At 41.8% G+C, this 60,948-nt stretch overlaps 1 protein-coding gene, 1 long non-coding RNA gene and 1 other non-coding gene across 3 annotated transcripts in view; all 3 read right to left on the reverse strand.

The window, feature by feature from the left end:
* LOC140195888 (uncharacterized) overlaps positions 1-668 on the reverse strand; it is a 6,906-nt gene extending 6,238 nt beyond the window's left edge. The window contains exon 1 of the long non-coding RNA XR_011885563.1: positions 505-668. This is a non-coding gene — a long non-coding RNA (uncharacterized lncRNA). The remainder of the gene's footprint in view (positions 1-504) is intronic.
* Positions 669-28,074: 27,406 nt separating this feature from the next.
* LOC140197013 (NLR family CARD domain-containing protein 3-like) lies at positions 28,075-36,491 on the reverse strand. Its single transcript, XM_072256946.1, has 8 exons — positions 36,482-36,491; positions 36,095-36,226; positions 35,977-36,000; positions 33,633-35,373; positions 30,968-31,054; positions 29,830-30,000; positions 29,202-29,372; positions 28,075-28,204 (listed from the first exon to the last, which is right to left on the reverse strand). Exons 1-8 carry the CDS (start codon positions 36,489-36,491, stop codon positions 28,075-28,077), a joined length of 2,466 nt encoding a protein of 821 aa, XP_072113047.1.
* Positions 36,492-36,692: 201 nt separating this feature from the next.
* On the reverse strand, positions 36,693-36,795 carry LOC140197129 (U6 spliceosomal RNA). Its single transcript, XR_011885850.1, has one exon. It is a non-coding gene; the product is annotated as a U6 spliceosomal RNA (small nuclear RNA).
* Between the last annotated feature and the right edge of the window lie 24,153 nt (positions 36,796-60,948).

A 60,948-nucleotide genomic window follows, 5' to 3' on the forward strand; every position in this document is an offset into this window, starting at 1 on the left:
GTAGTGCTGAGAAAGCAAGGGGTGTGTAAGAGGACCTGGATGTATCAGAGGCAAAGAGCAAGGAACAGAATGGGTGTGGGTGACCTGAATTGAAACTTACTTGAAATCAATGTTTATGCTGTTGGGTTGAAGACTATATAAGAATACCTTGGTCTCCTTAGAGTTCCCTTGATCCTTATTTTTCACCTTACTGGCCTCTACATCCAGAAATGTAGAAATGTTCTCATTCCTCAAGGCCCTACTAACCTTATGCACAACCTGCTCTGTGTTTTACTGAGACTTCTGCATCCTATGTCCAGTATTATGTAATGGTCATTCTGTACACCAGGTTTGGTCCAGAACTCCAGATCTGAAAACGATTAGTTTTTAAAACAATTTTTAAAGCTCACTACTTCTTTTTACGGATGTGTGTTTGAACCATTAACTCACTCATGATTTTATTTTCTTCAACGTGTAAGCTCATACCTTTTCTTTTCTGCTCAGCATGGATGACCTCGCACTTACCTTACTGAGGGTTCTGGTGAACTGGTGCATCAAAGGAGTTAAACTTGAGGTGGATCATCTGTCACCTTACTGCATGCTGGGCCAGGCTTCAGAGACCAGATGGCTCCTGTGTTCTTGGATGCTGTGGAGGTCAGTAAACAGCCAGAGCTCCATTAGGTACTCCTGCAGAATATGCCTCGAGTTGGTTTCTCCAGGGATAAGTGACACAGCAGCATGCAGCAATGTTGCACGAAAGCTCATGATCTCACATGATAATATCAAAGAGAGTTTGCACACTGGTAGTAAAGCTGCTGTCTTATCAAGACAGACTTTCAGACACACATATACACTCCCTCTCATGTACTCACATAAACTGTCAAGCACTTAAATTGTCACTTGAACTACTGACTCAATTTCTCCCACATCAACCTGCTGCTGAGATGGCGCTGATGACTGAGGATAGGCTAATTGAATTGAATTGAATTGACTTTATTACTTACATCTTTCATATACATGAGGAGTAAAAATACTTCTGTTACTTCTCCATCTAAATGTGCAATGTGCAATTAATAGTAATTTGTAATAAATAGTATGTACAACAGGACAGTTGATATAACAACAAAAAATGAATACCAAACCCTCTTCGCCTCGCCCAGTTCTGCCTAAGCCCGTTGAGCCGAAGCCCTTAAGCCTTCACTCTGCTCCCGGCTCACTCCGCCGCCCGCAAACTATGCTGCCCACTGTATGGGGCTCTGTTCCTTTTAAATCTTCTGCGCTTCACTGCTCGATGTCACACGCCTGCGCAGTCCCGCCTCTCTGAACGCCGATGGAAAAAAAACCCGAAAAATTCAAAAGTGGCTTCCTCTGCACTCCCGCTCCGATTCTCAGACTTCCTTCTCCGAATTAAACCCGAAGCAGGATTTCTGTCCTTCTAAATCTTCCGCGCTTCACTGCCCGACGTCACACGCCTGTGCAGTCCGGCCTCTCTGAACGCCGATGGAAAGAAAACCGAAAAATTCAAAAATGGCTTCCTCTGTACTCCCGCTCCTATTCTCAGACTTCCTTCTCCGAATTCTTGTCTTGTCCTTGCCTCCGTGGGGTAAGTCAGGCTGTTCTGCCATTGCCCTGCAGGGGGGACCTATCTTGTCTTGTCTTTGCCTCTGTTGGGTAAGTCTGGCCGTTCTGCCGTTACCCGACGGATGGTCCTGTCCCACCTTGGTGTGGAGAAGTTGAGTCCCGGCTTGTCTAAGTATAGGTTCCGGCTCTTTGTCTCTGTACTATCCTGTAAAGTCCCTACTCCAGTCAAGACCTTTTCCTTGTACTTCAGTGTGTGTGTCTTGCATTTGGGTCTGTTCCCAATTCCGGGTGTGACAGAACGTATCAGCCAACCATGGACCCAGTGACACAGACACTGGAGGTGAACTCTCGCCATCCAGGATTCCCAAGTGTTGAAACCTCCCCCCCATACGCCCGAGTCATCCTTAGTCCTGGAGAGCCTCTTCGGTCGCCCAGGGGCTCCCATAGAAGGGGGGGGAATACTGTCATGGTCCGGTCCGTGGACTTAGGATTCCGGGTCTTCCAGGTGTCCCTTGTTTTGTTTGAGTTAATCAGTTGCCTATGATTCCCACCTTGGGGCTTGGAATATAAGTGGCCTTGGGCTTGAGTGTGGGCTGCTGGTTTGTCTTGTCAAGATCCCCTGGGAGCAACCTGCTGGTGGAAGGCTAGTGTGGCCACTTACCATCTTTAGGCCATGTTGGAGAACCATCGTTTCATGGAGCCTTACTATCGGTAGTCGGAGCTGTTGTTGTGGTATGGATTTGGCTGTTTCCTGGGCCAGCTGAATGGCTGCCAGCCACTCTGAGCTAGGTAGGGATCCGGCTGTTTCTGTAGCCAGCAGAGGTTGCTGGTTGTAACTGTGACTCGGAGCAACCCTGAAGCAGAGAGGGAACTGTCTGCTGTTCTTTGATGTTTGTCTTGTCTTGTCCTTGCCTCTGTGGGGTAAGTCAAGCCATTCTGCCGTTGCCCTGCGGGGGGGATCTGTCTTGTCGTGTCCTCGCCTCCATGGGGTAAGTCAGGCCATTCTGTTGTTGCCCTGTGGGGTGGACCTGTCTTGTCTTGTTTTGTCTTGTCTTTGCCTCTGTGGAGTAAGTCTGGCCATTCTGCTGTCCTGTCCCACCTTGGTGTGGAGAAGTTGAGTCCTGGCTTGTCTAAGTATAAGTCCTGGCTCTAAGTCTATGTACTATCCTGTCATGTCCCTACTCTAATCAAGTCCTGTTCCTTGTACTTCAGTATCTGTGTCTTGCATTTGGGTCCATTCCCAACACCCCTATTGTGACATCCATATCCAGCAGATCATTCCAACCAGTAAGGTAAGCTTTACTGCACACTCACACACTCCCCACTTTCTATACAGATCATTCTCTATGACTTCCTTGTCCACTCATCCAACCCCACTGATCTCCTTCCTGTCACCTATCCCTTTAAGACCATAAGTTATAGGAGCAGAATTAGGCCATTTGGCCCATCAAGTCTGCTCCACCATTTTATATTGGCTGATCCAATTTTCCTCTCAACCTCAATCCCCTGCCTTCTCCCCATATCCCTTCATGCCCTGACCAGTCAAGAATCTATCGACCTCTGCTTTAAATATAGATAAAGATGTGGCCTCCACAGCTGCCTTCAGCAAAGAATTCCACAGATTCACCATTCTCTATCTAAAGAAAGTCTTCCTTATCTTCATTCTAAAAGGACATCCCTTTATTCTGAGGCTGTGTCTTCTGGTGTTAGACTCTCCCACCATAGGAAACATCCTCTCCCCATCAACTCTATCAAGGTCTTTCACCATTCAATAGGTTTCAATGAGGTCACCCCTCATTCTTATGAATTCTAGTGAATACAGGCCCAGAGCCATCATATGCTCTTCATTTAACAGTACATTCAATCATAGAATCATTTTCATGAACCCCCTTTGAAATCTCTTCAGTTTCAGCAAATCCTTTCTAATATGAGGAGCCCAAAACAGCTCTCAGTACTCCAGGTAAGGCCTCACCAGTGCTTTATAAAGTCTCAACATTACATCCTTGCTTTTATATTCCAGTCCTCTTGAAATGAATGCTAACATTGCATTTGCCTTCCTCACCATGAACTCAGCCTGCAAATTAAACTTTAGGGAATCCTGCACAAGGACTTCCAAATCCCAAGTTTTATGTATTTTCTGTCTATTTTAAGAAAATAGTCAACCCTCTCATTTCTCCTACCTAAATTTAGAAGCCCCCCCCCCCCCCCAATACTTCTACTTCTACGTTCTGAGGAGGCCAAAAAGAGCTGGGCTATGCATATCACAACTCACAATCTACTATAGATGTGCAGTAAAGAGAATCCCTTCATGCTGCATCACTGCATAATGCAGACACTGTACTGTGGTGGACAGGAAGGCTTTACAACAGGTTGTCAAAACTGCTCACTGCACCAGCCTACCCAACATAAAGGATGTATATACTGAAAGGCATCAGAAAAAGACCAGCAATATCATGAAGGAATCTCATCCGCCCTGCCCATAGACTTTGTCCCACTCCCATCAGTGAAGAGGCTACATGGCATCCATGCCAAATCCTCCAGACTGAAAAACATTACTTTCCCCAAGCAGTAAGGCTGATCAACACCTCCACTAACCCACCCCAGCACAACTCCTCACACCTCTACTTCATCATTGCCTTTCAGGGTCACCTTATGTACAGACGCTCTGTACCTAGCATCACTTTATGTACATATAATCGATCTATGTATATAAGTTATTTATGTATTTATTGTGCTTTTTTACTATTGTCCTCTTTATCTTGGTGTGGTTTTTTTGTGCTGAATACCAATAATTTCGTTCTCCTTTACACTTGCGTACTGGAAATGATATTAAATGATATTAAACAATCCTGAATCTCAGCACCATTCAGACCTTCCAAGTGAAGTGACACTTCACCTGCGAGTCTTTTGGCATCATCTAATGAATCCAGTGCACCTCCTCTGTCAGACAGACCCAACACAGACTTGTCAAACACTTTTGCTCCATCTGCCACACAAAACAGGATCACCTTTCAATTTGATTTCCGATTCCCATTCCAACATGTTAGTCCATGGCCCTTCTAACGTTAGGATGAGGCCAAACTCAGGTTGGACGAGCATCGCCTCGTATTCCATCTGGGTAGCTTCCAAATGGCATGAGCATTGATTTCTCTAATTTCTGGTTATTTTCCACTCTCCCCTTTTCTCCCTGTCCATTACTCATTCTGGTTACCCTCTCACCTCTTTACTTGTCCTCAACTGCCCCTTACTTCTCTCTGGTTCACACCATCCTCTTTCCTTTTCTTCCACTGTCTTCACCTACTAGATTCCTTCTTTAGCTCTTCCACCTATCATCTCCTGTCTTCTTTCTTCGTTCCCTCTCCCACACCCACTGACCCTCTTCCTCTCCTGGTCTCATCTATCCCCTGCTAACTTGTGCTCCCAACCCACCCCCCCCCCACCTCACATTGTTTTCTTTTTCTGATCTCTGCCACCTTCCTTTCCAGTCCTGATGAAAGGTCTCAGCCCGAAACGTCAGCTGTGTTTTTGCCACCTGACCTGCCTAGCTACTCCAGGATTTTGTGTGCATTATTCAGAGTCAATGTGACTTTCACCTCTACTAAGCAGTACAGACAGTGATAGTGAATGAAAACCCTTCCATTTACCTTTGGGATTCAGCCTTGGAAAATCTGATTGGAATGTATCAATAAGGTCTAGACAGGATGCGCTGTATCCCAAAGGTCCCTAAACATGCTGAGTAGTCAGCCATCTCCAGATCAATTCCTACAGGAAATCTGAGCTGAGACTGGTGTCACTACTGATTCTTTTCCAGAGGTAATCCCTTGGGATGAAATATATTTCCAGACTTTTTAGATTCCAACCTACAACTCAAGATGGTCTTCCAAGATGACGACAACCTTGTCTTTGGGCTTGGAGACTTGCGTGCCTCAATGACTCAGAGAATTATGTTGGCTGGAGTCAGGGCTTTATGCTTTGGCTCTTGGTAGGGTCACCCATGCCAAACAGATCAGGCCAAGATAGGTCCACCAGTCCTCGAGGTTCGGGGGTTCAGCCCAGGGCTAACAACTGATTGGTAAAACAAGATTTTTACAGAAGCAGCAGTGAAGAATCTTTCTACATCTAAGTGCGGCGGTATTCCTAAGTCTGGGACTTGCATAACTGACTGTAGTGAAAGCCGAGAGGAAGCTACTGACACGATGAAGGAAGCCCTGAACACCCAGAGATGGAGGACCTTCATTGCTGCCCTAAACGTCAGTGGTGTAATATGCAATTACTGAGGGGTCCCCAACCTTTATCGCACCGCGGACCGGTTTAATATTGACAATATTCTTGCGGACCAGCTGACCCAGGGGGTGTGTTCAAGTAGGGTTAAACTCACCTCAACGTATCCTTTGCAGTTAGGGTTGCCAATTTTCTCACTCCCAAATAAGGGAAAAACGTAGCAGTCAACTCGTGGGACACTTTACCCCAGGAAAGGCTACTATGACCATGAAGCCTTGCGCGGGCACCTGTGTACGCATGCGTGTACGTGCTGATTTTTTTCCCCACAAATCGGTTTTGCCTTCATCTTCCCGACTATAAGGTACATACATTTCTACTTTGTATAGGCTGTGTATTTATCCTATCATTCCTGCTTTTACCATATGTTAGTGTTATTTATTTTTGGTTTTGTGTTATTTGGTATGATTTGTTAGGTTACCTTTTGGGTCTGGGAACGCTCAAAAATTTTTCCCATATAAATTGATGGTAATTGCTTCTTCGCTTTACGCCATTTCGGCACGGAAGATTTCATAGGAACGCTCTACCTTAGCGAGGGAAATATGGAACAAGGGCGGTCCTGTATGGGACAAACCAACTTAGCCCAATATATGGGATGTCCCAGCAAATACGGGACAGTTGGCAACCGTATGTTCAAGTTCAACAGTGTGTGACAGGGAATGAGGAAAGGTACAGCTGACTCATATCATTTCCTGGTGGCCCGGTAGCGCATGCTTTGCAGCCCGGTACCGGTCCACAGCCTGGTGGTTGGGGACCTCGGCTGTAAGTAACTCAAGAGGGTAAGACAAATCAGTTAAGGAAAATATACTAATGCGATATATTATAAGGCACATGATTGGGCAGCATCAGCTTATACTGATGAATGGCATATTGTGTCTTACAATATATCTAGGGGAGCATGGTAGGATAGCAGTTAGTGGAATGCTATTACAATGCTAATGACCCAGGTTCAATTCCACTGCTGTCTGTAAGGAGTTTGTATGTTCTCCTCGTGACTGTGTGGGATTTGTCCCGGGTACTCCACTTTCTTCCCACATCCCAAAGATGTATAGGTTAGTAAGTTAGCTTGACGCATGGGTGTAATTGGGTGGTGTAGGCTCGTTGTACCAGAAAGTCCCACTACCATGCTGTATATCTAAATAAATAAAAATGTATTTGGGACTTTAAAAGCATTACTGGCAGGGTCGATTTTGAAAAGACATTTGTTAAGTTATTACAAAAGAAAATGCCACATGATTGAAGATTATTTACTTTAAGTTTACATAATTCTGTCGAGACTTGTTTGATGGACAGTAGATATATTTCAGAAAAATGTAAACAAGTCATTTGGGAATTGGCAGTTTGCAATCCATTCAGGTCAGTGCCCCAGTTTCCTCCTCCTGGCTCTGCAAGTTATCTTTCAAATGCATATTGAGTTCAAGAACGGCGAGGTAATGTTGCAGCTCTGTAAAGTCCTGGTTAGACCACATTTGTGTTCCGTTCTGGTCACATCATTAGAAATGATGTGGAAGCTTTAGAGAGTGCAGAGGAGATTTATCAGGATTCTGTGTGGATTAAAGAGCATGTCTTATGAGGAAAGGTTGAGCAAGCTAGAGTTTTTCTCTTTGGAGGAAATGAGGTGAGAAGTGACTTGATGGAGGTGTAAGAGTTGAAAAGCACGGATACGTATTACTTTTTTCCCCAGGAGGAAAGGACTAATATGAGAGGGCATAACTTCAAGGTGATTAGAGAAAAGTGTAGCGGGGGTCAAAGGTAAGTTTTTTACTGACCGGTGAGTGCATGGATTGCCCTGCCACGGGTGGAGGTAGAGGTAGATACACCAGGGGCATTTAGGAAACTCTTAGATGTACACGTGGATGATAGAAAAATGGAGGGTTATGTCAGAGGGAAGAGTAGATTGATCTCTGAGTAGGTTAAAAAGCCAGCATAATATCTGGGCCAAAGGGGTTGTACTATGCCATAATGTTCTATATGTATTCTTAGCCAATTCACTTTTGAAGGCTTATGTGATATGTTTAGTGTCTTTCTAAAGGGAATAAATGCAGCTATGATAACAATTAATCTCAATAAATATATGAAGCAACCTCACCTAATCATATGGTGCACCCATTTTAAATCAGGTGACCCATATCTTTGTCAAAAATTGCAAGTTGTATTATTTTGAAACCATGGACCTATTGCCTTTCTAAATAGGTCAGAAGTGTGTAGCTGTGCACTTGATCAGGGTACAGAGGAGCATTGCCTGGGATGGAGTGCCTCTGCTTCGTTTCCTTGGAGCAGAGGTACCTGATGGTGGTGCACCAAATTAAGCGTCATTAGGACAGACTTAAGGAAACTTTCCTCTGCGCGAGGTGTCCAAGACCAGAGGACATAGGTTTACTGTAAGGAGTAAGAGGAGATCTGCAGGGGATATTTTATCACCCAAACAGTGCTAGCAATCTGGAACACATTGTCTGTGAAACTGGAACAGGCAGAGCCTCTGACAATGTTTGAGTAGCATCTGGTTTAGCACTTGAATTCACCCAGACACAGTAAGTAAATAAGATCAGTGTGGATAGATATTTAATAGTTAGTGTGGACAAGATGGGCTGAAGGGGTTTTTCCTGTCTTGTATGATTCCATGACTCCATGCGCATCTGCACGAAGAGAAGCTGTCATTGTTCCAGGTCAAAGACCCAGCATCAGAACTGACAGTGAGCTCAACAGCAGGCAAAATATTCTATTTAAATGCAGTTCTGGGAATCTGATTTAACAACAGAAGTGCTTAAAAACAGTCAAGTTTTATATTTCAAGCAAGAGAAGATCTGCAGATGCTGGAAATCCAAGCAACACACACAAAGTGCTGGAGGAACTCAGCAGGCCTGCTGAATCATCATCTGTACTCTTTTCCATAGATGCTGCCTGGCCTGCTGAGTTCCTCCAGCATTCTGAGCAAATTTTATATTTTGATGCCCTGGAGTATTAATCCCTGATCTTTTTCCCAGAGATGCTGCCAGATCTGTTGAATGTTTCCTACATTTTCCAGTTTTATATTAAATAATTCTGTCACAGCACACAGAAATTGAATGGTCATCACATGCCACCTTTCTATGTATTTTGTCTTGAGTGAAATTTAATAGAAAATCTAGAAAATTTGCTCATTTTTTTAGAGCTTCACCATAGATGACAACACTAATTATCTGAATCACTTTAGTATTCCACAGTTAAGCATCACCTTCTAAGAAATGGTTTTCAATATTGTTAAGCTGGCTTCAGAGTCAGACATGCCTTATTCCTTATTTACAGAATCTCTTGCTACAAATCTTGTTGTATCTTCATGCAAAGCAGAAAAGTTGGGATAAAATTATTTAACATCAAATTATCTGTGTTTATTACAAAAAAATACCTGTCAAGGAGAGTTATGTGATGTGTTGATTTGCAGTGTTCTAATTTATTATCTTTATGGTAAGTTCACAATGAGTGACTTTTTCTTTAAGTCTCCAAACAAAAGATTACAGTACATGAATTTTGCTTTGGAAAGCCTTTTGAATAATAGTGCATTCAGGGTATTCAACAGTAGGATTATATACATTTGTTGTAAAACTATTTAGCAATTAGCAGGATACCATAATTTTCACCTCATTAACAGTAAGATTATTGAAAATATTACCATTAGGTTTTTAACAAAATACATACTTATACATACAGACACAGCTCTGATCTTTTTGGATTTGTAAGAGCTGAAGAAATCCTGAACATTTAGTAAAAATGGCAATAGGTACTCTACATAATTTTCATGCACTTTAAATAAATGTAGAATTCACAGCTGTTATTAGTCAACTTCATTACAAATAAAACACTTCTGAAATAGTAAAAGCTTAATCAGCACATATTGAAAGACACAACATATGTCCAGTTAGCGATGCCATTTAATGCTACAATTGAAATTCGATACACAATACTCTTTCACACCTTTCTACTCACATAGTAGTTAATCTTGTTTGCAGGGTACAATCTTTCTAAAACTGTCTCTCTCACACACACACACACACACACACACACACACACACACACACACACACACACACACACACACACACACACACACACCCCTGCAGGGCAAAACAGAAATTAATGTCAAGCAGGGCAAAACAGAAATTAATGTACCCCAGACTCTATAGTTCATGTCTCTGCTGCGATAGATACAAGTACTTAAGCTTGCTGAGCAAAACTATCATGAAAATAAAATGATTTCACACCATCACCCAACTGCTATGATTACATAATTTTTAGGTTTACGGTATGCTTTCTGGCATTTTTCTATTAATTCCTATAGAATTATAGATATTCAGAACATTGCACAGGGCAATTCAATGATGTTATTTAGTTTTTTTCCACCTTGGACACTCTTACATGGAGATCATTTCTTTTCTTCTCCAGTTCCTGTAGATTTTTGTAACTATCTGCAGACAAACGATTCTTCTCCACCCTTTATGACAGATAAGAAATAATATTAGCTAATATAAATTTCTACAAGTATGTCCTTTTTGGTTCATCTGATTTTTGCAATGTCCAGGGAAGAAAGGCTCTGCCTAACTCCTATCATTTCTCTCGTGAGAGACCAGGTGTTCACAACAAAACAAATGTGCTAAAATAGTCCATTAATGGGAATTTCCTCTATCCATCTGGCCTTTGAAAGAAAAAAAAGCATTAAAGAAGATTAAGCTATGAGGATTCACTTAGTAGAGATTCCTTCACCCATACGTGGAAGGTTGTAGTTATGTTGTTTTATTTTGGCTGAATGCAAGCATTTTGTTCTTTGTAAAGAGCATTGGCAGCCTCCATCAACAAGTCTGTGAGGTCAATGAGACCAAAATTCTAAGTTCAAAGTAAATGTATCATCAAAGTGCATATATGCCACTCTATACAACCCAGAGATTCATTTTCTTGTGGGCATACTCAATAAATCCATGATAGAATAATAACCATAATAAAATCAATGAAAGACCACTTGGGCAACAGACAGCAAACTGTGCAAATACAAAAAGAAAGAAATAATAATAATAAGCAATAAATATCGAGAACATGAGATGACAAGCCCTTGAAAGTGGGTTCCACCTAAACCCACCAAATTTTTACTTAAGAACAAAAGATTAAATTGGCTTTCTTGATCAAGGTCAATGGTTTACTGGGGAGGAAGGTTAAGTTAGACAACCTCTGACCTCCCAGTCAGGGGGTGGTGTCAGGTAGTATCCTCCTCAAACGGCCAGTTTAGTTGTCTCTGAATACAGGGGTTATGCTGATGAAAGATGCCTGTTAAGCTGAATCAATGTTGAACAGAAGTAGCCAATGTACAATTAATCTTTAATTCTCAGCTTATTTTTTAAATTTAGCTCATGAAAATTAAATAGAGAGCATTTCTAAAATAATATATTGTGTTCATTTATGTTCATGATCTAAGGCACAGTATCATGAAACACAATATTTTCTCTTCAGTGCCTCAGTGGAACTGAATTGCTGAAGTAGAGTTGAAAGCATCTACATTATCTATTACAGAGTGTGTTTAGTGCATGCAACAGAAGACAAGCTTCCTCACTGCTGTCTGAAAGCCAGTGACGACCAGGCAAGGAAAAGTCTGCAGCTGCTGCATCAAATAAAGCACCCTCCAGATGTTCTATTTAAATTTAACTGGTTGAATTCAAAAAAGAAAACGATATTTTGGATTCAAGGGAAGAAACCAATCAAAGTACTAAAGCAAATATCTTGTGCTGTTGGGTTCAGATTATCTGGTGTTTTCACTATTGGATGTTCAATGTGACCCAAAAATAGAATATTTATGTCAAAAGTCAAGAAGATCTTTCTTCAAACATGTATTAAAACTAATGCTTGATTTTGTGAACAGAAGCCTGCCTTGGTTGATACATAGAACAGTACAGCACAGGAACAGTTCCTCCAACCCACAATGTTGAAAAATACTCGCAATACCAACTTTTAGATTTGACTTCTGTCTAAAGCAGAGGTGAGACTTTACCTTATTGTTGTAAGAGTTTTACAATCTGAAATGAGGTCTTGAAACCATTGAATAGATTTGTCTGTAAACTTATTGTAACTTAAATCAAGGTTTTGCAGTGTCTGAAGTGTTGAAAATGTAGATTTGTTGCCTTTGGTGAAGGCATCTGTGAGTCCAACTTTTGATAGCCTGAAAAAAATAGAAATGGGGACAAAAAATTGAGATTTCCCAAAGCAAAAATTAGTACCTGAGGAGCAGAACTTCTAGCAAATTAAGATCATTGAAGTAACAGTAATCTTTTTTCAAAATTCATCTTGAGAAAGGGGAACCTATTGGCAGATTAAGATTAGAGGCTGTAATTTGACTGTGAGGCAATAGCAGATTTGTATGACTAAATTTTTAGCAAAGGGATAATCTCATTTACTTCAGTTGTTAAATTGATCATAAAATTCCAGACCAAAGATATTTTAAGTATATTTAACAGATCCATCAATAATATCAAAAGGCTTAAAATTGCACTGTGTTATGTCTCACACATATGCAGAATGCAAATACAGTTATCATTTGGGAGTAAAGTACAGAAAGGGTAAGGCTTTCATGGGTTCAGAACCAATTGAAAGAGGTTGCTGAGATGAAATCACAACCCTTAATTGACAGTAGAGTATTATGTGATGTTCATCTGGACAGTGCAAATCCACTTCCTAATCAATGCAAACATTGTGCATATATAATCATTAATTCATCACCAAATTACAATCTGAATTTAGAAAATAGCTGGTATGAAATATAGTACATGAAATATAATTTTATTAATGACTACGAGTATTATCAGAAGGGTCGGTTACTTAATGCCCATTTCTAACTGCCTCTTAATTGAAGAGATATTCAGGAGATCTGGAGTCACATACAGGCAACTATGGGTGAAAGAATGAAAGATTTCTTCTCTGAAGGACGTTAATGATCTAGATAGGTTTTCACAACAATCTGTAGGTTTCATGGTCAGCAATACTGAAGCTAAAGCAGACACACAAAAAAGCTGGAAGAACTCTGCAGGTCATGCTGAATCTGTGGAAAGGTGCATTCCAGATGACCCAAAATATCAACTCTTCATTTTCCTCTATAGATTCTGACTGACCTGCTGAATTCCTCTGGCTTTTGTATGGTGCTCCATTTGCAGCCTCTTGTGTCTCCAATACCGAACTTGCATTTCACTCAAGGCTTGTGTAATTAATTATGAGTTATGTCATGCAGAGAATGATTGTGAGCAATATCTTGCCATTTGTGATATTATTCTTTTTACTAGAGCTAACACTAAAACAAAAATCATAGTAACATCAATGTTGTATTTGCTTAATTTCTTGATTAATAGGATTCCGTTTGCTTGAACCCAAATTCAAAGATATATCAATGTATTAAAATTAATCACTCTCTGTGTTTACATACCCCAGCTTCTGCAATTTACAGCCTGCAGCATTAACGAAAAAATTATTCAGTCCAATATCTCCCAGTTCATTCATGCTCAGGTCCAACTCCATCAATGTCTGGTTGGTTTTGAACACAGTTGAAAGTTCCGCACAACAATCACTTGTTAATTTGGTGCACGCCACCCTATGAAAAATACAAGAGATGGAGGAGTAAAGTTGTAAAGAAAAGGTTATAGAAGATTTTGCTCAACATGACCATTTCCCAAACTTAGCAACAAGAGGACTAGGCTGATATTTTCATCGATGGTTGGGTAGGGTTGTGGTATTGGTCAAGAAGTAGTTTAGGTTAGTGATTATTGAAATACTGGGTTGACATTGTTGACTATGCAAGGAGATTATCCTTTCCACAAAGACAGAAGCTGTATGACAGAAGATGTCACAATCATATCTGGGGATCCATTGGATGATTGGCTAATTCCATTGCAGTAAATCAGAATGAGAAATAGTTAGAAGTGGCAATGAGGCTCACTGCTTGATTATTTTCAGTTTAGATATGACAGTGCTGAATTTCATGTAATAATATTTCTCAGAACATAATTAATAACAGATACTTCAGTGAATGAAGTTTGCAGCTTGGTCCACGCAGAATCTCACACAATGCAGCCATTCCTTCATTCTGCAAGCTGTTGTTGCTGAGGTCCAGTTCTCTCAGGCTCCCGTTTTCTTTCAGGGCGGAGATGAGCTGCTTGCAACTTTTTACTGTGTATGAATTCTTTGCCAACCTTTAAGATGCAAAACAAAGCCATCATTATCAGTCTGTTGTGAAGGGAATAGATAAAGGGAAAAAAAAGAGAGAATTTTAAATCCAGGTCAAAATGGAAAATTTTAAATCAGAGGGAACACGCACACACACGCACACACACGCACACACACACATACATGCAGGTGCATTTTTGTGTGAACAGGATATTGTGAATAATTTCATTACCCCAAACTTTGCAATGTGCAATTTTTGTCTTGCAGCATGTCATACAGATTTTCAGCTCCAGGAGCATCCTCATAAGTACCCATGATTCCAAACTCAAACGCAAATATAGAATTCAACCTAAACAGAACATAAATTAGCTTGATACAAATGTTATTATTTTAATTCATTTTTGGAATTTGGGTATTGACAACAAGACCAGCATTTATTGCCCTTCCCTCTTTGCTCTGTGCTGTTGTTGGTCTTTTTGATCTACTGATTACTGACTCAGTTACAGTGCTTCTCCTTATTTACTTGTTATCCAATTCTACATAACCCTTTATCTAATAACCACATTAAATGAAACCAAAAACATTGATATCAATCATATAGGTTAATATTTGAGATATGTTATGACTCCTTCCCACCTATTTGACTTGGTAGCCACTTTTTCGTTGAAGTTCTCACATAACTTCATTTAAATTAGCATGCCTTGAAGTCAAAAGGACCTCAAATAGGTCTTTATGTTGCAATTGAAATCATAAAGGGTGATTTTTTTTTAACATGCAGTTGATTAGCAACATATTTACATATTGTTTGATCTCTTTTCATGGAACGTGAAGCCAGGTTGAGTTAGAGTCACAGAGGGACTCAGAAAGAGGACCTTCAGCCCACTGGCCCACAAACCATGGCATCTTCCTTGCGGGACACAGTTGCCTGTGTTGGCCCAAGAGACAGCAAGCTCTTCCCCTCCATCTACCTCAACCATAAGACCGAAAGATATAGGAGCAGAGTGAGGCCATGCACCCATCGAGTCATCTCTCCCTTTTGATACATTTCCCCTCTCAATACCATTCTCCTGCCTTTGACGCCCTTACTAATCAAAAACCTGTCAACCTCCACTTTAAATATACCAAATAACTTGGCCTCCAAAGCAATCTGTGGCAATGAATTCCATGGATTCACCATGCTCTGGCTAAAGAATTTCCTCCTCAGCTCTGTTGAAAGGGACATTCTTCTATTCTGAGACTGGGTTCTCTGCTCCTAGATGCTTCCACTATTGGGAACATCCTTTCCACATCTGGTCTATCTAGGCCTTCCAATATTCTGCAGATTTCAATGAGATCCCCTTCATTCTTCTAAACTCCAGCAGGTGCAGACCCAGAGCCATCAAAAGCTCCTGGTATTTTAACCAACAAGAGAAAATCTGCAGACACTGGAAAACCAAAACAATACACACAAAATGCTGGAGGAACTCAGCAGACCAGGCAGCATCTATCAATCCTGATGAAGGTTCTCAGCCCAAAACATCGAATGTACTCTTTTCCACAGATGCTGCCTGGTCTGCTGAGTTCCTCCAGCATTGTGTGTGTGTGTTGTTTATACCTTAATCATTTCACTTCCGGGATTGTTCTCGTAAACCTCCTCTGGAACTTCTGTAATATCAGCTCATCCTTTCATAGGTATGGGCCCAAAACTGCTCAAAGTACTCTCTATGTGGTCTGACCCATGCCTTATCAACTCCAAGCATTACATCCTTGCTTTTATATTCTAGTCATCTGGAAATGAATGATAACATTCCATTTGTCTTCCTTAATACCAATTCAACCTGCAACTTAACCTTTAGAAAATCCTGTACTAGGACTCCCTAACCTCTTTGCACTTCCAATTTCTGAATTTGTTCCCTGTTTAGAAAATAGTCGATGCTTTTATTCCTTCTGTGAGGGTGCATGACCATACACTTCCCTACACTGGGTTCCATCTGTCATTTCATTGCCCATTCTCCTAACCTGTCCAAGACTTCTGCAGATTCCCTGCTTACTCAACACTACTTTGCCAGCACATCATTCTTAATAAAGGAATCTAACATCTTGCCAACTACTGAAGTCAGGCTAACTGGCCTATAATTTCTTGATATTTTCAATTTTCCAGTCCTCTGGAACCATTCCAGAATCTAGTGAATCCTGAAAGGTCATTACTACTGCCTCAACTATCTCTTCAGCGACCTCTTTCAGAACCCTGCGATGTAGTCCATCTGGTCTAAGTGACTTATCTATCATCAGACATTTCAGTTTCCCAAGCACCTTCGTCTTAGTGATAGTGACTACATTAACTTCTGCCCCCTGCCTTTCTCGGAAATCTGACCCATTTTTGGTGTCTTCCACAGTGAAGACTAACGCAAAAATACTTATTCATTTTGTCTGCCATTTCTTTGTTCCCATTACAAATATTTCTAGTGTCAATTTCCAGCGGTCTGGAGTCAAATTTTTTGGTATTTTCTTTTATGTTATTGGCTAGCTGACCATAGTTCATCTTTTCTCTCCTTATTGATTTTTAGTTGCCTTCCATCAGTTTCTTTTCACAGTTGCTGCATCTTAGTTCTACCCACAGAAATTCTACATTTTCTTATCCTACATCACTTCTTTCTAAGGCTTTGATTTTATTTTTTCTACCAACAAAACCACCCCACCCCCTCTGGTCACTTGCCTGTCCTTTTGATACAATGTGTTTAATGATATGGTGCGAGATCATTTAGTTTGTGGAATCTTACAAGAAAGCATTCAAAGATGATGCATAACCGAAGCACAACTTACATTTAAAAGAGCAATTGAAATTGCCATATCAATGGAAACAGCAAACAGAGGTGCAATTGAGTTGCAGTCAGGAACGAAAGTGAACAAAATTGCAACATATAAGCGGAAACCAGCCGGGTTAAACAAATTTAAAGGTGAAACTTGCAGAAAATGCAGAAACTTGCAATAAACTGGGACACATACAAAGAGCACATTGGGCAGATAAAAATAAATGAACTGCACAGGGAAGAGAAAAGTATAAAAAGGGCAATTTGCATTTTCAAAAAGAACACTAATCTGCATGCAGTACTACCAGACTTGTGGGGACATGATTGGCTGAGACAACTACAACTTGATTGGAGATGTGCATTTGAAGAGGAACTGGGTAATCCCACAGCTGTGTTCAAAGATGGCATTGGAAAACTCAAACATACCAAGAGTATAATAGTGTTAAATGAAAATGCTGCACCTAAGTTTTGCAAAACCTGTCCAGTTCCTTATACCATCTGTGATAAGGTAGCCAGTGAGAAGGCTGAAGGAATTCTTTTCAAGTTTGAGTGGAGCCCATGGGCAATGCTAGTGGCCCCAGTAGCCAAGAAGAATGGATCTGTAGTGATTTTAAGGTTACCATCTACCCAGTACTGAAAGTAGATCAATACCCTCAGCCCAGAATAAAAGATATCTTTGCAAACCTTTCTAGAAGAAAACACTCCAGCAAAGTTGACCTGGCCAAGGCCTACTTGAGACAGAGATGGAAGAAGTGTTTCTCACCAAAAACACCTACAAAGGGCTTTATCGCTATAATAGGCTTATTTTTGGAGTAGGAACTGCACCTGTACTCTGGGAGATAGCTATGAACCCAGTGCTGTAAGGTTGCCCAAGCACTCAGTGTTACCAGTAAGTATGACAAGAAACATCTCCAAAACCTCAAGACACCGATAGAAAGATGAGATTGTTATGGTCAGAGCATGATGTGACAAGTGTGAATTCTTTAACAAAGCATCATTTACTGTGACAATTGATGCAGCACAAGGATTACCCAAGTGTGCTGAGAAAATTCAAGCAGTGGTGAATGCCCCAAAACCTAAGGACGTGTCACAGTTAGGGTCCTTTTTAAACCTGGCTACAGTACACCACCCCTTGAATTCACTACTACAGATCTGGACAAAAAGACAATGGACAAAGTAGTGTGAGATGGCTTTCAAAAAGGTAAAGGAAATGGTGACATCAGACACTGTACTGACACATTATGATCCACGTTGTCCAGTGAAGTTTGCCTGTGATGCCCCATCTTGTGGTATAGGTACAGTTATAAGTGATGGATGTGAACAGCCCATAGCCTTTGCATCACCTTCTCTTACCACCACAGAAAAAGTATGCACTGATTGACAGAAAGGCCTTGAGTCTGGTTTGTGGTGTAAAACATTTTAACCAGTACTTGCATGAGAGAGAGTTTACTCTCATTACTGGTCAACCACTGGTGTCCATTTTCAATCCACAGAAGGGTGTTCCACTAACAACAGCAGCACAATGCAGAGATGAGCTCCGTTTCTTGGAGGACACAATTACAAGATTGAATTCAAGTGAACGATTAATCATGGAAATACTGAGAGATTGCCCCATTTGCCCTTGGAAAAGAAAATATTGGAAAAACTTACATAAAAAGACATATCTCTTATCATATTCTCCCTAATGCAAATCAGAAGTCTCCCTATTACGGCAGAAATGATCCAAAGAGAAACCAGAGGAGACCCCACACTGTCTCAGGTCTACTTGGGCGCCCAAAATAGCTGGAATGTTCAGCAGAAACTCCAGATCCCTCATTTTTACCAGCGCCGAGATTAACTTGCCCTTGATAGATGTGGGAACTGAGAGTTGTTGTACCACCCAAACCAAGAGCTAAAGTGTTGGAAAAGCTACGTGCAGGTCACCTAGGTGTGGTCAAAATGAAGGCATTGCCTCGCTTTTGTTTGGTGACCTGGGATAAATTAGCAGATCAAGCAGCTTGCCATGCACTGGTCGGAATGCCAACACATCCAGGAGGTGCCAAGAGCAACACCCCTCCATCCCTGGGAATGGCCTGCATTGTTCTGGCAGAGGATTCATGTGGATTTTGCTGAACTATTCATGGGTACAAATTTCATGGGACTAGTGGATGCAGCTACAAAGTCACCTGAAGTGTTGCAATAGCCTTCACTACAGCCTCGCACACTGTTGCTGTATTGATAACCTGTTTGCAAAGCCTGGTGTTCCAGAACACTTAATCAGTGACAATGGACCACTGTCTGTGTGGGAACGGTTTCATGCATTCTTAAAAATGAATGGAATAAGACATATTATATCTGCACTGTACTACCCAGCTACAAGTAGCTTGGCGGAAAGGTTTGTCCACAGTCTAAAGGAAGCACTGTGAGCAAAGTCAGTAGAACACACTACACTGACACTGAAACCGAAGCTCACCAATTTCCTCCTTGCATATCATAATGCAACACACTCCACAGCCAACAAATCACCAGCTACGCTGTGCCTGGGTCATCCCCTACGCTCACACTTGGATCTCCTCAAACCCAATCTCAGAAGCAGTTTGCAGGACAAACAGCTGGGACAAACTGAAGACTCTTCAAACAAGGAGGTTAAATGTTTCGTTCTTGGACATGCAGTCCTGCTGAGGGACTACAGAAGTGATCAAAACTGGGTAATTGGAAAGATTAAGGACAGAACTAGACCACTCTACACAGTGGAGATAGTGTCTGATACCATCTGGAGATGACACGTCAATCAGTTGAGGAGAGCAGTGTCAATTGTTAGAGAGGAAAGTTGGCTACTGCCATCAGAACCACTTCCTGCTGTCCCAGAGTCAACTCCTACAATGACCAAAGAGGAGGCCCCAGAATCTGAGAATGTTTCACAGCCACAAGTCTCACCTGCCAAACAGCGTGCTACCCCTTGTCAGAAAAATTGCTATCCAACAAGAGTAAGAAATCCACTGCAGTGATTAAATCTTTAGGCCTAAATGGAACAATTTAAAATTTACTGCACTGTAGATGTCTGTATATAGCAGTTGTAGTGTGTAGTATATTGTGTGCATAGGTGAGATGCATTCTATATTGAGTTGGAGACCTTTGACCAGCAGTCAATCCAGACATCGGATGCTTGGAGAGGAGGGGACTTCAATCAGGTCCACTGTTTGAGGATAAACGACAGGAGCAGGTTGCGGCTACTTAATAGAGCTTTAATCAGCGACCAATGAACGTTTGGGATTGATAGTAAGAGCAAATTAAAGGAAGTCAGGGGCAGGTGCAGCAGCCATCATTGGAATGGACAGACAGTGGTGACCTTAACTCTTCGAGGCTCCAATGAAGAGTGCCTTCACTCAGTGAATGCAAAGAAAAGTTCTTCTTTTTCATTCTCCTCTTTATATCTTCTCTGCTGGAACATTAGGGTTGACAGGCAGGATAGCGAAATGCTCCTCTTGCAGGATGTAGGAAGGCAGGGAGACCTCCAGTGTCCCTGACCACTACAACTGTGACTACTGCATCCAGCTGCAGCTTCTAACAAACCACATTAAGGGGTTGGAGCTGGAACTGGATGAACTCCAGATCATTCGGGAGGCTGAGGGAGTGATAGGTAGGACATGTACAGAGGCAATTACAGCCAAGGTGCAGGACACAGGAAACTGGGTGACAGTCAGTAAGCAGAAAGGGGTTAAAGAACGAGTGCAGGGTACCCCTGTGGCCATCCCCCTCAACAACAGATATATCACTTTGGATACTGTTGGTGGGGGGGGGAGGAGTTGACCTAACAGGATATTTGCAGTGAACATCTCTCTGGCACTGAGCCTGCCTCTGTGACTCAGAAGAGAAAGGGGAGAAAAGAGGCATGCTGTGGTGATAGGGGATTCATTAGTGAGGGGAACAGATAGAAGATTCTGTGGGCAAGAAAGAGATTCCCAGATGGTATGTTGCCTCCTAGGTGCCAGGGTTTGGGATATCTCAAATCGAGTCCTCAGCATTCTTAAGTGGGAGGGTGAACAGCCAGAAGTCGTGGTACCAATGTAGGTACCAATAACATGGGTAGGATGAGTGATGAGGTTCTGCATTGGGAGTTCCGACAGTTGGGTGCTAAGTTAAAGGGCAAGGTTGTGGTCGCAGGATTGCTACTCCATGTCACATGCTAATGAGGCCAGAACTAGGAAGATTGTAACATTTAATACGTGGCCAAGGAGTTGGTGTAGGAGGGAGGGCATAAGATTTTTGGATCATTGGGCTCTCTTCTAGGGAAGGTGGGACCTGTACAGAAAGGACAGTTTGCACTTGAACTGGAAGGGATCTAAAATCCTAGTGGGAAGGTTTGTCAATGCTGCACAATGGGGTTTCAGCTAGAGTTGCAGGGGGATGGGAACCAGAGTGCCAGAACAATTAGCGGAGAGGTTGGGGAGGCAGATGTTGGTAAGACTTCAGGCAAAGTTAGGGCATCAAAAGGTTGAGCATGGTGCAACTGGTGTCCTGAGCTGTATATATTTAAATGCAAGAAGTATCGTAGTAAAGCCGATGATAGCGCTAAAGATGAGGTAGCTGGCTTACAAACAGAGGCAATATGTAATGAGGAGAGGCTGTTAGGGCAAAATTCCTGTTAACAGAATGAGTTACAATGTAAAAAGAGGACAAAATTGAAAGGGGTGAGTACAGGACTGAAGGTGTTGTATTTGAATGTGCGCAGCGTATCGAATAAGGTCAATGAGCTTGTAGCACAGTTACAGATTGGCTGGTATGATTTTGAAGGCATCACAGGATCATGGCTGAAAGAACATTGTAGCTGAGAATTTAAAATCCAAGGATACCCATTTTATCATAAGGACAGACAGGAAGGCAGAGGAAGTGACGTTGCACTTTTGGTAAAAATTGAAATCAAGCAATAAGAAAAAGGTGATACAATGGTGTTGAATCTTTGTGGATAGAGCTAAGGAACTGCAAGGACAAAAAGACCCTGATGGGAGTTGTATTACCCCTAAACAGTGGTCAGGATGTAGTCTACAAATTACAAAGGGAGATAGAAAATGCATGCCAAAAAGGCAATGTTACCTCAGTCACAGGTGACTTCAATATGCAGGTAGATTGGGAAAATTAGGTCAGTGCGAGATTCCAGGAGGCAGAACTTCTAGAGTGCCTACGAGATGGCTTGATAGAGCAGCTTGTGGTTGAGCACACTAGAGCATCGGCTATTCTGGACTGGATGTTGTGCAATGAACCAGAATTGATTCGAGAGCTTAAGGTAAAAGAACCCTCAGGGTCAAGTGATCATAATATGATTGAATTCACCCTGATATTTGAGAAGGTGAAGCTACTAAAGTCAGATGTATCAGTATTACAGTAGAGTAAAGGGAATTACAAAGGCATGAGAAAGGAGCTGCAAAAATTGATTGAAAAAGAACACTGGCAGGGATGATGGCACAGCAGCTATAGCTGGAATTTCACGAAGCAATTCAGGAAGCATAGGATATACACATCCCAAAGAGGAAGAAGTATTCTAAAGGAAAGATGAAACAACCATGGCTAACAAGAGAAGGCAAAGCCAACATAAAAGCCAAAGAGAGGGCATATAATAGAGTAAAAATTAGTGGGAAGTTAGAGGATTGGGAAGCTTTTAAAAACCAATAGAAGGCAACTAAAAAGTCATTAAAAAGGTAAAGATGGAATACGAAAGTAAGCTAGCTAATAATATTAAAGAGGGTACCAAAAGTTTCTCCAGATACATAGAGTGTAAAAGAGAGGTGAGAGTGGATATAGGACCACTTGGTAATGATACTGGAGAGGTAGTAATGGGGACAAGGAAATGGTAGATGAATTATATTTACATCATGACTAAACACATTGATGAAGGAAGAGCAGTAGATGTAGTGTATATGGATTTCAGCAAAGCATTTGGGAAGGTACCCCATGCAAGGCTTATTGAGAAAGTAAGGAGGCATGGGATCTAAGGGGACATTGCTTTGCGAATCCAGAACTGGCTTGCCCACAGAAGTCAAGGAGTCATTGTAGACGGGTCATATTCTGGATGGAGCCAGTGACCAGTGGAGTGCCTCAGGGATCTGTTCTGGGACCCTTACTCTTTGTGATTTTTATAAATGACCTGGATGACAAAGTGGAGGGATGGGTTAGTAAGTTTGCTGATGACACAAAGGTTGGGGGTGTTGTGGATAGTATGGAGGGCTGTCAGAGGTTACAGCGGGACATTGATAGGATGCAAAACTGGACTGAGAAGTGGCAGATGGAATTCAACCCAAATAAATGTGAAGTGGTTCATTTTGGTAGGTCAAATATGATGGCAGAATATAGTATTGATGATAAGACTCTTGGCTGTGTGGAGGATCAGAGGGATCTTGGAGTCTGAGTCCATAAGATGCTCAAAGCAGCTGTGCAGGTTGACTCTGTGGTTAAGAAGGCATACGGTGTATTGGCCTTCATCAATCGTGGAATTGAACTTAGGAGCTGAGAGGTAATGTTGCAGCTATATCGGACCCTGGTCAGACCCCACTTGGAGTATTGTGCTCAGTTCTGGTCTCCTCACTACAGGAAGGATGTGGAAGCCATAGAAAGGTTGCAGAGGAGATTTACAAGGATGTTGCCTGGATTGGGGAGCATGCCTTATGAAGACAAGTTGAGTGAACTCGGCCTTTTCTGCTTGGAGCAATGGAGGATGAGAGGTGACCTGATAGAGGTGTATACACCATACGCTGTCGGAGCAGTGCTGCCAGGATAATCAAGGACACGACCCATCCAGCCAACACACTTTTCGTCCCTCTTCCCTCCGGGAGAAGGCTCAGGAGCTTGAAGACTACTACAGCCAGATTTGGGGACAGCTTCTTTCCAACTGTGATAAGACTGCTGAACGGATCCTGACCCAGATCTCGGCCATACCCTCCAAATATCCAGACCTGCCTCTTGGTTTTTTTGCATTACTTTACTTTCCCTTTTCTATTTTCTATTTATGATTTATAATTTAAATTTTTAATATTTACTATTGATTTGAACTCCAGGGAGCACGAAGAGCAGAATCAAATATCGCTGTGATGATTGTACGCCCTAGTATCAATTGTTTGGCGACAATAAAGTATAAAGTAAAGTAAAGTAAGATGATAAGAGTCATTGATTGTGTGGATAGTCAGAGGCTTTTTTCCAGGGCTGAAATGGCTGCCACAGGAGGGCACAGGTTTAAGGTGCTTGGGAGTAGGTACAGAGGAGATGTCAGGGGTAGGTTTTTTACTCAGAGAGTGGTGAGTGCATGGAATGGGCTGTCGGCAGTGGTGGTGGAGGCGAATGCGATAGGGTCTTTTAAGAGACTTTTGGATAGATACATGGACCTTAGAAAAATAGAAGGCTATGGGTAACCCTAGCAATTTCTAAGGTAGGGATATGTTCGGTACAACTTTGTGGGCCGAAGGGCCTGTATTGTGCTGTAGGTTTTCTATGTTTCTATGAACTGAAGAAGTATTTTGCATCATTCTTCACAGTGGAAAACACCAGCAGTACAGTGGAAATTCCAGGTGTCAAGGGTCATAAAGTATGTGAGGTTACCATTGCTAGACAGAAGTTTCTTGGGAAACTGAAAGGACTGAAGGTAGATAAGTCATGGAGTAGATGGTGTATACCCCAAAGTTCTGAAAGAGCTGGCTGAAGAGGTTGTGGAGGCATTACTAATGAGCTCTCAGGAATCACTAGAAGCTATGAACCCATAGTAATACAGGAAAGACACTGATATGGATAAAGCAGGCTGATTGGTAGGAGGAAAAGAGTGGGAATAAAGGGAGCCTTTTCGAACTGACTGCCAGTGACTAGTGGTGTTCCACAGGGGTCTGTGTTTGGACTGATTCTTTTTACAATGGTTTGGGTGATGAAATCAAGAGCTTTGTTGAAAAATTTGCAGACTCTATGAATGTAGGTGGAGGAGCAGGGAGTTTTGAGAAAGTAGAGAGGCTACAGAAGGACTTGGACAGATTAGGAGAATGGGCAAAGAAACACAGATGAAATTGTTGGGAAGTGTATGGTCATGTTCATTGGTAGCAGAAATGAAAGGGTCGACTATTTTCTAACTGGAGAGAAAATACAAAAATCTGGGGTGCAAAGGGACTTAGGAGTCCTGGCGCAGGATTCCCTGAAGGTTAGTTTGCAGGTTGAGTCTGTGGTGAGGAAGGCAAATGCAATGTTAGCATTCATTTCAGAGGACTAGAATATAAAAATAAGGATGCAATGCTGAGACTTTATAAAGCACTGGTGAGGCCTCACTTGGAGTATTGTGAGCAGTTTTGAGCCCCTTATCTTAGAGAGAATATGCTGAAACTGAAGAGGGTTCAAAGAAGCTTCATGAAAATGATTTCAGGATTGAATGGCTCTAGTCCTGTATTTGCTGGAATTCAGAAGAATGAGCAGTGACCTCATTGAAACCTATCAAATAGTGAAAGCCCTTGATAGAGTGGATGTGGAGAGGATATTTCCTATGGTGAGAGAGTCTAGGACTGGAGAATACAGTCTCACAATTGTATGGAGTTCTTTTAGAACAGAGGGTGGTGAATCTGTGGAATTCTTTGCCTTAGGCAGCTGTAGAGGCCGAGTCTTCATATATATCTAACGCAAAAGTTGATTGATTCTTAATTGCTCAGGGCATGAGGGAATACATGGAGAAGGCAGGGGATTGGGGCTGTGAGGAAAATTGGATTAGCCATGATGACGTGGTGGAGGAAACTCAATGGGCCAAATGGCCTGATTCTGCTCCTATATCTTATAGTCTTATGGACTTTATAGTGTAACCGGGTGACTGTCGAATCTTATAGTAGAGATTATAAGGAGGAGAAGATGGCGGCGCGACGGCAGCGCATGCATCCACTTCGGTGATGATATCTGTAATCTGTCAAGTAGGGGACCGTGCACAATTCTGAATTGATGGAGACAGACGTGAGAGCACAGAGGAACATCTGGAAAACTTCTGAAATGCCCGCTTCACTGCCGCTGCTACTGTGTGGTAACCGGAATCTCCGGAGCAGAAGGCCCTGAAATCCTTGGCTTTGCATGTTTCAGCAGCCGGGGCGAGGTCGAAGGCGCTCGGCAGAGGATGGCGCTTGGGAGGCTGTATCGGAGAGGCTGGTCGGAAGCTCGGAATTTTCAGACGGATGGACTCAGTATCCAAGGTATCGGCAAGTCAACGGTGCCTGGAGGTTTATGGCAGGGAGTTTCTCACTTTTGCCGCCACTATCGGGGACTCGGGAGTCAATCGACTCAGGGACTTTTGAGACCTTATTTACCGTGCCCATGGTTTGTTCTTCATCAAATTATAGTATTGTTTTGCACTGTTGTAAGCATATGTTATAATTATGTGGTTCTGTCAATGTTAGTCTTTGGTTTGTCCCGTTTTCTATGATATCACTCCGGAGAAACATTGTATCATTTCTTAATGCATGTATGCATTTCTAAATGACAATAAAAAGGGGACTGAGTGTTCTCATAATCTAATCTAAAATTCATTATCGTTAAAAGTGTACTTAGGCATCCATCTGGGTAATGCTAGAGTAGTTGTCTTTAAGTGGAGATGGTGATGTCATTACGCATGCGTGGGATAGTGGGGAGACCATTTTTGTTTTCTGCAGAAGAAGCTGGTGGGGTTTTGGTTTATCTTTGGTTCCTCCCAGAGATACTGGGCATGGTGAGGAACGGTGAGTACTACTTGATGACATCCGTGTGAATTCATTTATGCTTGTTGACGAATTGAGAATATCGGTAATTTGACATGTTTTAATGTGGATGCTTTAGATTTTGATGAGTAAAGGCATCGACGCTGGATCGCATGGCTTGTGCAAAGTTCCTCACCAGCCAAGTAGGTCAGTCCTCCTGTAATTTAACTACCAGGCAATACCTTGTCAAAGTTGTGCCAAAGTGAACCTTTTGTCTAACTTTATTGTACCATGACTGATTGTGAATGTAACAGCGTAACGTGAATGTTTAGTCTCTGTTCGGAAGTTCAGCACGTGTGTACTAAAAGGGAGTAGACGTCTTAGATGAGATGTATTCATTTACATTTTCGCTGCTATGTATAAGGTACAGGGTTGGTGAGATTCTAATGTTGTTTGTATTGTGTTCCTTCAGAATTGCCACTACCGTATTAGTCTTGTATTAGTTTGTGTTAGTTTTGTGCGGTTTACTTTATGTATTTTTATACTGCATATGTAACTCATAGATACACATGGGTGTGGATCGAAAGTTAAACTGAGATTGTAATGGCAGGAACTGGTTGTAAATTTGTTCGTTTTGTTTTGAGACCCTCTTCCGGCACTAAAACATCTAAAACAGATAAAGGAATTAAAACCTGATAAAGTATTTGTTGTCCTGAGTGTGTACTTCTCCCCAGGCTACAAAATTTGGTACCAGGAGTGGGGTTAGGGTCTCTGATTGTTGTATGCAGTATAATATACAATACCTAATACAGTAGTGGTGAAGACTAGGACCGCTGTTCCCGTCAGGTGGAAGGAGAGAGCGCCTGTTGCCGCATTGAAAGCTCGGTAGAGCCTCAGGAATGGGCTGGAACATCAGCGACTGACATCAGGATGCAGACGGAGATGTGGACCCAGGGAACTGCGGGCCGTGAAGCCATCCTGCTTGCAGCAAAGGACGGCAGCAACTCCTTTTGCAGGCTTGTTGTGAAAACTTTAACGACTTGAGCTTTTACTATGTTGCACTCAGAGGACACACCAGTTGAACTTGATTTGAATGAACAAATTAGGGAATTGCATTGTAGATGTGATGAAGCCATGGCAACCATAGATAAATTAAGCAAAAGGTCCTATGTATATGTTCCAAGGGAAAGACACATTGTTCCATTTACAGGGGATATTGAGAAAGATGAAAGGTCTATTGATGACTTTATTGAAGACTTTATTGAAGAAGTACAACGTGCACTTCATACTAGAAATCAGTCTGACCAGGATCAGTATGACTTTGTTATGTCCCTGCTCAGGGGTGCAGCACTAGAGGAAGCACGCATGCGCAGTGATGCTGAGGAAGACCGCGCTGATGACTTGTTCACCTATCTCAGGGAAGCATTTAGAGACAAGCGTAGTGCACCCCAGCTGTGGCATGGCTTCTACAGTCGCAAACAGCGTGAGGGTGAAGATGTAAGAGAGTTTTCACGTGCCCTAGCCCAAGCTCTTAACTTGCTACTGAAGCACTTCCCCTGATGCCGTGACCGATAGGAGGGTGGTGCTAAGAGATCAATTTATAGAGGGGATCAGGGATCCTTCCCTCAGAAGGGAGCTCCACAGATTTGTGCCAAGGTGTACCTTTTGTCTAACTTTATTGCATCATGACTGATTATGAATATAACAGCATAACGTGAATGTTTAGTCTCTGTTCGGAAGTTCAGCATGTGTGTACTAAAAGGGAGTAGACGTCTTAGTTGAGATGTATTCATTTACATTTGCGCTGCTATGTATAAGGTACAGGGTTGGTGAGATTCTAATGTTGTCTGTATTGTTTTCCTTCAGAATTGCCACTACCGTATTAGTTTTGCATTAGTTTTGTGCGGTTTGCTTTATGTATTTTTATACTGCATACACAATTCGTGGATACACAAGGGTGTGGATCGAAAGCTAAGCTGAGATTGTAATGGCAGGAACTAGTTGTAAATTTGTTCGTTTTGTTTTGAGACCCTCTTCCAGCACTAAAACATCTAAAACAGATAAAGGAATTTCAAACCCGAAAAAAAAGTATTTGTTGTCCTGAGTGTGTACTTTTCCCCAGGCTACAATAGCTAAGCAAGGAAGAGTGTTGTGTATTTAATATTTCAGTAATATTTTTGAGTAATCTATTATATCTCTGTATATATTGTTTGATTAAGCATTTTTGTTTGTTTAAATAATTCATTATGGGTTATATGTACATATATGTGAATTGCTTATGTCATCATGCTATCACGTGTCTTGCTTAAAGTAGGCACTATGTTAGACTCACATTTTAGCCTCCTGTGTGTTCCTTTGAATTAGTTTAATATTTTGAAATTACAAAACATAGCACTTCAAGAATACTCAGATATTTGCGAGAAATATGAGCAAATACTTCGGACTTAGAATACATTACCAGAAGAGGATTGCATTGGATTGAATTGTGCCTGGTAGGTATCTAAAATTTTTTCTGTATTGAGGAGAGCAAGCAGGGCAAGGGACCGTGATGGATTGATCTGACATGAAGCTGGTATAGGCTTAATGGACTGAATGGACTTTCTGCCTTGTAATCATTCTGTCATTCTGTGATATTTAAGGAGCATTCCATTGTATAATTTTACCACAGTTATGTTACTGAATGAAGTGCTCTGCACTTTATGAAAGAGGAATAAAAGTGCAAGAACCACTGACACTAACAGTAGTCACATACCCAAGCTTTTCCAATTTACACTCTTCATTCTTCAGTGCTTCACATAGTCGTTTCAGTCCCTCCTCACCTATTCTGTTGCAACTTACATCCAGCTCAACCAGGGTCTTGTTCGTAGTAATCATAGAGGCGAGATGTTCAGAGCAACTGGCAGTTAATTTATTATTACAGACCCTGGAAATAAAAGAAGACATATAAAATTATTGGAAATACTGACTGACATCAAAATACTATACCTGACAGCACAACATTCAATTCAACACATTTCAGCTAGGAATTTCCTACAATTGCAGCTATCCAGAAGAAAGTTAGTTTAAATGATGCTTTGTTTCCGGTCACTCTCTGCAGGGATCAGCTCCACAAAAGCCAACGCTAGAAAATTGATAAGAATCCGGTGCAATCACATTTTTTGGTTTTCAATTTTCCAGAAGTTCTCAGAGGTTTACAAAATAAGCACAGGTAGTAAAGGAAAGGAGTTCAATTCATTTCAAAAAATATATTTTCACAACTACTTTAAAACGTGACAACATGTCAAAGTGAAAGACCTGCTGAATAGAAATCAGAGGCACAGCGTGGATTTTTACAAGCATCTTACTTCTGCAGTAAATAAAGCTGTAAAGTATTTGCTTACCTCAGGATTTGCAGTGTATAATTCTCTTTTGTTAGAGCATCACATAACAAGCTAACACCCTTGTCCTGTAAATTATTATCACTCAAGTCCAAAAATGTTATGCTGTGGTTAGCAGGTAAGACTTCAACAAGTTGCTCACAACTTTTATGAGTAAGACTGTTTCCATCTAATCTATATAATAAAAAAGAAGAAATTAAATTAGATTAGATTCAACTTTATTGTCATTGTGCCGAGTACAGACACAAAGCCAATGAAATGCAGTTAGCATCTGACCAGAAATGCAAAGAATAGTGTTATTTACAAAATAACTGCAATAAAAAGTAAGTGCTACAGCACACAAATATAAGAGTACTGAGACAGTACAATATGGGTGCAATACTGCTTAGCGCTGTGATGTGAGATTCAGCAGGGTCACAGCCTCAAGGAAGAAGTTCTTCCTGTGCCTGCTGGTGTGGGAGCGGAGGCTCCTGTAGTGCCTACCGGATGGGAGGAGAGTAAAAAGTCCATGGTTAGGATGAGATGCATCCTTGGTAATGCTTTTCGCCCAGCCCAGGCAGCATTTATGGTAGATGTTCTCAATGGTGGGCAATTGGGTGCCGATAATCCGCTGGGCAGTTTCCACCACATGCTGGAGTGCTTTGCAGTCCGATACAGGACAATTGCCATACCATACTGAGATGCAGTTGGTGAGTATGCTCTCAGCGGTACAGCAGTAAAAGTCCGTCAGTATCCTGGGACAGAGGTGAGCTTTCTTGACGCTCCACAGGAAATAAAGGCGTTGTTGTGCCTTTTTGATCAGGATGGAGGAGTTCCGGGACCAGGTGAGATCCTCGGAAATGTGGACATTAAGGAATTTGAAGCTTGATACATGCTCCACTACAGCTCCATTGATGTATACCAGGAATATAAAGGAAATGCCATTCAGATACAGCAGATATTTCTTTTTCAGTGTTGTCATCAACACTAAAAGTGACGATAAACCTCAGAGAATTGTATGCAAAACTTCTTGGCTTCACTCTTCCAAAGGTTTGCAGATATTAATTATCGAAGGATCTATACCTGCTGAGCCAGATTATTATTTTATAAGCTATCTTTGTATTTGGAAATATGCTTGTCATAGTGGAAACAACTTTCTTACTTCAGACTTTGAAGTTTGCAATCCTGCCTTTTCATCACACCAGAGAGTATTTTCATCCCATTATCCTTGATATTGGTTCCAGATAATCTAAATAAAAAACAGATTTCAAATAAAAAAGGACACGTTTCAATAACAGTATATCTTTTTTTTTTCAAAATTACCCCTCATTTCATAAAATCTGAAAATTGCATTCATGTCATTATTTTCAAGTCCTGTCATATAATTTTATATATGTGATCTTCACAGTCAGCATCTCAATTTTTCCTTTACTGATATTCCTAGGTTTTTACATTGCTTGCAACCTATTATAGGACCAGAAAGCTTTAAACTTGGCTTTATTCCTACAAACTCTTTAAAATTGTACGAGATAGAAACAGGAGTTGTCCATTTATTCACTTGTGTCTGTTCTATCATTCATGCCATGTTCCAGCACTAGCCCAATATTGCTGATTTACTTAATTTTTAAACATTTATTCTGTCTTCAAACTACTGGCAAAGCCTTCATGACGTTTTGGAATAGTGAAATCCAAGGATTCACCATCCTGTGGGGAATAACCCACCTGGGAGCTCAACAGGACCTGAAAGGGACAAACACGACAGAGCTGAAGCAGGTGTGAAAAGGAAATGAAAGGAACACCTGGACTTCAAGCGGACCTGAAAGGGAGAAAGGTCTTGTGGAGCCGAAGCAGGTGTGGAAGGATGAAAAGTCAGATGGAGCTCGGACAGTCTGGAGTAGTGGTGGCTGGGTGGAACTCAAGTAGACTTCAAAGCTGCAGCTGAGGCAGATATGAAGGTTTTACTGGTCGGATGGGACTCACGGGGACTGGAAGTAACAGCACAGTGGAGATCAGGCGTATTGGAAAATCAACAGCATCGGATAAACCCAGTGCAAGGGTGGTCAGAGCATGAATAAATAGCCTTCACGTAGACAACACAAGGGCGTACAGAAACGGCAAGCTGAAGAGCCTGCTTCCAGGTGTATGATTCTGGCTCGTTTGGGTTTCCCAATCTTTATGCAGATTATTAACCTCGTGAATATTTCACTACCCTCATCACAAGTACCTTTCGTATCCTGCTCAGTAGCAGAAATCCTGAAAATTTTCACTGCAAACTGACAGGAAGGTTGAAACTTAGGCCAATGCATATGTTGGCAGAGAATAATTCCTACCTGGAATTTATTTCAATATTCTGAAATCACATCAAAAGAATACTTGAGTTATAAATGGATGATAGGCAGAAGAAACTGAGCTTTTGTTTACACTCAATACTGTTCTGGGCAAGTACCAAATTAAAACTGAGAGTGTTTGATGTAATTTCTTTTGACATGATTGTACTAAAATATATGATGGATTATGATGGAGATTCATACAGCGAGGGTCACTGACACTCACTGGGATTTTGTCCTACAGCAGATCAATCTATCTCCCAACACCTGACAGGAGTTTTATCCAGAGGCAGGAATTCAACTGCTCAGCAAAAGGGTTAACATGGTCTTTACTCCCTGTCACTGACAATGCTTGTGTTTGGGTTGCCAGGATTGTCCTAGAATTTCCAAGTATTAAAGGGATTTTCTGAGCAGTGTCACAAGGGAACCTAGAAGAAAATTGAGATCTTAAACATTGCAACACACATCAAAGTTGCTGGTGAACGCAGCAGGCCAGGCAGCATCTCTAGCAAGAGGTGCAGTCGACGTTTCAGGCCGAGACCCTTCGTCAGGACTAACTGAAGAAAGAGTGAGTAAGAGATTTGAAAGAGGGGGAGATCCAAAATGATAGGAGAAGACAGGAGGGGGAGGGATGGAGCCAAGAGTTGGACAGGTGATTGGTAAAAGGGATACGAGAGGATCATGGGACAGGAGGCCCGGGGAGAAAGACGGGGGGGGGGAACCCAGAGGATGGGCAAGGGGTATAGTCAGAGGGACAGAGGGAGAAAAAGGAGAGTGAGAGAAAGAATGTGTGTATAAAAATAAATAACGGATGGGGTACGAGGGGGAGGTGGGGCATTGGCCGAAGTTAGAGAAGTCAATGTTCATGCCATCAGGTTGGAGGCTACCCAGACGGAATATAAGGTGTTGTTCCTCCAACCTGAGTGTGGCTTCATCTTTACAGTAGAGGAGGCCATGGATAGACATGTCAGAATGGGAATGGGATGTGGAAGTAAAATGTGTGGCCACTGGGAGATCCTGCTTTCTCAGAGCGTAGGTGTTCAGCAAAGCTGATGATGTATTGTCTTATTGTCCTAAACATTGCGTCTTATTTTCATTTCTATGATAATTTACCTTCATTGGTTATAAAGAAATTCAGGATGGCATTGAAGGCTTTTTAATTTTAGGAGCCAGATGAATTATAATGAAGCTGCATTGAAGTGTTAAGTCATATTTGGGAACATAGTTGGCAGTGTTCAAACTAGCTATTTAGCCTTTTATAAGTTATGCTCAGATTCTTGGTGGATGCTGATGGAATAGTGCTTGGAGTAAAGTACAACGTATGCATCCATTAAACTGTGGTAACATGTACCATATTTTAAACAGGCAGAAAGGGTTGGAGCCACAGTACGAATGCTGATATTGTGAATTGCAAACTGAGCTCACAGCATGACAAAAAGTAGCAGAATTCGCCTCACTTTGGAAGATGACGTAATAAAATACACAAAACCAGATACTCACTTTATCCCACAAAAACAATTTGCAATGAGAAGCAGTCTCTGTATGCCAATAGACGGCAGTTTATACACTGAGAGATCCAATTCTTGGTAGTTCTCTTCTGACATCTGCAAAGCAAAAGCCAGTGCAGCACACAGAGCTGGTGAGAGAGACCCAGATTTAAAGGTTCCAGTCTTGAAAGCAGCCTTTATGTCATCCAGGGCAGATACATCATTTAATTCACTTAGGCAGTGCAATATATTGATGGTTTGCTCAGGAGGAATGTTTCTTTGCAAAGTCTTTTTCAAGAATTTAACAATTTTCGGTGAGTCGTCTTTAGCTGTGTCAACTGCCACGAGCCCTTTTAAAAACTCCTGACTTTTTGGCATTCCTAGTCCACAAAGGAACCTGAGAAAAAATTCCCGACATCCTTTCTTAACTGCACTCTCGCAGGCCTCTTTGCATATCAGGGAGTAACTGGGCTTTTCATACAACTTAAGTTTTTTTCCAAAAGCATTCTTTTTATGGTTGTGAAAAGAAAGGAAGACATACAAGGCTGCAAAGTACTCCTGGACTACCAAATGGACAAAAGAATAGCTGGTTTGTTCATTTTCCCCAGCAATCTCTTTACAAAGGCCGCCACAAACAAATGAGACGTCAATTCCATTATCTTCCAAATCCTTTTGACTAAATAAGACTGTCTGGGTAACATCTTTGGAGCTCTTTTCAAAAGCCAGCTTCCCTAATGCAAAGACCAAGTTTTGCTTTGACTGCAGAATTTTAGTCCGTTCACTGCCTTTTGCTTGTTCGGTTTTTTCCTGCTGGTATATAATCAGATAAACGAGGAACTGAGAATAGACTTCTGTAAGTGTTTGGGGTACTTCATCCACTCCTGCGGATTTCAACACAGCTTCCAAAACAGCAAACAGAGTACAACAAAAAGCAGGGAGCAGGCACATGAAGAAGAGGCTCCGCTGTTTCTTCACAACCTGGATAATTCTCTCCGCCAGTTGATCATCTTTGCATCGCATACGGAAATAGGCTTCCTTTTCCTGGTCTTGGAAGCCTTTGATTTCAGTCATCCTGGTTATGAGGCTATCGGGTATGGCATTTTGAGTTCCAGCCCGGGTTGTTATCCAAATAGTAGCTGAAGGAACAAGTTGCCCTTTGATGAGATTGATGAGTAAAGTAGCAGGTGTGACAGCCATGTTCACATCTCGACATACCATGCATTTGGTAAAGTCTAATTCCAGTTCACCATCTGATAGGCCATCAATGATAAACATGGACTGGATTGATTCATTTGTCAAAATACTGTCACAGTTTTCTATATGTGGGTAATACTGTTTGACAAGGTCAGGTAGACTGATCTCCTTTTTCATTGTGGACAATAAACTAAGCTCGCGGAAGGAAAACCTGAAGATGAAATCGTAATTGCACAATGCAGCGCCTGTGGCCCAGTCGCAGATGAGTTTTTGCACAAGAACTGATTTTCCAATCCCAGCTATACCCCTTGTAACTACAGTCATGGGGGCTTTGGGCTGGTCAGCTAATGGCTCAAACAGGCGATCAAGTTCAATAAAGTTCTGTGAAGCCTCATCGGGCCGATCGGATTCGTTCATATCCACCTCAACGATGCCTACTTTGACAAATCGCTGGCACAGTGGGACTGAGCTTCCACCCCTCTTCCCGTATTCTACCATGTACTGAAACCAATCTCTTGACTTATTTTTGTGGATCTCTTTGAGATTTTGCAAATCAGCCTCTATGATGGTAAGCAAAAGTAGAGGTTAAAAAGGAAGACTTTTTAGAACAATGTCATTGAATCTCTCAGGTTTAAATGGTTAAACTGCCAAACGAACTATTGCATTGCAAATAAAAAACAGTATCCAGGAAGATGGATTCCATTTAACTATCTCAATTTTATTTCAAAATGAAGAAAATAAGCACTTTACAAAATGAAATTAGACCCAATCGGATACGGGGGAAATGAACAGGCTGGAGGCTGCAAAAATAGATGGAAACATGATCGTATATTAAAAGACAGAGAATTGGGGAACTATGGATGAGTGATATTTTGACAAGAGTAGAGATGGAATTGGATGCAGGAAGCGTAACTGTGGCTGAAATCCATTTTGCGTAGGTAAGGCTGGGGAAGAAAGTGGAGACATTATGGGTGATATTGAATGAACAAATAAAATTTTAGTAGCAAAGTCTTTGAGGTGGGCATAGAGGTGGGCATTTTAATGAAAGTAGAGAGAAATAAACTTGGAGTTAGTATGAAAAAATAACAGGAAGGAATAAGATTCAAAACTAAGAGAAATAACATACTTAAATCATAGCTCTGAATCATTGTTTTTGTACTTACCCGTAAGTGGTTTATCTGGGGCACCTGGAAATTTAAAAAGTGTCATGAATAATTTATCCAAAAATAGAAATATTCTAATTGTGCATTAAGCACTTGTGATGATAATTAATGTGATTACCTCCATAGTAGTTAACAATTGTCTTGTTGTCCATGGAAACTGACACAGGTCCAGAGATATGATCACTTTGAATATTGGGTGCAAACAGTTTTCCACCACCACTGACATTCTGATGAGTTGTAATGTTTTTGCCTTAAATATAATAACACTTTGAAATAATAGATTATCTCATTACAACATGGTTTATTCTCAAGCAAACTGCAATTTAATTAATTGTTTGCAGTTATGTTAATTTTCTATAGTTGCCCCCAGAAGCACATTTTCCAACGATATTTTCGAAAGTACTTTCTTGTGCCCTGTTCCATTATGGGGCCCAAGTATGTTTATTAGTTAATATGCAAAATTATTTTGTTACAAACAAATATTTTAAACTCTTCTTTGACTTACCTGTTGCCATGGTGCCAAGATGTGGATATTTGCACAATTAAAAACTCAGAATTTGAAATTCCTGAAAGAAAAAATACCAACAAAACAATTTGTTTTTGAGTACTGTTTTAACTTGTCGGAGGCTATTTGAGGCGCACGCCTTTGGGAGCATTTAATAGGAAGTGGGAGCTTGACCCCATTACCACTCCTGGCTATAACAACCTTAAGAAACAAAAGTATGGAATGCTTCATCAACATCCGTGTCATCCCTGCACAGGGGCCACAATAATCTTCTCCGTATCATTCCAATTGTAGTACGTGTGCTGCCGAAGCAAGCAGCTCCAGCTCCGGGCCTTCACATCTGGCTTAGCTACTAAACCCAGCGGAACCACTTCTACTGACAGGAGCAGGCGCAAAGGCAAAGGCGTGTTACTGACGCCTTAAAATCAGTCACTTTGGACAGATGGGGCTCATCAGACGTGGTTGGCAGCTCATCTAGGAGAAAGAAGACCCTGATTTGAAACCTCTTGATGTCTTGTGGCTATGCATTCATGGGGAAGGCTTCTGGAGTAAACCATGAGGAAAAAATCCAAAGCTGGAGTCCCTAAAGTAATCCTACGTTGAGCTCAATGCTGGCTGCCAATTCCTGCGATGCTGCTGGTACAAAACTGTATCGGTCTCTGCCATTCCTTTGGGTTTATCTGATGCATGGAGCAGGGGAGCCTTTTACATGGTCAACAGCTTACTCTCCATATCGCACTGCCCAGGCTTGCATATCTAGACAGCTAGGACACAACATCCACGGTTAACCCTGGCTGACAGAGGCCTCACTCAACTCACTGTTTTAAATTATATTTGATCTTTTATTTACTTGTAATGCCAGAAGTAACAAAAACCAATCTGAAATGGCTAGGCAACACTTTCTTTATATTTATGATATCTATTTATATATATTCTTAATCTGAATTCTAATGTGATTCTTCGCAAAATAATGTTTGCATTTTTGGATCTTTATGAGTTGAAGGTAGATGAACAATTGTTCTTGACAAGAGACTGATCTCAGAAATCACCAAGTTTTAAGTAAGCTTGAATCCTACGCAAGAATTCAAACTGTTGTCTCTAAGCTGTGCAGGTGCACCGCTGTGCAGTAACTGAAATGTTCCCATGCACATAGGCTTTGTTGCCGAGCAGATGGAATTTTCTTTTATAACAATGTTTTATTTAAGTGCTGCACAGTTTTCAGGCCATGTAAATATATACTGCTCAGCTCAATGGCTGGTCTGCACAGCTGTTAAAAATATTGGAGAGGACACTGTGCTTAGCCCACTGCTCTGTACTCTCTATGCTCATGACCGTGTAGCTAGGTACAACTCAAAATTTTCTGATGACTCCACTGTTGCTAGCAGAAACTCTGATTGACGTGTTCATGAGAGAGATAGATTAGCTGGTTGAATGCTGTCACAACAACTTTGCACACTAGCAGCTAGAATTCATTAGGAGTTTGAGGAGATTTGGTATGTTAACAGAGACTAGCAAATTTCTGCGGGCGTACGATGGAGAGCATCTTGACTGGTTGCACCACCTCCTGGTATGGGGGCACCAATGTGCAGCAATGAATGAGACGACGGAGGGTTGTAGAGTCAGCCAGCTCGGACACAGGCACAGCCCTCCCCTCCGTATTTGATCACTTCGAGAGATGATGCCTCAAGGAGGCAGCATCCATCATTACGGACCTTCACCATTTGGGACAAGCCTTCTTCTCATTACTACCATCAAGAAGGAGCCTGAAGACCACGCTCCATGTTTGAGAAACAGCTTCTTGCCCTCTGCCAACAAGTTTCTGAATGGTCCATGAACAATACCTTCTATTGCACCGTTTATATCTTTATTTATTTGTTTGTTATAACTTATAGCAGGGGTTCCCAACCTGGGGCTCGGTTAGGGGCAGGGACCCATGGCATAAAAAAGCTTGTGAGCCCTCGACTGATAGTAATTTTGTGTCTTGCACTGTACTGCTGCCACAAAACAACAAGTTGCACAATATGTGTCATTGATAATGAATCTGATTCCTGGAGTACAGAACAGGTCTGTCCAGGAACAGGTCCTTTGGCCCACCATATCTATGCCAGCCATGATGCCAATCCTGGCTAATCCCACTGGCCTGCCCTGCTCTATTTGCTGCTTGACAGCTTCTATATCCTGCAACGTTTCCAAATCTCTTAATCTCTAGTCAATTCCAACTGGTATTCTAGACCCTGTGAATGAGTGTGACTATGTAGGAAAGAGATACTTTTACATTGAGAGCCTCAGATGAACTCTTCCTTATTGTCCACATTTTTGCTTCCATACAGTAGGTGTAACTGGACCATCATACTCCTATTGCCCTATTTGTTACGTTGCATTGTGCAATTCAGGGTTCATTGTGTCCTATACTAATTTACCATTATGCCAAGTATATACACAAATAACACACCATATGGGTCATGCACAGGAAATCAGGCCTGATCTACACTTGGTACTTGTGTGATTCTTGTCACATAGAACAGTGCAAGTCCTTTGACCTATGATGTTGTGCCAAGCTAATTCCTTCTGACAGCAAACAGTCTCTGCATCTTCAAGTGTCTATCTAAAAACCTCAGAAAAGCCTCTGTCATATCTGCCTGCACCACCACCCCTGGCAGCACATCCCAGGCACCCTCTGTACTCTGTGTAAAAGATCATTTGCCCCTCGCTTCAGCTTTGAACTTTTCTCCCCCTCAGTTTAAATGCATGCCCTCTAGTATTGAACAGGATAAAGATATTGGCTACCCAATCTATCTCTCTCATAAATTTATAAACTTCAATCAGGTCTCCCCTTCACGGCTACTGCTGTAGAATGAGGAACACTAGTTGGCCCACCACTCCTTATAGCGTACATCCTCTAATCCAGGCAGCATCCTGGTCTACGTCCCTCCGCAGCATCCCTTCTTCACCATATCTTCATGAGGTGATCAGAATTGAATGCAATTCTCTAAATGTGGCCTAACTAGAATTTTTAAAACTGCAACTTAACTTCTTGACTCTTGAACCCAATGCCTCCATTACTAAAGATCGGCATGCCATACACGTTCTGTACCGTCCTACTGACTTGCGCAGCCATTTTCAGAGAGCTATGGGCTTGTCCCCCCCAGGACATCTCTATACGTCACATGCACTGCGAAAAACTTTGTTTTGCATGCTGTCACACAGGTCATTTCAAAATATACTGCAGGTACATCCAAGTAATGCAAACAGAAAAGCAGTGACAGAATATGGAATACAGCATTGGAGTGACAGTTACAGAGAAAATGCAGTGCAGGTAGACAATAAAGTGCAAGGGTCATGACAGGTAGATTGTGAGGTCAAAAGCCCATCTTTAATGTATAGGATGTAGTTGATAAAATTTTCAGTAATAGTATTACAGCAAGGATACAAATCCATTCATCCTAGACATCCCATAGCATGGGACTCCAATCTCACCAACTCTAACAAAGAGCTTGCCATTGCCCTACACCATAGTATCTAAAGAGGTGAAACAAATGACATCTGTCACTAACAGCCTCTGACAACTAAGTCCAACTCTTGGCCTTCACGTGTGGCTCAGCTACTAGGCCCAGTGGAACTGTTTCTACTGACAAGAGAAGGGGCAAAGGCTGATCACTGGCTCCTCAAAACCAGTTGCTTCGGGCAAGTGGGGCTCATCAGCCTTGGATTGCAGCCCACCTAGGAGAAGGAAACCTCTGATTTTAAACTTCCACAGCCTTGCCGCCATACCCACCCATGGGAAAGGTTTCTGGAGTAAACCCCAAGGAAGAAATCTGGAGCCGGGGCCCCCAAGGCAGTTTGATGTTGCTTACAACTTCACTCTGGCAACATCTGCGATGACATTGGTGCCAAGTTGCATTGGCGCTTGCCCTTCCCTTAGACTACATCAGTGATGTGGAGAGGGAGAGCCCGCTGCATGGGCAACAGCCAGTTCTTCAAATCTTCTTGCCCAGGCTTGCGCCCTAGAGGAGACACAGTCCACCAGAGGCACAAACCCATGATCCCCTGAGACTGACAGCTGCCTACTACTACTATTCACCAAGGTTTGCTTTACCCATGGTGAATAAACCGAGACATATGACTGATAATAGACCCTGGGGTTTATAACTAATTTATATTCCTGTCTGGGTTAACTGTTAGGTATTTCAGATTCCTGGGTGTCAAGATCTCTGAGGACTTAACCTGGTCCCATCATATCGATGTAGTTATAAAGAAAGCAAGACAGCGGCTATACTTCATTAGGAGTTTGAAGAGATTTGGTATGTCAACAAATACACTCAGAAACTTCTATGGATGTACCGTGGAGAGCGTTCTGACAGGCTGCATCACTGTCTGTTTGGGGGGGGGGGGGGGCTACTGCACTGGACCGAAGGAAGCCGCAGAGGGTTGTAAATTAGTCAGCTCCATCTTGGGTAATAGCCTGCAAAGTACCCAGGATATCTTCGAGGAGCGGTGTCTCAGAAAGGCAGCGTCCATTATTAAGGACCTCCAGCACCCAGGACATGCCCTTTTCTCGCTGTTACCATCAGGTAGGAGGTACAGAAGCCTGAAGGCACACACTCAGGAATTCAGGATCAGCTTATTCCCCTCTACCATCCAATTCCTAAATGGACATTGAACCCTTGGACACTACCTTACTTTTTTTAATATATAGTATTTCTGTTTTTTGCACGAATTTTAATCTATTCAGAAACATACTGCAATTGATGTACTTTTTTGTTTTTTTTCTTCTAGGTTATGTATTGCATTGAACTGTTGCCACTAAGTTAACAAATTTCACCTCACATGCCAGTGATAATAAACCTGATTCTGACTCTGATATAATTATAAAAGAAAATTCTGGAAATACTCAGCAGATCAGGGTGCGGAGTAAGAAATAATTAACATTTCAGGTTGATGATCTGATGAAAATTTCCGTTAAAACGCCGTTCACCTAAAACATTGGCTCTTTTCCCCATTCCACAGATGCTTTCTGACAGTTTGGGTATTTCAACACGGTTTCTAAACCCAAGCTATTCCTGCAATGCACTGGATTAAAATTCCACCCAAAAAGCAGAGATAATAGTTCTGGCAAACTTTATTATTGCTAATTTATTATGTTAAAACATGAAATCTTTCAGAAAATAGCTTCAATTGATAGATGGATTTTTTAATGTAAGGTATAACTCACCACAAATAGACACAGCTCTTTTCCAGCATTAACTTCAAGTAGATCCCCAATAAATTCAACACTTTGTTCAGATATCTGTGCAAGTTTGTTACTGATGTCTTGAAAGACACAAGGATTTTTTTCTCTGACTATATTTGTCAAGTTCAACTTACTTTTTCACTATTGAAGGCATAAAGGTTATATATTAACTCCAACAGAACTCCACTTATATAGCTCTTCTCAATAACAGTATTTTATTGTATTTGGTTTCATTGTTTCTTGTTGAACTAATTTGCTCTTCATAAAGAAGATACTAGAGTCCAAAGATTTCTGTTTCAGATTTCATAAAATTAATGATTGCTAATCATAAATGTTCTACTCGTTGACATCTTGGAAACAAATTTATGGTATTAATATTACATTTCAGCCATTGCGAACAGGATTTGAAGTGCTTTAACAATTTACCGTTGCTGAGTTGATTCTTTTACTCAAGACCAAAGCTAGAACCTAGTCAAGTTCCAGTGCTGGAACAGACCTGAGATTTGTTGCAGCATTTTTCTGCTCAGTTGCCTGTTTTCATGGCTGCCTCTTGTGCAATTTATACTTTAATTTTTGATATATTGCCTTGGTGTGCTTTGGCACGTGTAATTGATTTCACCTAGCCAGAAATATTAAATGAAATAATGAATAGGTGATACGTTTGTGCCAAGATATTCTTTGCGTTCACTGGCACAGCACTCTCAGTCATCATTTATGAATCCTTTCACACAGATTGCACCCAATTTCAATAAAACAATTTCAGTTTCTATTAGAATAATGGGGAGAATAATTATAGAATAATTAGAGTAATGGGGAGAAGATGGCGGCACGATGACAGCACGCGCGACCTCTCTGGTGATGAATATCTGTCATCTGTCAAGTAGGGGACCGTGCACAATCCTGATTTGATGGAGACAGACACGAGTGCATAGCAGAACATCTGGAAAACCTCTGAAATGTCTGCTTTGCTACCACTGCTACTGTGTAGTAACCGGAATCTCTGGAGCTGAAGGCCTCGAAATCCTCGACTTTGCGTGTTTCAGCGGCCGGGGAGAGGTCGAAGGCACTCGGCAGAGGATGGCGCTCGAGAGGCTGTATCGGAGAGGCTGCTCGGAAGCTCGGAATTTTCGGACGGATGGACTCAGGGTCGGCTGCGGTCGGCTGCTTCCAAGGTATCGGCAAGTTGCCGGTGCCTGGAGGTTTATGGCAGGGAGTTTCTCCCTTTTGTCGCCGCTATCGGGGATTTGGGAGTCGATCGGCTCAGGACTTTGAAACTTTTTTTTACAATGGTCTGTTCTTCATCAAATTATCATATTGCTTTGCATTGCTGTAACTATATGTTATAATTATGTGGTTTTGTCAGTGTTAGCCTTTGGTCTGTCTTGTTTTCTGTGATATCACGCCGGAGAAACATTGTAACGTTTCTTAATGCATGTATGCATTTCTAAATGACAATAAAAGAGGACTGAGTGTCCTCATAATCTAATCTAATAATAAACAATCCAGCAATTGTAAAGTGCTCTGATGATAAGGATTAAATTAAGGCAACTGAAAGTAGCTAACGTGCAAAAACTGTCGTAACATTGAAGTTATTTACTTGCAATCTTGGAATCAGGCACAACTGTAAACAAGGGAAATATTGTTAAAAAGCAATTAAATATCATAGAAGTTAAGTTAGTTGAATAAGGAACGAAGTTTTGACTCTTAGAATTTCTCAAAATAAATCGCTTTTATTAGGGAGCTTAAGGTAATGGATCCCTTAATGGCCCAAGTTTGCTAACCATATGAAGATAGATGGACGGGCAGGTAGTGTTAAGGAAGCATGAAGTCTGCAGAAGGACTTATAGAGATTAGGACAGTGGACAAGGAAGTGGCAGATGGAGTATAGGGTAGAAAAGTGTATGGTAGTTGTTAGGACACGTTTTAGGGACGTAAAGCGAATAGTGACTTCAGTTACCAACCTTCAGATCTGAATATGCATTGAAGATTACATCTAAAATGTAACTCTGAACAATGGGTAGACAATGCTGATTTAAATTCATTATTTGTGTGTCTGTAGTATGGGTGCAAAAGAGGGAGGTGTGAAAGGGGGTGTTGTTCAAAGGAAGCATTGTAAATATGGATTTCTTTGAATTGTTCTGAATTTGTCTTTGATCGTTAGCACATGAAATGTTGTGTGGATCTGCTTGGGTCAGCAGTACATGGGGATGCTACAGATGAATGCTAAAACTGTGGCCTATCAGGACATGGTTAGAGGCAGTATCCAAAAAAAAGGGAAGAAAAACAGGTGAAAGACATGGCAGACACATAATCTCTCACCTCATCAATGCCCAGTCTGATCAAACTGACTGCCGATCAGATCATAGAGCTGGTGAAGATGGCTTCTAGTTCAGATAAAGAGGTAGCGGCAGCCCTCACTGCTTGCACTGGCGACCCGCAGGTGTACATAACAGCATTGTTCGGGGCCGGCTATGGGATATGTTGGTTGACACGGGGGCATCGATTTTGATAGCTGACCTGTCCTTGCCAACATCCAGACAGGCTATTTATGTTACAGGTGTAACAGGAAAAACAGTGAAAGCAGAAAGTAACGAGTTGCAGATATTTGAAATTGGTGGGATGCTGCTTCCAGTGTACTTCTGGGTCTGTCCAAATAATGAGAGTACTATCCTTGCAATAGCCATTCTAAGGGAAGCAGGGCCATTATCGATTCAGGAAAGGGAAAAGTAATATGGACAAGCCAGGAGCAGCGAACACGTTCAACCTACAGAGTACACAACATAGTCAGCATAGCTGCAGCCGCTCTGATTATTAGAGACTGGAGCCAGGACGGTGTCTGTGGGTTACTTTGTCAGCAATTCCCAGCAGTGTGGGCCAGACGCAAGCAAGATAGTGATCGAGTAAAGATAAAGCCAATTAAAATAGACCCCAATAGGCAGTGTCTCATAAATACTGATACCCTGACAGCTGCCCACAGGACAGTAACAATAGTTAGGGACACAAATGATCCCATGAGCAGTGTCCTAACAGAGGGGGAGGCACACGAGTGTCAAAAGGAAACACAGCTGGAAGAAGATATCAGTGTGAAGGAGATATCTCTGGAAGGGGAAGCAGAGGAAATTTTTAGAGCTGGGTCTTTGAGGTACATAGACAGGAAGCCACAGACTGGGTGGGCCGTGATGAAGGAAACAGCTGAAGAATTAGTTTCAGGAGCACTGACAGCGGGTTGATCAGCTCAGGGGGCGGAACTGCCGGCCCTGATAGAAGCACTGTGCAACAGTAAAGGCAAACGAGCAAATGAATATACAGGCAGCCGGTATGCCTTCGGGTTGGTGCACAATTATCTGATGCCATGGGAGCGACAAGGATTTGTAACCTCAACAGGGGCAGGTATTCAGCACAGACATGTAATACAAGAACTGCTGGAAGCAGTGAGTCTGCCAGCAGAGGCGGCAGTGATTAAAGTAAAAGCTCACCAGAAAGGAGAGAGAACGGAGCAGAAATGAAATGAGTGGGCAGGCATCAGTGCAAAGAAGGCAGCAGAGGTACGGGAAGCAATTGAAATTGCAAATGTGCAGGAAGAAATGACTGAAGCCAGTTTAGTGGAACTATACGAAGGGGTGGAGAAGGAGAAATGGGAGAGAAAGAGACAAAAGGAAATCTTCCCAAGGTGGGGAACCACAGTTCTGGTGGACTCAGATCAGGGAGCACATTTCACAGAGGAAGTGATGAAGGAAATAGAACGACTGTTAGGGATTTGACAACAGATCCATGTACCCTACCACCCTTAGAGTTCAAGAAGGGTAGAAAGGATGAACCAAACAATCAATAGTTTAATTGAATTGATTTTATTTCTTACATCCTTCACATACATGAGGAGTAAAAATCTTTACGTTACATCTCCATCTAAATGTGCAATGTGCAATCATAGTGATTTGTAATAATTTGTAATAAATAGAACAGTCAATGTAATATAGTATACGGTCAAGTCAGCGTGAGTTCATCAGTCTGATGGCCTGGTGGAAGAAGCTGTCCCGGAGCCTGTTGGTCCTGGCTTTTATGCTGTGGTACTGCTTCCCGGATGGTAGCAGCTGGAATAGATTGTGGTTGGGATGGCTTGGGTCCCCAATGATCTTATAGGCCCTTTTTACACACCTGTCCTTGTAAATGTCCTGAATCGTGGGAAGTTCACAACTACAGATGCGCTGGGCTGTCTGCACCACTCTCTGCAGAATCCTGCGATTGAGGGAAGTACATTTCCCATACCAGGCAGTGATGCAGCCAGTCAGGATGCTCTCAATTGTGCCCCTGTAGAAAGTTTTTAGGATGTGGGAGCCCATACCAAACTTCCTCAACCGTCTGAGGTGAAAGAGGTGCTGTTGTGCCTTTTTCACCACACAGCTGGTGTGTACAGACCACGGGAGGTCCTCGGTGATGTGGATGCCAAGGAACTCGAAGTTATTTACCCTCTCAACCCCAGATCAATTGATGTCAATAGGGGTTAACTGGTCTCCATTCCTTCTGTAATCCACAACCAGCTCCTTTGTTTTTGCAATATTGAGGGTGAGATTGTTTTCTTGACACCACTGTGTCAGAGAAATGACTTCTTCCCTGTAGGCCACCTCATTATTGTTTGAGATAAGGCCAGTCAATGTAGTGTCATCAGCAAATTTAATTAGCAGATTAGAGCTGTGGGTGGTGACACAATCATGGGTATACAGAGAGTAAAGGAGGGGACTCAGTACACAGCCCTGAGGGGCTCCTGTATTGAGAGTCAGAGGGGTGGAGGTGAGCGAGCCTACTCTTACAACCTGCTGGTGATCTGATAGGAAGTTCCAGCTGCACAAGGCAGAGTGAAGGCCGAGGTCTCTGAGCTTCTTGTCAAGCCTGGATGGAACTATGGTGTTGAATGTTGAACTGTAGTCCAAGAACAGCATTCTCACATAAGCATCCTTAGCCATAGAATGCCTTAGCCAAAGCTATAACTGAGGTGAGAAAGACACAGGTTGACGTATTACCAGGAATCCTGATGAGATTGCGAGCAACCCCAAACTGCACGCTGGCTTATGAATTATTGATGGGGCAAGCAAAGTGACTCCCTTATGGGGTAAATACAGGCTGTGGTGAGCCTGGGGCTTACTGGGATAGAATGACACAGTATGTGAAAGTCTTTTGTAAATAACTTAAAGCGTTGAAGGACCGAGCAAAACAACAGCAGCACATTGCTGATCAAAAAGAGCCAGAGGGAAAGGGTATAGTCCTCCCACAGCCAGCTGATCAAGTCACGGTGAGGGTACTGCCTGAAAGGGCAGGGTTTGCTCCCAGATGGACAGGACCACTGATGGCACTTTTAACAAGTGGCACTTGTGTCTGGGTGCAGACCCGGCAAGCCAGCCCATGAAAACACTGGACTCAGGTTAAACCATATGACTCACCACCTTGTTGTCCCCACAGACAGAGCAGGGGATCAAGTGTACCCAGTAACTGTGTAATTACAGAGAACCTAGGAGATGAACACCGGGCAGCCACACCAGAGCTGAGCACGGTTGATGGAAACACACCCCCAGAAAACGTGAAGGCAGAAGACACCGAGATCATGACAGAAACCCATGAATAGCATGCTAGATTGTGATGATCACAGTACTCTGTAATTAGGCTGGTTGCTACAGGTAGATGATTAGTTGAATAGCACAGAACAAAAAAGATATTGGGGAAATTGGGTGGGGAGGGATTTACGTTAAAGCAGAAACATCAAGTTCCACAACTTCAATGGCATGGCAGACTGAGAAAGATCGCATACGGCATCTGAAGGCAGTCATCCCCATCCTGAATGGGGAGTGAATACAAATCAGCTGGGCCCTTTCAGCAGTTGGGTCAGTGATCGAATGGACCCCTTGCAAGAGGATGTCACTGGGGAGAGGTCCTTGCCATCATTCAAGTAGAGACCACCCCAACCCTTTCCAGTACATTGATGAGAGGGCCTATGAACCTGATGCACTTACCTTGCTGATGCCCCTGGAAAGAGAGAGTTTTCGCTACCAGAGAATAAAGGGGTGAAGACCGGAAATGTGATTAAGCTGCAATCGGCCAGCAGGGAAGGGCCAACTGGTGTACAAATGAAGCTGCATTTCTAAAGACGGTTGTTCAGAGGAGAAGATGGCGACGCAACGCAGCGCGTGTGGCAGCTCCAAATTGATATCGTATTTGTGGTGTAGGATGCCGTACACAATCCTGATTTGATGGAGACAGCCGTGAGAAGCACGGAGGAATATCTGCAGAAACTTCTGAAATGCCTGCTTCGCTGACGCTGCTACTGTGCAATCGAGAATCTCCGGAAGGGAAGGCCCCAAATCCTCGGCTTTGCCTATTGCCTGTTGTCGGGGCCAGGGTTGAAGCGCTCAGCAGAGATGGTGCTCTGTGCTTGGTGTCGGAGAGCTGGTCAGGGGCTCGAAGTTTTCGGACGGACTCGGAGTCGGATTGTGGTCGGGTGCTTCCAGGATGCTACATCGACAAGTTTGCGGCGCTGGAAGCTCATGGGCAGGAAGAATTTTCTTCCTTCAACCATCTGCGTGAGATGATGGGACTTTCAAGAGACTTTGAGACTTTTTACTGCATCCATGGTCTGTTCTTCTATCAAATTGCTTGCACTGTTGTAACTATATGTTATAATTATGTGGTTTTTGTCAGTTTTTTTTTGGTCTGGGTTTGTCTTGTGTTTCTGTGATATCTTTCTGGAGGAACAAATTGTGTTATTTTTTAATGCATGCATTACTAAATGACAATAAAAGAGGACTGTGTGTCCTCATAATCTAATCTAATCTAATCTAATTTCTGGAACAATCTCTCTTCTTAGCAGGTAGTCATTAGGAATGATAGGGTAGATCTAGATGCACATAGAGTAATTGGGAGGGTTCTGAAGCAGGGCATTTCTGCTGACATATTTGAGAAGATCCTTCTGAAAATTGGCTTTTCCTGGTACAATTTTATTTTGTCCAGGAGACCCAAGAGGAGGGACTGTTTTTGGGATTAGGTCATAAAGTGAATATTGACTTCAGTGAACAACCTTCAGATCTGAATATGCATTGAAGATTAAATCTAAAATGCAACTCTGAACAATGGGCGGACAATGCCAATATAAATTCATTATTTGTGGGTACTTGGGCGTCTGTAGTATGTGTCCGAAGGAGGGAGATGTGAAAGGGGGTACAGTTCAAAGGAAGCATTGTAAATATGGATTTTGTTGAATTGTCCTGAATGTGTCTTTGATCTTTAGCACATAAAGTGTTGTGTAGGACTGGGCCGAGCAGACCATTTCCAGAAGGATCTGCTGTGTTATGTTTTGATGAATAAAGAGGCTGCTTCACAGCTACCAGTACTTTTCCCCAGTGACTTCATTCACGCAAAAACAGCAGTGCTCTTTGATTGAAGGATAAAGGTAAAAACTATCTTCTAAATGGGGAGAAAAATCATAAATCAGAGGTGCAAAAGGACTTGAGAGTCCTTATGCAGGATTCATTAAAGGTTAACTTGCAGGTTAAGTCGGTGGTAAGGAAGGCAAATTCAGTGTTAGCATTCATTTCGCGAAGCAAGGGTGTAATGCTGAGGCTTTATAAAGCATTGGTCAGACCACACTCGGAGTATTGTGAGTAATTTTGGGCCCCTTTTCTAACAATGGATGTGCTGACACTGGAGAGAGTCCAGAGGAGGTTCACAAGTATGATTCCGGAAATGAAAGGGTTAACGTATGAGCAGCTTTTGTTGGCTAAGGGCCTGTTTTCGCTGGTGTTTAAGTAATGAATGAAGGGGAATCTCATTGAAACCTATCGAATATTGAAAGGCCTAGATAGAGTGGATGTGGAGAAGATGCTTCATGTTGCGGGGGATTCTAGGACCAGAGGCACAGACTCAGAATACAAGGACATCCCTTTAGAACAGAGGTGAGGAGGTATTTCTTTAGCCAGAGGGTGGTGAATCGGTGGAACTCATTGCCACGGGTGGCTGTGGAGGCCATTGGGAATATTTAAAGTGGAGGTTGTTAGGTTTTTGATTAGTAAGGGTGTCAAAGGCTATGGGGAGGTGGCAGGAGAATAGGGTTGAGAGTGATAATAAATCAGCTGTGATTGAATGGTGAGGCATTCTCCTCATTCCCCCTCATTCATTAATTATCTCATTAATCTATAACCAGACAGCTTCATAACACTGCAATCACTTTAGCAGACCCTGGCCTCTGCCTATCAGAGATACTACTGTTATCCTAAACATTTCTCCCAGAGACTCTCTGAAACTCTTTCCCATTCCTATTTCTGATGAAAAATTTCAACCTCTGTTTTTCTTTCTGGAAATGTCGCCGACACTACTGGGTGCTTCCGGCCGTTCCTGGTTTTATTTTATATTTTCATTGCAAGTTTCCTTTTCTGATTTTTTTCTGCTGGTGGTCATTGGGAAAGGTGCATTAGAAGTGACAGAGGTGTAGTCAATACAACTTGTGCTGTAGGAATGCACTACTGACACCCTCTTCCTGAATGTCAGTACATTTCAGCTTTCGCCATCTCCCAATCAATTCAATAAATTTTCAGTTAAGTCCAAAGATCAGTACACTGCTCCACAAGGGCAAGATCTAAAGAAGTGAATCTTGCAGCAAGCTAATTAAATAGAACTGGACTGATCCCAGTCAGTGAACAGGGACACGACAAGAAGCAGTCTTTTCACTTATGTCCATGGTTGAAGATTTAAAAAGGCAACACTTTGTGGCAGTTTTCAGAGTTGGACTGCGCCCAATCAATAAACAGGATTCATTAGAGAGGGTGAATAAAGAGATGTCAAAGCCGACATAAAAACCAAAGAGTGGGCATTTAATAGAGTGAAAATTAGTGGGAAGCTAGAAGATTGGGAAGCTTTTAGAAACCAATAGAAGATAAAGATGGAATGCGTGAATAAGCCAGCAATAATATTAAAAAGGATACCAAAAGTTTCTTCAGATACATAAAGTGTAAAAAAGAGGTGAGAGTGGATATCAGACCACTAGAAAATTATGCTGGACAGGTAGTAATGGGAGACAATGAAATGGCTGATGAATTTAAATATTTTGCATCAGTCTTCACTGTGGAAGATATTCCCAGTGTGGTGGAAGTTCCAGGATGTCAGGGGTCATGAAGTGTGTGAAGCTGCCATAACTAGAGAGAAAGTTCTTGGGAAACTGAAAGGTCTGAAGGGAGATAAGTCACCTGGACCAGATGATATACACACCAGAGTTCTGAAGGAGGTGGCTGAAGAGATTGTGGTGGCATTAGTAATGATCTTTCAAGAATCATTAGATTCTGGAATGGTTCCAGAAGACTGGAAAATTACAAATGTCACTCCATTCTTCGAGAAGTTATAGAGGCAGAAGAAAGGAAGCAATAGGCCAGTTTGTATGACCTCAGTGGATGGAAAGATGTTAGAGTTGATTATTAAAGGTGATGCCTCGGGGTACCAGGAGGCACATGATAAAACAGGCTGTAGTCTGCATGGTTTTTCAAGGGAAAATCTTGCCTGACAAATCTGTTGGAATTCTTTGAAGAAGTAACAAAGGAGAATTGGTTGATGTTGTGTGCTTGGATTTTCAGAAGGCCTTCGACAAGTTGCCACACATGAGGCTGCTTAACAAGCTTGGAGCCCATTATATTACAGGAAAGATCCTAACTTAGGATCATGAGGCTGATTGGCAGGAGTCAAAGAGAGGGAATAAAGGGAGCCTTTTCTGGTTGGCTGCTGGTGACTTGTGGTGTTGCACATGGGACTGTGTTGGGATCGATACTTTTTAAGTTATATGTCAATGATTTGAATGATGAAATTGATTGCTTTGTTGCAAAGTTTGCAGATGATTTGAAGTAGGTGAGGGGCAGGTGATTTTGAGGAAGTAGAGAAGCTACAGAAGGACTTAGACAGATTGGGAAAAGAAGTGGCGGATGGAATACAGTGTCAGGAAGTCAATGGTCATGTACTCCAGTAAAAAAAAAGTGTAGACTCTTCTTAAAATGGAGAAAAAAATTCAAAACTCTGAAGTGCAAAGGGACTTGGGAGTCCTCATGCAGGATTCCCTAAGGGTTAATTTGCAGGTTGTGTCAGTGGTGAGGAAAGCAAATGCAATTCTAGTGTTCATTTTGCGATAACTATAGTATAAAAGCAAGGAAGTAATGTTGAGGCTTTATAAAGCACCAGTGAGGCATCACTTGAAGTATTGTGAGCAGTTTTTGACTCCTTATCTAAGAAAGGATGGGTTGACATGGAAGAGAGTTCAAAAGAGATTCACAAAAGTGATTCTGGGATTGAAAGGCTTGTCATAAGAGGGACCTTTGATGGCTCTGGTCTTGCACTCATTGGAATTTAGAAGAATGAGGAGGGATCTCATTGAAATTTATCGAATGTTCAAAGGCCTCAACAGAGTGGATGTGGAGAGGATGCTTCCTTTGGTGGGGAAGTCTAAGGCCAGAGGACACAACCTCAGATTAGAGAGACATCCATTTAGAATGGAGATAAGGAGGAATTACCTTAGCCAGAGAGCGGTGAATCTGTGGGATTTCTTGCCACTGGGAGCTGTGGAGGCCAAGTCGTTATGTATGTTTAAGGCAGAGGGTGATAGATTCTAGATTAATCAGGGAGTGAAGGAGAAGGCTGGGACTGGAGCTGAGAATGAAATGGATCAGCCATGATGAAATGGTGGAGCAGGCTCAATGGGCCAATTGACCTGATTCTGCTCCTATATCCTATGGTCTTATCATCTCATCTCTGGTATATGTGGGTTCTTCAGTGTTGTAAAAGCTATGCCACCACTCAACTGAGAGCCAAGAACAAAGCTCAAAGTTCAAAGTGAATTTATTAACAAAGTTCATATATTTCACCATATACAACCCTGAGACTCATTTTCTTGGGCATGCTCAATAAACTCATAATAGAATAACAACCGTAATAAAATCAAAGAAGACCACACCCAGCCGGGTGGACAACCAAGGTACAAAAGAGAACAAACTGTGCAAAAACAAAACAAACAATAATTAATAAATAAATAAGCAATAAATATCAAAGCATATGAGATGAAGAGTCTTTGAAATTGATGCCATAGGTTGTGAGAACATTTCAATGATGGGACAGGTAGAGTTGAATGAAGTTATCCCCTCTGGTTTAAGACCCTGATGATTGAGGGGTAAAAGCTGTTCCTGAACCTGGTGCTGTGAGTCCCAGCGCACTTGTTCCTTCTTCCTGGTGGCAGCAGTGAGAAGACAGCATTTCCTAAGTGGTGGGAGTCCCTGATGGTGGACAAAGGTGATCTAATCAAGGCAGCAAGATGCACACAAAGTACAGGTTGAGTAACCCTTGTCCGAAATGCTTGTGGTTGAAAGTGTATTGCATTTTGGACTTTTCTGGATTTTGGAGAATATAATGAGATTGTGCGGGATTGCCGTAATTTCCATCCCTAAATTTATGTGCTTCCAGTAAGCAGTCTTTGTCTTACACTTGTTCATCACACAGATGTACTTAACAGTAAAAATTTTTACATGCCATTAATATAATGACAATATAATGTGTGCAGGGTAACAAAAGCAGCACTGCAGCACTGGGAGAATATCTGATTCAACTGTTGAACAACTACAGACAACCCAGACTTTCAGTCTCCAGCTACAATGCCAGGTTTTGATTAAAAGGTTACAGCACACTATATTTGTATTTTACTGTTTTTAGTTTTCAGGTATTAAAACAATCTGTATTGTAGACTTGTTCTGGTGTTAGCTTTACATCAGCAACACTTTAAAAGTGTATTGAAGTTATATGAGGTACAAAAATAATCAATATCATATACCTGCTCTGGTGCAAGATTTTCCTAATCAGCATGCCTTTTCTTAAAATTCTGCACCAGCCTGCTGAATATTAACAATTACCTTCAGTTTTCAGTTTGTTGTGATAGATCTTTCCTTTTTTCATGATCAGCATACCATTAAGCAGCATACGTTCATTTCAACACTGATGATACACGATAGAGATCTTCATTCTTTGCTTTATGATGTGTTTTTCTATTTTTCATTAACTTCTGTTCATTACATATGTATGTGAGGTCACTTCTCAGAACTGTCTGCGTTGTCCAGAGACCTGCGTATGGCCTGGAACCTTCCCAGAACCTTCTGGAATTTTCCATTGGTAACATGTCAGTGGTCAAAAAAAAATGCGGTCTTTAGATTTTGGATAAGAAGTACTCAACCTGTAATAGAGGTCATCAGCATATCAGGCAGCATCTGTGGAGAGCACTAAACAGTCAACTTTTCAGGCTAAGACCCTTCATCAAGACAGGAAAGAAACCAATATAAGAATATGAGGAGAGGGAAAGAGTACAAGCTGATACATGATAGGTGAAACCAGGTGAGAGGGAAGATAGGTGGGTGGGCAAGGGGACATGAAGTAGGAAGTTGCGAATTGATAGGTGGAAGAGGTAAAGAAAAAGGTGTCTGATTGAAGAAGATAGTGGACCCAAGGAAAAATGGAAGGAGGAAGGGCACTAGAGGGAAATGATGGGCAGGTGAGGAAAAGAGAAGAGATAAGAGGAAAGCCAGAATGGGGAACGGAAAAAAAGAAAAGGGAGAAGGGCAAAACTTTGAAGATTTTCTGAATTGTCATTTTGTCCTTCTGAGATTTCTCTTGATTTTATCTCACAACAGTGTCTTCAATCCAGATTTGCTGCCACTCCTGAATCAGAATCAGAATATGGATTATTCTTTCTGAAATTTGTTGTTTTGCAGCAGAAATATGGTGCAATACATAAATAATTACTATAAATTACAATGAAAAATATTAAAAATCAATACGTAGTGCAAAATGAAAGCAAAATTGCAAGTTAGTGTTCATGGGTTCAGAGCGTTCAGAAATCTGATACGGGAGGGGAAGAAGCTATTCCAGAAATGTTGAGAGTGTGACTTGATAGGAATGTCCTTTGCCCAAAAATGAAAATCCCCAGCTTGCTTAACCTATCCTCATGTCACATGCTCTCTAATTGAGGCAGCATCCTCTACACTCTTTCGAAAGCTTCCACATTCCTTCTATAATGAGCTGACCTGAAATGAACACAACAGTCCAAGTGTGGTCCAACCAGTTTTATAGAGCTGCAACATTACCTTGTGGCTCCTGAATTCAGTTCCCCGACCAATGAAGGCCAACAAACCATACACCTTCTTAACTACTATCAATTTGCACAGCAATTTTGAGGGTTCTATGGAGATAGACCCCAAGATCCCTCTGTTCCTCCACACTGCAAAGAATCTTGCCATTAATCCTGTATTCTACCTTCAAATTTGACCTTCCAAAGTGAATTATTCACACTTCTCCTGATTGATCTTCATCTGCCACTTGTCAGCCCTGCTCAGCATCCTACCAATGTCCTGCCGTAACTTATAAAAAGACCATAAGATACAGGAGCAGAATTAGGCCATTTGGCCCATCGAGTCTGCTCTGCCATTTCATCATGGTGGATCCAAATTTCAGCCACAATCTCCTGCCTTCTCCCTGTATCCCTTCATGCCCTGACCAATCACGAATCTATCAACTTTTGCCGTAAATATACATAAAGACTTGACCTCCACAGCTGCCTGTGGCAAAGGATTCCACAGCTTCTTCACTGTCTGGCTAAAGTTGTTGCTCCTTATCTCCATTCTAAATGGATGTCCCTCTATTCTGAGGTTGTGTCTTCTGGTCTTAGACTCTCCCACCATAAGAAATATTCTCTCCACATCCACTCTATCAAAGGCCTTTCACTATTTGATTGGTTTCAATTAGCTCACTTCTCATTCTTTTGAATTCTCATGAAAACATGCCAAAGCCATCAAACATTCTTTATATGACAAGCCATTTGTTCCTGGAATCATTTCCGTGAACCTCTTTTGAACCCTCTCCAATTACAGCACATCCTTTCTAAGATAAACCTGCTCACAACACTCCAGTGCTTTAAAAAATTTCAACATTTCATCCTTGCTCTTATATTCTTGAAATGAATGCTAACACTGCATTTGCCTTCCAAACCGTGGAATCAAACTGCAAAATGTCCTTCAGAGAATCCTGCACAGGACTTCCAAGTCCCTTTGCACCTCAGTTTTTTGTATTTTCTCTCCATTTTGAAAACAGTCAACCCTTTCATTTCTTTGACCAAAGTGCATGACCGTACATTTCCTGACACTGTATTCCACCTGCCACTTTTTTGCCCATTCTGAGTTTAAGTCCTGCTGTAGCCTCTCTACTTCCTCAAAATTACTTTCCCCTCCACCTATCTTCATATTGTCTGCAAACCTTTCAATAAAGCCATTAATAACATCATCCAAGTCCTTTGCAACACAGACCGTTAATCATCAACATATAATATAAAAAGAATTGGTCTCAACACAGAGTCCTGTGGAACACCACTAGTTAGTGGCAGCCAGCCAGAAAAGGCTTCCTTTATTTTCCACGCTTTGCCTTATGCCAATCAGCCACTTCATTATCCATGCTGGAATCTTTCCTGTAATACCATGGGCTCAAAACTTGTTAAGCACCTTGTCAACGGCTTTTGGAAAATCCAAGTTCACAACATCAACCAATTCTCCTTTGTCTATCCTGCTTGTTATTTCTTCAAATTCCAACAAATTTGTCAGGCAAGATTTTCCATTGAGGAAACCATGCTGACTATGGCCTATTTTATCATGTGCCTCCAAGTACCCTGAGACCTCACCCTGTCAGTACCTGCAGTTGAACTCTGTCTCTTTGTGTATTTCTCCCTAGCTGTCAGTCTGTGGTTTTGTATTGCTATGTGCTGTCCCCACTCCTACTCTACTCTGGCCCCTGTATTACTGAGTCCTCCATCTCTCACCTGTTTCTCATTATTACCTGTATTGCTGCCACCTGTGTCTCATTGTGCTCCACCTATCATCTGCCTCTCTGTTTATTGCTCAGTGTATTTCAGTCCTGTGTTTGCACCTATTGTTGCCAGATTGTGCCAGTGAATTTTCCTGAGTCTATCTAGCATGTGTATCTGTTCTTTGTCTGTCTGAATATTGATTCTGCCTGTTTCCTGATTCTGGTTTTTGGATTTCTCTGGATGTTTTGATCTCTGCCTGAACTTTGACACTGACTTTGTTTGCATCTTGGGATTTGTTACTTAATTAGTATCACTATGCACAGTACTGGGTCTGTGGTTGGGTCCCTGCTCCAGTGCCCTGACACATTGTTAATAATTGACTCCAATATCTTTCCAACCACTGAGGTCATACAAACTGATCTATAGTTTCCTTTCTTCTGCCTCTCTCCCTTCTTGAAGAGTAGAGTGACATTTGCAATTTTCCAGTGTCCTGGAACCATTCCAGAATCTAATAATTCTTGAAAGATCATTACTACTACCCCCACAATCTCTTCAGCCACCTCTTTCAGAAGTTGGGTGTACACCATCTGGGCCAGGTGACTTATTTACCTTCAGACTTTTCAGTTTTCCAAGAACATTCTCTCAAATGTGGAACTTCACACACTTCATGCCCCTTGGCAGCTGGAAATTCCACCATATTGTTAGTGTCTTTATCAGTGAAAACTGATGCAAAATATTTGTTCAGTTTGTCCACCATTTCATTGTCCTCCATTACACCTCTCCAGCATCTTTTTCCAGTGGTCCAATCTCTACTCACCTCTCTTTTACACTTTATGTATCCAAAGAAACTTTTGGTATTCCCTTTAATATTATTGGCTAGCTTGCTTTTGTATTTCATCTTTACCTTTTTTAATCAAAAACAAGAGAAAATCTGCAGATGCTGGAAATCTGAGCAACACATGCAAAATGCTGGAGGAACTCAACGGACCAGGCAGCATTTTTGGAAAAGAGTACTGTCCTGCTGAAGGGTTTTGGTCTGAAATGTCAACTGTACATTTTTTTTTTTCCATTGATGCAGCATAACCTGCTGAGTTCCTCCAGCATTTTGTGTTTATCTTTTTGATGACTTTTTTAGTTGCCTTCTGTTTTTTAAAAGCTTTCCAATCCTCTAACTTCCTGTTAATTTTTGCTCTATTATACGCCCTCTCTTTGGCTTTTATGGTCACTTTGATTTCTCTTGTTAGCCATGGTTGTGTCATCTTTCCTTTAGAATACTTCTTCCTCTTTGGGATGTATATATCCAGTGACTTCTGAATTGCTTCCAGAAATCCCAGCCATTGCTGCTCTTCCATCATCCCTGCCAGTGTTCTTTTCCAATCAATTTTGGCTAACTCCTTTCTCATGCCTCTGTAATTCCTTTTACCCTGCTGTAATACTGATATATCTGATTTTAGCTTCTCAAATTTCAGGTGAATTTGATCATATGATCACTTGACCATGAGGGTTCTTTTACCTTAAGCTCTCTAATCAATTCTGAGTCATTGCACAACACCCAATCCAGAATAGCTGATCCTCAAGTGGGCTCAACCACAAGCTGCTCTTAGAAAGTCATCTTATAGGCACATTATTAAATTCCCCCCTCCTGGAATCCAGCACCAACCTGATTTTCCCAATCTACCTGCATATTGAAGTCCCCCATGATTATTGTAACATTGCTCTTTTGCGCATGTGTTTTCTATCTCCCATTGTAATTTGTAGACCACATCCTTACTACTGTTTGGGGGTCTGTATACAATTTACATTGGGGTCTTTTAACCATTCCAGTTCCTTAACTCTATCCACAATGATTCAACACCTTCCAACCCTGTGTTGCCTCTTTCTAAAGGTTTGATTTCAATTTTTACCAACAGAGCAATGCATCCCCTCTGCTTCCCTGCCTATCCTTTTGATGCAATGTACATCTTTGGACATTAAGCTCCCAGCTATAATCTTTCAGCCATGAACATACCTGCTAAACTGCAACTGTGCGGCAAGTTCATCTACCTTATTCTGTATACTGCGTGCATTCAGATGCACCTTCAGTCTTGTAATTGCCATTTTCAATTTTGTCCACGTTTTACGTTACAAGTTATCCTGTTGACTGCAATTTTGCCCTATTGACCACCTCTCCTCACTACACATTGCCTCTGTTTGTAAACCAGGCACCTCATCTTCAACACTATGATCCACCTTTCCTACGATACTACTTGCATTGAAACATATGCTGCTCAGTACACTAGTCACACCATGCTCAATTTTTGACTGCTAACTTTATCTGAGGACAATACAGGGACAAAATACAAACCCAGCTCTCCACCAGCAACACATGCAGCTTATGGCAAGCTCTGCACACCATCACAGACTTCAAAGCTAAACACAGTGGTGCTGCCAACATTGCTGCCTCTCTCCCAAATGAGCTAAATCTTTTTCTTGCGCTTGATTCAATGTTGCCAACACTGAGCCCTGAGGAGAGCCGCCAATGCGGCCTGCACCTCAGTCAAGTCTGAGGCTGAAGTACACAGGTGTTCCAACGAGTGGACAGCTGTAAAGCTGCGGGACTGGACAGCATCCCAGGGCAGGTACTCAGAATGAATGTGTTTGCAAACATTTTTAATCTCTCCCTCCAAGTGGGGAGTGCCCTCCTGCTTCAAAACATCCACCATCAGACTTCTGGTCAAGATGGCCATGATTTAGTCGCTCAAAGCTGTCACTCTGTTTTACTACTTACCTCCGCACTTCTCCATTTTTTTTTTTACCCCTGGTTGTCAATTTTTTTTATTCTCCCTCCTGCCTACAAATACGCCTGTCTTACTATGGCTGCAAGGATCACCAAATCGGGGGGGAAAAAGAAGTTCCTGACACTGGTTCCTCTGCCAAGATTGTTTCCATTTTGGAACAGCACTGACATGATATAATTTCTGAATTTAAGTCTTTCAGTTCATTGGAGTTAAAATTGGATCAAATTAATTCCAAAGTGGAGGCTCATGCCGAACGTCTTTCTCATCTTGAGTCAGCCACTGATGACTTAGAACGTCATTTTCACTATTTGGAAATCGTTTTCTCCAGCTTGAGAGATCATAACAGCAAGTTAATATCCAAAGTTACTGACGTGGAAGGTTGGAGCATACATCAAAATCTACGAATCCTCAGCTTGCCAGAGGCTATCGAATGTGGATCTCCCATTGAATTTTTTTTCCACTTTGTGAGATTTTTGGGAACAATATACTTCCAACCCCACCCGAGTTAGACAGAGCTCACCATACCTCTGCACCTAAGCCAGAGTTGTGCCATAGGCCACGTCTAGTAATTGTGTTTTCATTGCTATAAGGTGAAAGACCTTTAGATTATGGAAGCACGTCGGAGAGGAAAGTTGGTATACAAGGGTCAGCCTATTTGTATTATTGAGGACTACGCTCCCCAAGTTCTGAGTCTGCGTGCTGAGTATAAAGGAACTATGAAAGAGTTTTATAATCGCAGATTCAGGCCCCCTCTGCATTTTCCAACTCATCTCCGAATAACACTGGAGACAAAAAGTGGTTTAACTTGGTTGCAGAAGCTCAGAAATTTATCGGAAGTCTCCCTGTCACTTTGATTTCCTCAGAATCGGTCTGATTATTTTAAAATGGCGGACAGGTACTTTTTCTCTTTTTTTTCCCTGATCTTTCTTTCTTAAATCAGTGATTTTTTTTTTCATAGTTTCTCACAAGTAGATTACTGGTTAAAGTTTGTTTACGCGTTCTTTAGTTCATATCTTTTCTTTTGGATTATTATTTAGAGTTAAGCTTAATGCATTTTGTTTTTTTTTCCTTTATGTATAATCTTAATTCATATTGCATAAGTTTTCCGGTTTTTGAATTGTTAACAAAATGTAGCTTATGATGATAAGAAATTGGAAGTTGGTTTTTGGGGTGTTTTTTTTTCTGAAGAGCTTGCTGCTGATTTTTGGTAGCTTTCTTGTTGTGGGATTTTGGGGGGTGGGTATAGAACCTTTAGTTATTCTTTGTTATTCAGAACATATCTTTGTCCTGGTTCTCTTGCTTCATACTTTTGCCCCAGAGCTGTTATCTGAATGTTTGATTTTGCTCATGCCTACTACCCTCTGTTTTTTTTTAAATGACAATGGTTAGTCCGTTGAATTTTATAAGCTGGAATGTTAAGGGATTGAACCATCCTGTTAAAAGAAGGAAGGTGTTTTCACATCTTAAGCAGCTTAAAGCTGCAATTGCTTTTTTGCAAGAAACACACATTCATAGTTCCGATAATTCTCATCTCATGTCAATGTGCGTGGGGCAGCACATCCATTCTATTTTTCCAGCTAAAGCTAAGGGGGTCTCAATTCTTATAAATCAA

The sequence above is a fragment of the Mobula birostris genome, chromosome 4 (genome assembly GCF_030028105.1).
Source record: "Mobula birostris isolate sMobBir1 chromosome 4, sMobBir1.hap1, whole genome shotgun sequence".
In the NCBI taxonomy this organism is placed as follows: domain Eukaryota; kingdom Metazoa; phylum Chordata; class Chondrichthyes; order Myliobatiformes; family Myliobatidae; genus Mobula; species Mobula birostris.

What these genes read in the sequence shown, in the direction of transcription:
- LOC140197013 (XM_072256946.1), bottom strand. An exon ending in TATACACTGCAAATCCTGAG is followed by an intron (nt 29,373 to 29,829) that starts GTAAGCAAATAC and finishes TTTTATTTCCAG; the next exon opens with GGTCTGTAATAATAAATTAA. An exon ending in TGTAAATTGGAAAAGCTTGG is followed by an intron (nt 28,205 to 29,201) that starts GTATGTGACTAC and finishes ACTCCCTTTTAG; the next exon opens with TACACACATGCTGAACTTCC.